Consider the following 60,948-nt stretch of genomic DNA (forward strand, 5'->3'; position numbering starts at 1 on the left):
AGGGGGAAGAGGATGAAGTATTTTATTCATTAAAAAGTTTTTTTTTTTATAGTGATAGATATAAAACTACAAAGGAAATTAAAATTCAAAGACAAAATCAGACTTCACCAGAGTAGACTAGGATTTATCTTCCTTGCCATGACTGGCACTACATTTCCACTACAACTCCAAGCTTTTCATAGAGAAGGAAACACAGCAATCTTGATGCATTTCTCCCTGCAATCAGATTTAACTGAAATGTTTTATTTAATGAGTGAAGCACAGGTTTGGATGCTGTGGTGCCTGGCACCACTGGTAGATTTTTTTTGCCAGCTTGATAGGACCATTTGTCCTTACAGGTTAGATAAGCTGCATACCAGCTCTGTTGTCACTGACACATGCCAGCTGGCTGCTGCTCTCCAACCCAGCAGACTGTATGTCAGCAGCATTTATGCATGTAAAGCACTTGGGGATCCCTTGGGAGAAAATAAGACAATGAATATTTTAAATATTTTCTTGTATTTAAAAAGCACAAAGGATAGCCATTGAAAACACATCCTCTACAGGCATTGCAACAGGAGAAATTTCCAGGCACTCCCTTGTGCAGCTTACTGTGAGAATATTTGCTGCCATGGATCACTGAAGTTTAAGATGCTCCCCACACAATTATTATCATTCTTTGTATACTAAGGCAGTTTCTTCAACATCTGTGTGTCCCATAGATTGTAAAGTGCCACCTATGTTAGGCACTAGTTACTTCCCTCTCCCAGCCTTTCTGGAACTTGTTTGGTAGCTCAGGTTATTTGGTAAGGGTAGGAAGGAGATCTCCAAGGTGCCTCCATGCATTTCCATTACCACAAACTCTTGAATTTTGCCTATGATAACATAAAACGAGAGGAAAGAGCCTCAAGTAGGTTGGATAGTACAGGAAACTTCTTCATTGAAAGGGTTCTCAAATGCTGGAATAGGTTCCCCAGAAAGGTGGTTGAATCCCCATCCCTAGAGGTGTTTAAAAGAGGCAGAGATGTGGTCCTAAGGGACATGGTTTAACACCAGACTTGGTAGAGTTAGATAATGGTTGGACTCAATAATTTTTTCCAACCAAAACGATTCTACGATACATCTTCTTTCTGGTGCCGAATGAGTCTGAGAGAGGTTTTAGGGAATCCCTGAGACAAATTGGCCATTAGCATCATAGTTGGGAGAAAAATTGTTCTTCTCAGAGAAGGCAGCTGGCTGGCTGAGAGCAAAGTTCTGCACAAGTTCTGCACACATGTACCACAATGGCTTGACTCTCTAGGGGGATATGCATGGAGGGGACTGGGACAGACTGTTTCTTCTGTAGGAAACAAAAGATGGTTGCCTTTGACACAAGGATCAGAAGCAAAATCTGTGTTCAAACTTGTGGTTGCTGCCCCTCATTAGAGCCATGCAGTCACCCTAATAAACAACATATGGGAAATCTGGGGTTATTATTTGCCAAGAAAGCAAAAATAGCAAAATTTTAATGGCGGCACTAAGAAATATGCTGCAAGGAATAAGTTGGGAACAAAGTGGTAAAACATGCTGCCTTCTTCCATTCTTGTGAAAATGTGTCAAAAATGCATAAATTAGTAAAGAACAAGCCATACTATAACACCTGGCACTCTCTCTGGCAAAAGGAATAGAGCTCAGATGTACATTGAAGGCAAACCCTGTAACACAGGGCAGCTTGGAAGATTACCACCCTATTAACCAACCCTGAAGGGACCACGTATCAGATCCACAGCCTCCAGAACATCCTTCTGAAGAGTGGTGGAGGCTTATGGGAGGCAAGCTGCCCAGTACAAGGAAAGGAAGTCACTCAGTCACTCTGCTTCCAGTCTGTCTCAAGACATTGATATCAGTCTGCAGCAGCCTCTCTGCCTAACTGTCCCCCTCCCTTTGGCCAGCACATTCATGCAGAGATGTATACTTATATTCCCTGCCTTTAGTGGTACCCAGTTGTTAACAGGCACCAAGGGAAGAAAGTAGATGATGGGGAAGATTTTAAAGGTATGGTTATATACCTTATTGCCAAATGGAAGATTTCAATCTGCAAAGATCTGTCAATCTGGCATATTACACACACACAGAGACGCACATCAGATTTTGTTTGTTTTGTTAAAAAACAAAGAAAGAAAGGAAGGAAAAAAAAAGCCTGAAAAATATTCTCCTCTTTCTATAAACACATCAGTGCTCATTTTCTCTATATTCTGCTTTGGGCCATTTTGTGTAAAATCTTTAATTAAAGTTTTTCTTTGAAATTGTCATCATCAAACCAGAAGAAAGAAAGTTAAAAACGGAAGGACACAGCTGTGCATATATGAAGTGCTATTCAGTAGCAAATGAATTGGAACAAAATAAGTATCGTAACTGTTATGCTCTTAGTTTTGGCTCTGTATTCTCAGTAGCACAGTCTAACTTGTCACTTTATATTGATTCCATCTGTTTACACTCTGAAGAGTATTGGCTTCCTACAGTGAACATTTCCTATTTACCAGCTGGTAAAGATAGGCCCAAACCAGATAGAAAAGAATTAGGCTATTTTCAGATCCTCCTAAACATAAAATCAAAAATTAATGGAGGAAGGGGAATAAGAATAGGAGGAGTGAGATGGTCCTGATGCATGTTGATATTGATAGCCCTTTACAACCCATTAACAAATTCTAGAGACCTTGACATTTGTTCAACTAGTACAGAAAACAAACCACTTTTCAGTCCTCTTTATATTCTCCTTCACGTGAACAGCCTCATTGTAAATGTGGATCAATCCCAGTACTTCAGTAACCTTTAAAGAGAAACAGTTGGGGTGTGAATTTAGCTAGTATAATATTCCTAGTCCCACCAGCCAGCTAGGAGTGAAACCTCCATATAAAATGGATGTGTAGATGCAGTAGAGAGACATCTTTGCAGTATGACAAACTGAGTTTTAGATACTGTTTTTCATACTTGCTGGATTCCTTTCTTAAGATGACTATTATTTGGAGGGGCTGACTCACTTCAGGAGACTCCTTTTGCTGTTGTGGAAAAAAAAATTAAAACTGCAAACTCAAACAATGTTTTTTAACATTCAGGAACACTGTCATAGTAAATTGGCACCCTTCCATGGTGCTGTGTCCTTTTGCAAGTATTACTGAGAGAATCCTATCCTGTGCCTAATTTTGGAGTCCTAGCACCCAGGTCAGTGACACTGCACTCTATAAAGGAAAAGAAAGCAGATCTGGGTGCTAACAAGACATTCTGGGTGCTTAGAAGACAAGCTGCCCTTAACTGAACAGGTCTCTGCTGTGCCAGAGCAGCAGCATGCAGCTAGAGCACCAGCTGCTCAGGAGCGTGGAAAAGATTCTAGGCTTCGGGTACGCACATTCTGGTTCTTGTAAGTCACAGTACATAAAGAAGTGCATAAATATCCCAACAACATTGCTGCCCTTCTATCCTGGGCACTCACTGAGTCAGTCAAGAAGAGCTCTTTCATGCCCTTGCTTTCATATTCCCAGGCACAGACTTTTCCCAGGCTCCTGTTTTCTTAGGAGGCAGTGTTGTGGATCTTGCATGTTGTGGTCTTTCTCCTACAGTTTGCTGTTACTTTTCCTTCATAATCAGTTGTTTGGGATTTTTTCCATTTGCTTTAAAACTGTTTTTCCCAAGACAGGGACCTTCAGGCATAGCATCTTACTATTTTTGACTAAAAAATATGAAAGGGCTTCTATAGTCAAAACTAAACCTAGACTTTTGCCCTGGCATTGGAAAGCTTCAAAATCTTTTAATTGTTTAGCTATGCTTTATTGATTAAGTCAGAATGACTACCAAGGCAGTAAGGCTTACTTCCAACAAATAACTTTGGTGTCATACGAGCAGGCAAGGACAGCTCTCGATCATTTGATTGCATGAACTGTCAGCATGGCTACAGTTTCTAAGTGTAGGACAGTAGAAACTTAAAGTTGCCCCATGACATCCCCTTGACTTAGAAGGTGCTTTGAGCCACTTGCTGATTTTCTTGGTCTTAGCCATTATGCTAGTTATGACGTCTCAGAACAGGTACCTGTGGTAGATGCTCTAAATGTGCCTTTCTGCCTATACAAGAATAAAAATTACTATTTTGTATTTTACTGAGAACATTAGGAACTTTTTACTTTCAAGTTTTGGGGGGAGGGGGGAGGATTGTGGGGGGGTTTTGTTGTCGATTTAGGTTTGTTGGGGTTTTGTGGGTAGGTTTTTTAATTTTTGTTGTTGTTGTTTTGTCTTTTTCCTTTAACATGCACATAAAAATTCAAATCCCAATTAGAGTTACAAATATAAATGAATCCTTGACTGACAATGTGCATCCAAACAAAAGCAGAAAGAGGTTTAGGTTGGGAATAATCACTGGGATATGTTACAGATAAATATTTAAAAGAATGTATGAACTCTTCAGCGTATCTGAATAATTGTCTGTGTACATCATACATTCACGTATCTTGCAGTACATCTGTAACTGAATTGTTCCTGGTATATATCTGTAGCAGTAACCTTGCCTTTAATGAAGGATGTTTTCTGTTACTGTACTAAAATATACATAACAGCTCTATTTCACAACCTTGTTAAAAAAAAAAAACCACACCACAATAGCATAGAACCTTGTAAATTAAATACCCTTCCAATCAGGACTTTGGAAGATATTTTCAATCTATAAATTCTATAAGAAGAAGTTATTTCATCAGTTTCCTTTGTGATAGGAAACACTTAACATGAAAATGTAAATGTTACTCTGCAGTCAGCTGCATGTAACCAAATGAATAAAAGCTATGGCATTAATAGAACTATAGCAAGTTATGATTGATAGGCTTTTCTACAATGAGAAAAGATTGTCTTGGATACAATCTGTCCTAACAGCCTTGCGATATGTTAATATTTTATTCAAGCTAGAGTGAGGATATATTCACAAGTCCTACCGAGTGGAAGGGAAGCAAATGTGTTACAAATACTACTGCAGCCCTGAGGTGCAATAACAGCTGTGAAATCAGGAAGATTTTATTTCCCCCTTCCAAATTACAGGCCAAGCCCATGCCAAGCACAGCAGGGGGTTGGATTTTCCTTGGAATTTGCATTGGGTTATGTTAAATGTATTCCTTCCTCTATGAGGAAGGGTATAGCCAACAGACCATCACACAGGAGGCATGGAACACTCTTCTGTGTCCTTGCAAATAATATCTACTATTAGGCATGATATGTAACATTAGGTTAACTTGCTGTCCTGGTTTAAGACAGCCTGCTCTCACAAGCAAGACCTCACACACACAGAAGGGAGGGAAAGAAACATACACCAAAAAAAAGCCCCTGGCTTGAGATAGAGTTTCATGAAATGATATGATGCACAATAACCTTAGCCTGTTTTGTTGTGCAAGCCACAAGTATCTAGTACCTAAAAAATAAAATGTCTGTCTTGCAACAGAGATTTGTTGCAAGACTGCTTGAAAGAGAAGAGTGCTTGGGTTTCTGATGCTAAAAAGAGATTTGCAGTGTGGACTAGAGAGCCTTTTAAAATATTACTTAGTACTTTACCATAAAGAAACAAAACAATAACAAAAAGTCCTAAGTACACAAGCATGACCAGTTCTTCATTATACCACAATAGGGCAACAACCTTTTACCTGCATTACTAAACTGCTGTCAGTACATCTATTTATCTGACATGAATTCATACCTGAGCATGACGTTTCTGTTATTATCCTAGTCATCATACTTTCTCTGACAGCAGAAATTAAAGCTGACTTAATGTCATTGTTTGGTGACTGTGGCTGTTCAGCCTAAAAATAAATATAGTAAAAAGCTTCAGATGAACATAAACCAAGAGTGCATCAGTGAAAGTATACTAAATATGCATCACAATACTAGTGATATGCCACTATAGGGACACCAATGCAAGAGTTTTGGTTTTGCATTGTGAACAACTACAAACGCAAGGAAGTGGCCTGATCCTATTTTTGTTGTGGCTGCTCTTCATAGCTCTGCACTGCTCTAGGAGAAATTCACCACAAATCTGGATCCCTGAGCAGAACAGAGACATGCCAGCTGCTCTTCTGCCAGAAGTGTGAGGCCTGTTAGTGGAAAATATTTTTTCTTGAAGGATATTTTTGTTTGGTGCCAGAAGGTACACAAAGGGATGTTAGCAGCCTGATCTTGCCCTTGAGATGACAGAGCATCTTGTCCCTATGAGAGAGGAGTCCCAGCATCACAAAAGTAATAATGACAGTTTTCCACTCTCTTCTGCTCCCATCAAGTGATCTTCAGAGAACAACAAGCATGTCTCCTCCTCCCTTTCTCACCCAACACCAACCTGGGATCCATGTCATCAGTAACTTTTACAGCTCTTTAAAAAAAACCAAACCAAACCAAAAAAAAAAAAAAAAAAAAAAAAAAAAAAAAAAAAAAAACCCACATCACCTTCATTTAGCTTTTGTTTCCTTATCCTTTTGACTCGCATCAAGCACCAGAGCAGGTAATTCTCAGAATCAACTACCAGCCAAGTTTACTTTCACTAGTGGGTTCTGCAGGTGTCGAACTCCACTCCCTGCACAGCCTTCTCTGGTTTCACCCTTCTGAAAAGCTTTATATAATTTTATTCACATCTGTATTTGTGGGATTAAGTCCTAGAAGACGACCTCTGCCATCATTTCAGCCACTGAATTTAGCGGCATTTTGAGTTGTAAATAGGGAAAGCAAGCAGCTCTGTTGATGCCACCTGGCAAAACTCCTGGAAAACAGCACCTGTACTGCCCTCCAGTGGTGAAATTGCACCAAGCTCTCTGACGGCCTGCCTTTAGTTTTGTTTTTGTACCTTGCAGACACCCGGAGTAGTTCTCCAACAAATTAGCTGGCCAGCAGACAAGACCGGCTAAGCATGACCCTTACTTTCCACATTTTAGTGAGTTTAAAAGGAAATCAAGAGTGACGTCTTATATATTCTCCTTGAACACTGGAAGAAAATCCAACTCCAAGTGTATAAAAAGCTTTACCATTTCTTTTTAAACTGCATGTAATAAAGAAAAGATTAACCTTTTATTCCAGAAAAGATCCCTCGTTTGTTATTTAATTAGTTTTCACTAATTAATTAGAATCTCTTAAGCTCCCCTGTCTCCCTGGGAGAAAGTGGCTTAGGTCCCTCCCTTTTTCTTTTCTTTTACTGCTCCTCTTCGTCCTCCTGTTTCCTTTCAAAGTTCTGATCCCATTTTTGTATCCTCAGTATTACACTCCCTCATTCTCTCTTTGTCTGAGTGTTTTCTTAGCTTTGCATTTACTGGGAAAAAAAGTTGGACTGAAACTACAGAATATTCTTTGAGGCAACTCTTTATTGAAGGCCAGATCACACAAGCCCACAAGACAAACAAACTGAAGGAAAAGGAATATCCTTGCAGATCCCCTTGCAAAAAGTCACCTTTTATATTCCACTGAACGGAGGAGGAGTGGTGTGGAAAATATTTAGTGCTCTACTAATAAAGCTACTGTGAGAGTACAGATTTGTGGGGGTTGATTTTTATGTATGGCTCTACTTCCAATTTTATTTCATTGGGGTAAGAATCCATCTCATAAACAGCTGGTGTCTTCTTAACTTTATTACAAACAAATTGCTTGTATTTGAAGCAAAGATGAATGTGAATTATTTACTCCTAAAGGGTAGGATCCTGGAACATTATAACTTTCCCATAACTGGGTGCCTTGGCTTAGCTTCTGTGTTTCACTTAAAGACATGTCAAGCTGTGTGGCATGTTTTCAAATCTCTGTTAAAGTGAATCAATTATAACTTCTTTCATACACAACTTTCATTGTTATTTTAGAGAAAAGACTGATTAGCCTTAAGGGTTCACAATTTTGCAGTAGCAGATCAGCAGTTTAGGAGACCATTCCCTTCCCTTTGGCAATCAGGTAATATTCCTATGGCAACTACAGCAATTACACACACAGAAGAGGCAATTTTAGGAAAAAGCTTATCCTATCTCTATGTCACTAGCTCACATTAGCAGCTAGATTCTGCCTTGAGAGCTAGACAAGTCACAAGTGAGTCATGACTGCCAATTCAGGAGCAATTTGACAGCATAATATGGTACACTTACCTGTTGAGTGTGCTAGTACTTCTGGCAATTCCTGTGAACTTGGACAGGAAGTCAAAGTAAGCACAGTATCTTTGCCAATATTTGGAATCTGTATTTCAAGATACAAAAATAAGTTATATCAGATTTTGTTTTAAATACTTCATTTGCTTTACTCATTCTTTTCTTAAATGGCAAAAGTAAACCTATCTTATGATCTTGTTTTAGTTTGTGTATTCTGCATTACTGCTTTCCCCAGCAAGCTGTCTTAAAATTAAGCAGGGCTTAATTTAATATCTAGCAAATTCCACCCCCAAAATTACAACCTTACAATCATGTAAAGATTTCTCAACTCTATTTCTATAATATTTCACAGGTATACATGAAAACACATTCATTCTCACTGATGCATCTCTTGTTCCAAAAGACTGTTTGACATGTTTCAGGTGTATATGTGTGTCCCTAATGTTAGTATTAACAAAGAATTTGACACCAGTCTTAGCTGCAATGGGCTTAACCCATTACAGGCTGATTGGCTGAAAATGTAAATGCTACAGATCAGCTTGCCTAAATAAACAAGACCAAAGTACATGAGAAAAAATATCTATATATAGTATAATAATAATAATATAAACTTAGTCACCTGCACTTTCAGGACAGAAATGTATGTGTATAATAATTCTGGTGCAGATTGTGCATCAGCATCCTCCCCTATTTTTGATAAGCATTACCCATGATATCTCATAAAGACACAATGTTCCTTGAAGTCCAATCTGAGGATGGTTTATAAGGCAGGAAATCACACAATCGTGAAATGGTAGGGTTGGAAGAGACCTCTGAAAAATCAGGCCACAGTGATCAGTCGCAGATTCTGGAGCCAAAGCGTGCCCAGGGCAGTTCGTCAGAGCACACGACTCGTACAGGGTCTTTTTTGCCCCACAGCGGAGCAAACCCCCTGCCCCAAGCTGACCGCTCTCGCCGCGGCCGGGGAGTCGCCGGCGGAGCTGCAGCCTCAGCGGGCTTTAAGCACCCTCAGGGACCGCTCAAGATTGAACAAAGCGAGTGTGGTGAGCCGTCTGGGGGTGTGCTGGAAGTCTGCCCGGTCAGTCACACGGGCAGAAGCAACCATGGTAGCAACCCGGGTAAAAGCTGCTGGCAGAAGAAATGTGACGACTCAGACAGTGGTCCCACATAAACTGCTCGGTGTTCAGGCCCCTGGCTGTGGGGACTGCCGCAGCCTTTCCCTTGCAACGACAGATTGCACAGACAATGCCTGCCTGAGAGCAGGTAAATGACCTGCTGAACCTGCTGGCTGAGCTGCAAAAGGCAGTCGAAAGGCTGAGGACCATAACGGAGTATCACAGACTCAACCAGTTTGGAAAAGACCTCAGACATCATCAAGTCCAAACTATTACCTGATACCTAACAGCTCACTACAACTAAACCATGGCTCCAAGTGCCACATCCAGTCTTCTATTGAACCCTTCCAGGGACGCTGATTCCACCACCTCTCCAGGCAGCCCATTCCAATGGCAAATTACTCTTTCCGTGAAGAACTTTCTCCTCACCTCGAGCCTAAACTTCCCCTGGCACAGCTTGAGACTGTGTCCTCTTGTTCTGTCACTGGTTTCCTGGGAGAAGAGACCAACCCCCACCTGACTACAACCTCCTTCAAGGAAGTTGTAGAGAGCATTAAGATCTCCCCTGAGCCTCCTCTTCTCCAGGCTAAACAACCCCAGCTCCCTCAACCTCTGCTCATAGGGCTTGTGGAGAGGTTGAGGGAACTGGGGTTGTGTGAGAGGGAGATAGACTGGTGGAGCCAAAACCTACCTTCCTTGAAACAGTCACGACTGGCACAGAGAGCTAAGGTTACAGAGAGCTCCCCATCCTCTCTCCAGCTCGCTGCAGGGACTGACTTAGAGGATAGGGAGCAGTGGCAACAAGTTCCTGCCAGGTGCAGCAGGCATCACATTAGTACCTACTCCACCTGCACAGGTGTGCTCCAAATTGATCTACTGCTCTGCAGGGAGAATTAAATACCAATGAGGATGAAGATTCACCTAACTCAGTGGAGTTGCCAACACTAAATCAGACTAAGCCTCAAAACTGCCTCAATAAAGGAAAAAAGGCATGTTCTTGTCATAGGGGACTCACTTTTGAAGGGCACAGATGGCCCTATTGGCAGACCAGACCTGCTTCTTAGGGAATTCTGCTGCCACCCTGGGGCTAAGGGCCAAGGATGCAAAAAGAAAACTTCCCATCCCAGTGCAGGCTTTGGATTATTGCCCATTGCTAAATTTTCAAGTAGGTAGTAATGAACTTAAACCAAGAAGTCCACAGGCAATGAAGAGAGACTTTAGGGCCCTGAGACAGCTGGCTAAGAGATTGGGAGCACAAACATTGTTCTCCTCTATCCCACCAATTGCCGGGAGTGATGATGGCTTTGACAAAAAGGGCCATCAGGTGAATTCTTGGCTTTGAGCCTGATGGCACCAGCAGAACTTTGGGTTCTTTGACCACGGGTTGGTCTATAAGACACCAGACCTGCTAGCAATGGATGGAGTTAACTTGCCTTAAAGGGGGAAAAGGACCCAGTGATAAAAATTAGCATGGCTTATAGGAAGAGCTTTGAACTAGATTTGGAGTGGGATGGGGGTGTGCCAGAGAGGAGCCTGAACACAGCATACCAGTGCTCGTGGGTCACTGCACTGTTTTGTTCTTCCCTTTGACCTCTCAGTTGGATTGGGGCACCTGTGCAGCAACAAAAACAGTGAGCTTGTTGATAGGCTAGTAGCCATGGAAGCACCTGAGAATGATCAGATAGGAATTAGGGCTTCTCCCACAAAACAGTGGCAGGATCATTAGCCCAGCTGAAGCACATCTATGCTAATTCACACAGCATGGGCAATAAACAGGAGGAGCTGGAGATCTGTGTTCAGTTATAGGCCATGATTTCACTCTTTACTTTGAGGGTGGCAAAGCACTGGAACAGGCTGCCCAGAGAGGTGGTGGAGTTCCCATCTCAGAAAAATTACAAGGGCCACCTGGATGTGTTCCTATGTGATCTGCTTTAGGTGATCCTGCCCTGGCAGGGAAGTTGGACTCGACAGACCTCAGAAGTCCCTTCCAACTCCTCCCACTCTGTGATTCTAAGTGTGTAACAGCGGGCAATGAGAGCTAGAAAAACATAAAAATATGCAAAATATTTCAAAAGGTGATCAGAGAACAATCTGCAGACAGCACAGTCATCCAATTTTTAGATCTTATGCCATGGTTGGAAATCCTTTGTTCTGTGTGTGAGAGATTTTGGTGTCTGCTGGGGAAGCATACGGACAGTGGCAACAAGGGAAGGGGACAAAAGAAGGCTCAGCCATGAGTGACTCTCCCACCAATTGTTAAATTTAGCTCACATTACTTTTTCAGTTTTTTGATGGTATTCACTTGAAGATGGTTTTGACCATATCCAGCATCTTCTTTTATGTTATTGGTCTGGAACCTGCTCCCATTGAAGTTTTGTGCTTGACAAAAATAGGAACAGCCTCTACATTATTACAAACAGCAATGATGCAGTGCACCTCTGCCAGCACAGCATCAAATTCAGCTTCTGTTAGATGGAAGAGAAAGGTTACAATCTCTCTCCTGAATTCAGCCTTTGTGACTGTCAGGGTCTGAGCAGCATCAAAAATCTGAAATGCTTTTGTCAGTTCGTCTTCTTTTTTAGCTGTCTTTTGAAGTAAGATCTGCCCAATATCCCAGCAGAATAAAGTGGGATCTGGGACAAAGCTCACAGGCATAGCTGTAAAATATATTAGGCAGCACACTCCTAAGTGTGAGAAAATCAGGGTTTTTTTCTGAGAATACAGTACAAATGAGTTCATGTCTAGAAATATGTAAGTGAATACCCTGTATTGAAAGTGACAAATAACCAAGCAAATAAAAGTTTCTGGGGCTTCCCTTTCTGCTACCACAGCAAAAATAGAATATATGTTGGAATATATGCTGAAGTTTGTAAAGTTATAAAACAATATAGAAAGTAACATTGCATAGACGTGTTTCATGACAGCAACCCTCCCACTTTAAACTACAGAGAGGATCTCTGTCTTGTAAAATCTAGAGACTTTATTCAGTTATTGAGCTTTGGGTGGAGGTACCATGTAGTAGTGGGGTCAACATTCATTATTTTTCTACAGAGGCTGGTAAGTATTTTAGGACATGCCAGCCCCTTTCTCACTATAAACACAACAAGCAATGGAGAGTTAAAGTGCTGACAGGGCAATATAGTGCACAGGGATGACTTATATTACATAATACACCTCTGCCTCTCATTAGACTTGAATAAGAACTAAACAAGGACCAAAAGATTTGGCCTGATGTTTCTTTTGGATTCATAATGAGACAAATTCAGCTACAGCTAGAACATTTAATTGCCTTCTACTTGAATGAAAGGTTTTGTACACAAATCTGAACACTGGGGCTGGTTTGTAGGATTTATGTTTATTCCAAACTTTACAATCTGCTCTTAAATAAAACTTAACTGCCTTCAGAAGATGCCTCATTTACAAAAAGAAAGATGGCAAAATGCAGGTTTTTGTTATTTACAGCTTGGCTGCAGTTTTATGAGAGCCAAATTTCATCTTATTTTCATCCCTTCCTTACAATGAGACCATACAATCATAGATGCCTTGCAGATTTCATTTCAACCTTAAGCCATTCTGACAAAAGAAAACATTCAAGTTCACAGCTGGATACAGCTTCAGAAAAATGAATAGAGATGTCACAGCTTACTCCTGCATCAAATCTGACCCTAAATCTAAAACTACATGGAAAGCAGGGGAGGTAAAATGACAAGAATCGTGATAGAGGAAGCCTCACATGATAATCATTAAAAAATTACTTGCCAGAGGAATGTCCACATTGGGTTTAACAGCAAAGTCATACTTGATTGGAACAAACTATAAATCTTACTGGTCCAGAAAATGAGCTCTCTGTGGTAAGTGTACAGTCATTTCAAACGAGTTCCCAAAGGATGAGATGTGCACCAAATCTAGTAATGTCTTATAACTGGAAACAGGGATCTTGTAGTGACTTCAGAACAGAAATGAGACAGTGGTCCAAAGAAGGCATCTCTCTCAAGTTGCAATGGACTTCAGAGAAGGGAAGGAAATAAAGACCCTGTTACCTCAAATACAAACAGGAGGAACCAGAGTTGAGTGAGAAGAGGCATGGCTCCCTTTTCCACACTCTCTCCACCAGAACTAGCTTGATTTTTCATGTCCACCGAATCCAGCAAACATGGTGTATCCATGACAGATGACTTCTCTTAAAGAAGTTAGAGAAACATGCCCCAAACCTTAAACAGCACAAGAGCTCCTCAGCTACTGCAACCTGCCACACTGAAAGGCACTGCTGAATCCTAAGCAAATGGGGCAGAAAGGACTAAGGACTTAGACTTCAGTACAAACCTGAGGCTAGTTTAATTGAGTGCCTCCTGCTGCCACACAATGCTCAGTTTTGTGTAGAATGAGGTCCTGGCATAAAAGCAATGTTTTGAGGGGAAAGATGCAAGACACTAAGGTCTCCTGTAGTTGTCACTCTGGCCATGGTCTCCCCTGGGTTTAAAACAGAGTTATGGAATACACCAGACAAGACACAAAAAGAAGCAGTGTGGCTGGCAACAGCAACAAGAGAGACAAACATTAATTTCTTGACAGAGGATCTGATTTGCTGATAAAAATAGGAACTGAGAGAGTTCTTGCTGACTAGCAGTGACTAGATGAAAGGAGTCTACTGTTTCTGTGGTTGTGCTAGATACTATCTCCTGTGTCAGCACTTTTGGATATGAAGTTTAAAGCAGGAGACTAGAGTAGTAAACTGCCTTGAATGTCATGTTAAGGGTAGGATCCCAATGTCTGCCTGGCTTGGAGCCCAGGACTCTTATGGGAAATTTTTAGAAAACTTAACGTTTGCCTCCCTTTCAAGTGCCCCAATAAGGACTTGCTCTGACACAAGTTCAGAAAGTTAAAACAATTAAATGGATTAATTTATTAAAGCAACAGATAAAAGAGATTGGGGATTGCCAGTGATAAATTTAGTAACTATGAGATGATCTCAGGTTAATAAATCCTGGGTAACATCCAGCAAAGTCAGGGATGCAAACCTTTGCTAAAGCTCTGATACATAATAGAAATCCTAGTGAAAGTTAAACCATATATTGAAGGTGTGACTCTTACCAAGGAAAGTGTCCCTGTCATGGGTGGATGAAAAGAAACACAGCCTTTGACCATTCTCATCTCTGTCCTTCCATCCCAGCAGCTGCTGGCCACACTGCACCCCTGCACTGGTGCCAGTACTGGTGCCCCCACATACCCACTGGTGCAGGGGCCCCACTGCAAGAGATGTCCCTATCGTGGATTTTATACCCTGGTCCAGGCTTGTTTCTGCCTTCTAGGTGACATTTAGCACGATTTGAGAGGAGAGTTGAGCAACACAGTCATATATGTTTAGCATGTACTTGCTTTTCCTTATTAGTGTAAATCAGTTTGCCTTTCTATCCCATGGTAAGCTAGACCATTTCACACACCAAATAACACAGAACTATCTCTGAAAACATTTTTGGCCATTATCTTGAAGGCTATGAACATTAAAGTACTCTAAAAAACACTAAACCCACAACCTTTTCATTAGGAAAGCAAGCTGTTTTATTAGGCAATGCAGTTGCTTAGACATTGATTTAGCCTTTTAGGCTTATGCAGGAGAAAAATGCATGTACCAGACTCCAGCTCATTACACTAATTAACTCTGGTTTATGAAGAGCTATTATTATTATTTCACACCAGGAAATCTGAGGCAAACTCTGATGTAAGCACAAGAAGAAGAGCTGAATAGGAAAATAACAGTTAGAGAATGTTGCACAGCAAATACAACAGCTTTGTGTGGTTCACAAAATCACAGAATTGTAGGAGCTGGAAGACACCTCTGAAGATCACCTATTCCAATCCACCTGCTAGAGCAGGATCACCTAGAGTAAACCACATAGGAATGCATCCAGGCAGATTTGGAATCCCCTCAGAGATGAAGACTCCACAGGCTCTCCAGGCAGCCTGTTCCAGTGCTTTGCCACCCTCAAAGTAAAGCATTTTTTCCTTATGTTCCCATGCAACCTCCTGTGTTTCAGTTTGTGTCCACTGTCTCTTGTCCTGTCACTGGACACCACTGAGAAGAGTCTCGATCCATCTTCCTGATACTCACCCTTTAGATATTGATAAGCAATCTGCTCTTCTCCAGCCTAAACAGCCCCAGCTCTCTCAGCCTCTCCTCATAAGGTAGATGTTCCAGTCCCCTCATCATCTCAGTCACTTGCCACTGGACTCACTCCAGAAGTACCTTGTCCTTCTTGAACTGGGGAGTCCAGAATTGGATGCAGAATAAGGCCTTACCAGGGCAGAGCAGAGCAGAGAGGGAGGAGAACCCCCTTTGACCTGCTGGCCACACTCTTCGTAATGCATCCCCGGATGTCATCAGCCTTGGCTTCAAGAGCTCATTGCGGGCTCTTGGCCCACTAGCACTCACAAGTATTTTTCCACAAAGCTGCCCTTCAGCAGGTCAGCCTCCAATCTGTCCCAGTGATGGTGCTATCAACTAATCTTTTCCATGCCATTTTACACTCAGTAGCCACAAAAATACTTCCAGATATTGGCAGTTTTCACAAGGTAATTCTATTGGTTCTTATGTAGTTAACCTAATCAGACACTCAAAGGAAAAAGATTATCAGGCCTTGTTTCGTCTATTGTAAATGTAATAATAAAAAAAAAATCTTACTTCTCCTCCAAATGAGCGAAAATCAGAGTATAATATATTTCCTCCTCTCTCTGATATGTACCAATCAGTTTCACCTTCCTTTTGCTATTCAATTACCATAGTACAGAAAGTAAACCTTAGCACAGGGAATTGTCTGAGTTCTGTAGCCTTTTAGAGTACCCAGCATGCTATTTACAAATGACAGAAGCCATACAAGGAGAATCAGTCACTTTTCTGTAAAGGGTGGTGAAAAGTAAATACAAAGCAGACATTGCACAACCAAGTGAAAAGCAGTCCTCTAGCAAAAACACATCACTGTGCATAGTTTCACACGAGTGGAAATGGCCTTCTGCTATCCCCCACCCCAAAACAGCACAAAGGAATAAATAAACCCAGCACTGTTTAAAAGCTTCAAGTTTCCATTACCTAGTTCAGTGCTTTGGGGTACTAGGCAGAACGAATAAAACAAACAAACAAACAAACCACAAACCAACTAATAAAATAAAGGAACACCCAACAGCTTTCTGACACCTTAAGAGACTTTATTGTCATGTTATTAAAGGCTAACTAAGTAGATCTGAGTAGATTATCCCCATGGTGTAACATGCAGCAAATTAAGCAGTTGCTGTGTACTGTCCCTGGGCACTGCACCTTCATTCTATACACATGCTAATTGTTAGAATTGTTTCTGATCCATTTTTGATCCAAGCCAAGCAGCTTCTTAGACACGTATCAGGAGTTAGCTTGGGTAGGAACCATTGCCAAAGGGCAGTTTGGATGCAACCATCCTGTTACAGAGAATGAGAAGTATTTGACAGTCTGGACATGGGCTATCCCATGCCAGTTCATCTCACTGCCAAGAAAGAGTCACAAGCACACTTAATTTACAAGCATAGCCCATCTACAGCAGTACCCCTGGCAGATGCTCTAAGCTCTGTAGCCATCCATTAAAAGAAATCAGCCTCCAAGCATTCTTTCTCCACCCTTCAGGTGGGCAGCAACCTGTTCTTCTTCGTCTGATACGTTGATAAATGTCACCTTTACTACAGTCATTTGGCTGATAACACTTGCCAGTGGCAACGCTGCAAATTTGGCTCCCTAGAAATTGTAAAAAGGGAGGGTCCATTTCTCAGACTCCAAGAGCTCAAATGAATGAGTTCTGGCTGCAAGATTTACTCTATCATAAATATGACCAAATATATAAATATAATATAAATATAAATAATATAAATAATATAAATATAAATAAGTGCATTTGAAACAAACAAACCCAAGCCGATTGTGCCATTACCTCCTCAGGCACCACCAAGCTCTGTCTCAGGTACTGGGGAGTTGATGCTAAAGAGGCTGTGCCAGCTGTTTGGACCATGTCCAAGCCAGGGGAAAATTCACAGACATTTCAGCACTGTTTGTTTTGGAGGTTTGGTTTGGTTTGGTTTGGTTTGGTTTAGTTTGGTTTGGTTTGGTTTGGCTTGGTTTGGTTTGGTTTGGTTTGGTTTGGTTTGGTTTGGTTTGGTTTGCATCCATTTGTTCAAACATCTAAGGCTGCACCAATGATGTGGCTCAGGAAAACTAGGCTGCAACAAGAAGATGGTAAGAAGCAGAACATCCTCCTGGTCAGGAGAGCATTGTCAAGCCTTCTTTGGCTTTAGCAAATCAGAATGGAGGTCTAAAGTATTCTTGTAAAAACCAAGTACAACTGGTATTTTTCTGGACCCCAGACATTTTCTGGTGGAAGGGTATGTCTGTCTGGTCTACTAACACTCAGCTTGCCTTTCTTAGCTTAGCTTAGCTAAGCTTAGCTTTCACAAACCTTTTAGAAATGGTCCATGGTCCATAAGAAGTCCTTACATTGCAAGCCAATGCCTAATGATAGACAGCAATTAAATATAAAGTTTCATCAGATACTGAGCCTGATTCTCTTTTCACTTACACTGTCTTTATATCTGAAAAATATCAGTGCATGAATCAAGGATAACTTATCTTCACCAATTAGCTTCTGATGTATATGTTACTTGGAATTCATACTGGTGCATGAGAAGTCATAAATCAGATTCATTGCTTACATTTTAAAGTACAAGGGCAAGATCCTCAGTTGCCATAAATCAGAATAGCTCTGCTTGCTTTCCTGTCTTCAGAAGAATTACAGCATTTATAGCCACTGAGGGATTTGGCCCTCATTTCTTCTCATTTCAATAATTTAATTGGCATAAGAGTTTCCCAACTATCTCTATACAAAGTTCTTGCATGTGAGGTATGTTTCACTGTAGTTACAAGACGGATGGATTTTGCAAATGGTATAAATGTTTTTCTGGCCACGTTAGATAGAAATGTAGAAGGCAGTTTCTAACAAACAGAATAATGAATATCTGTTACAGTATTTCAGTCAGAACCATGGGACCACCTTATTTTCTTGGAAGAATAAATGAAGCTCTAGAACAAACAAATGCCTTTTTCTGTGTTTGTGAAAGCTTCACTATTTTGTATCATGTTTTGAAAGATAGACAGAAACTCTTACCTTCATTTTCTCTTAGCTCTTCTTAAAAAAAAAAAAGTTTATTTAAAGACTAACATACTTTATTTCATGCAACCTAAAGTAAAAGAATCACTGCAACCTTGTCCATTATATTGTTTTACTCCCCTTGAAAGAGTGCCAGTCTCTGCAGTTGTCAGAAAGCTATTAAGGCTATGAACTCTCCTGTGCAGATCACAGGTGAACAGTTTGTGGTTCTAGCAGTTTGTTGTTCTCATAATGGGGTCATAGTTAACAACTGGCAGCAGAACTGCATCAGTGTATAAGCTCCTGCATGACCTGGAATGGGCTACAAGAGGCTTCCATGGTGTGGTGGGTTGATCAATATGAGGAGGAACTTCTTTACTGTCAGGGTCACAGAACACTGGAACAGGCTTCCCAGAGAGGTTGTGGATTCTCCTTCTCTGGAGACTTTCAAGACCCATCTGGATGCATTCCTGTGCAACCTGTTCTAGATTCTATGGTCCTGCTCTGGCAGGGGGGTTGGACTCGAAGATCTCCAGAGGTCCCTTCCAACCCCTAGCATCCCATGAACCTGTGAACTTGTGATTCAGACTGGCTGCTAGATGCCCATGAAGCTGCTCTCTCACTCCCTCTCCTAAACAAGATGAGGGAGAAAATAAGATGGAAAAGATCATGGGCTGAGATAAAGACCAAAAAAAAAAAATCCTTCACCCATTACCATCACAGGCAGAAAAATTTGACTGAGGAAAATTAATTTGATTTATTGCCAATTAAAAATAGAATAGGATGGTGAGAAACAACGACAAAAACCCTAAAACACCTTTCTGCCACCCTCCTCTTCCTCCCAGGCTCAGCTTCACTCCTTCATTACCAACTCCTCTACTCACTCCCTCAGAGCAATGCAGGGGGATGTTGAAGGGAGGTTGCAGTCAGTCCATGACAGCTCTTCTGCAGCACTCCTTCCTCCTTACCTCCTGCTCCAGTGCCAGTCAGATCACATGCTACAGTCCTCATGAACTGCTCCTGCATGAGCTCCACTCCTTGGGTCACAGCTCCCACCAGGAGCCTGCTCCAGCATGACCTCTCCACAGGCTGCCCCTTCCTTCAGGGCATAGGCACTGCTTTAGTGTGGGGTATTCTGTGGGCTGTAGCGTGGATGTCTGCTCTGGTGTGGCCCTCTCCGTGGGCTGCAGTGAAATACCTGCTTCACTGTGATCTCCTCCAGAGGCTGCCTCCTCTCCTCCTCCTTCTTCTCTGATTATGGTAGCTTCAAGACAGTTTCTCACACTTCTTTCTTCCCGTGACTTCTCTTAACACCATGGTGCACTGTGCTGCTTTTTAAAAAATTTATTTTATGTATTACCTTTTCATAAATGTGCTTCTACAAATGCACCACAGATGACAGGCTCACCTGTACCCTGCAGTGGGTCTGCTGGAGCCAGCTGGAAGCAGCTGTATCTAGCAAGTGGCAGCCTCTGCCTTCTCCTTACAGAGACTGTCCCTGTAGCTCTGCACTGCCAACACCTTGACACCTTCATCTAGTATACAAGGCATGTCATGCTGAAATCCAAATGACTGATTTCCCAGGGGCTTCCTCCAGTGTTACCTCCCATCTCACAGCTCTTCCTGGAGCTCCGTACCTCTGAGGCATGCAGCATCTTCACCAGTGTTAGTTAGCCATGGGCAAAACTCTGGTGTACAAATGACAGACTATTCACTGTAAACATAGTGTCTTATTGCCTTCCTTTTCTTACCTCCCTATCTACAATTATGAAATCCTTAATTCACAGATTCTCACTCTGAAGTTCCCTTTCCATGGCTTAAGAGGGAAAGCCTGAATCTAGAAATATCAGTAACTTAGAGCTAGATTTTGCCCTACTCAGATGACCAAAGAAGCCTTCTCCTCGCTTTATACAATCCAGGGAAAATAACAGCAGCACTTACTTTACGGAAAATACAAAACAGAAGATGTGAAAGCTGTCTCTAGAAAATTGAACAATCACTTGGATACCATATCCTCTCCTCCACGTAAGCTGCCTCTGTGTGACACACTAAGGCAGAGCTTTCTGGATTCCGCCACATGTATCTTTCACAGGGATAAACCACCTCCAAGGGTCCTGCCCCTTAAAAAGTTTAATGTTATTCAAGTGGGTGAGCAGGATCACTTGTTCTCGTGTTTACCAAACAAGGTGGCACAGCTATAAACACAGCTCCAACCGATCAGACAAGGACCTGGCACCACTCTTAGTCTGTGATGCCCTTCTTGCTGCAGCAGCTGATAGCCTTTCAGCAAACACAGAAATTTCCACTCCAATAATTGATTCTAATGAATAATGCAAAAGACTGAGATACACTACAGGATGTGCATTTTATTTTGTGAAGGGAATTTTATATATTATGAACCCAACGACATTGTAATTTGGGGGTCCCAAAGGCAGAAATTCCTCTGAAGTTAAAGCCACCATGCAACACATCAAATAAGGAAGTTCAATAGCATACAGGCTACCTCCTATGCTGACCCTGCCCTTCTGCAGTGTGGAGCAGGTAGTTCTGATTACCAGGACTTGCTCTAAGTTGGGCTATAGCGAAAGACTACTGGCCCATAAATGTCCTGAACTGTAAAGCCTCTCCATTTCAGGTACTGAGAGAAAAAGTGAAAAAACTCCTGGTAGAGTTGTGGAACAAAGCACATAAACCCCAGATTCTGCCCAGGGAGGTGGTGGAGTCGCCATCACTGGAGGTCTTTAAGAAAAGATTGGATGTGGCACTTGGTGGCATGGTTTAGCTGATGTGGTAGTGTTAGGTCATAGGCTGGACTTGATGATCTCAGAGGTCTTTTCCAGCCTCAGTAATTCTGTGATTCTTCTTTATCAGGGGCAGTTAAGGATGGCCTCCCTCCTCAGACAACTTCTTTTCTGTCTTTACTCCCTTTGAACAGAAGAGTGGATGATTTCCAGAGCCACGCTTTCTCCTCTTCCGTTCAAAACAGCATCCCTCACCCTGACAGAGCACAAAGCTCAAAAACACTTTTCCTTCCACCCTTGCAGCAAGCCTCTGCGCTAGCAGCGTCCGTGACCCCAACCTCCAGAGCACTCCAGTGCAAGCCAACCATGCAGCACTTTTGCCTTGGTTCAGGCTGTGAAAATTAAAGTTCTGTGGTGCTGGGACAGTGCTGAGCCTCTCCCCGCTTTGCCCAGGCCTTTTACCGACTGGGCTGAGTCGGTGTTGGGGGCAGGCCACAAAATACTGGGAGCCACGGAGCCCGGGTGGGGTATTCCCGGGAGCTCCAGCTGCATCGGCTCCCAGCCAGTGGGCCTAGTAACAGTACAGGGCCCACTGCAGCTTCTGGGAGGAGGCTGAGGCCTAGAGCTTCATGTAGGGAACTGGGAATCACTCCCAGACACAGCTTGAGTGGCCGTGAGGAACCTGGGAGGAGGCTGGGCCCAGAACTAAGCTGCCCAGTACAGAAAGACCTGGAGGTGTTGGGCTGAATGTGGGCTAGAGGGGTGCTCGTGTGGCCAAGAAGGCCAGCAGCATCCTGGCCAGCACCAGGAATAGTGTGACCAGCAGCACCAGGGAAGTGATCGTCCCCCTGGCTCAGCACTGCTGAGGCTGCACCTCGAGTACTGATTTCAGTTTTGGGCTGCTCACTACAATAAGGATGTTCAGGTGCAGAGCATGTCCAGAGAAGGACGGCAAAGCTGGTGAAGGGTCTGGAGCACAGGTCTTGTGAGGAGCAGCTGTGGGAACAGGGAGTGTTTAGACTGCAGAAAAGGAGGCTAATGGGAGACCTCATTGCTCTCTACAACTCCCTGAAAGGAGGTTGGAGCCAGGTGGGTGTTGGTCTCTTCTCCTCAGTAACAAGTGAGGAGTGGAAAATGGTCTCAAGTTGCTCCAGGGGAGGTTTAGTTTGGGTATTGGAAGAAAGGTAATAACTGAAAGGTTTCTCAAACACTGGAATAGGATCCCCAGGGAGGTAGTTGAATTCACATCCCAGGAGGTGTTTGAAAGATGCAGAGATGTGGTCTTACAAGACATGGTTTAGCAGCAGACTTGGCAGAATGGTTGGACTCGATGATCTTAAAGGTGTTTTCCAACCACAATGATTCTATGAGGAGAAGCTGAGCAGGTGTTAGTACCTCTTCCCCACATGATTTCATTGAGCATTTCAGTGGGCTCTTTTTGATTCAGCATAAAATACAAACTTTTTCAGTGTGCAATATAAAGCATTGGTAGGGTTTTTTTCATCTTGATTGAAGTCCTTTTAATTTCAAAAGGACTGTACAAGTAATTGCAGTTGGACATGAGAAAGCAAGCCTTATTTTCTGGTCTTCTATAAGCTTTGGTGTGTTTTTGTTGTGGTTTGGTTGTTGGTTTGGGTTTTGTGTGGTCGTTTCTGTTTGTTTGTTTGATAAATTGAATGAGATTTGCTGAAAACTAAATTGTAGCCATTGTCTGGAAAAAAATACAGTCTCTTGCACAGTCCAGACACACTGCATCAGCAGTTAACCAATAATGATTTCTATTTTCAAAAGTCCATGAACAAGTTTGGTAGTTCTTGATGTAGACTAATGCCTTGTGGGGCATGTGAAAGCTTTGCATCCTACAAATATTTGTGTATGTCTCCTTTAGAGACAGTAACATAAGGAAAAGCGTGTAAGACTGCAGGAATGTAATGGCAGTAATGTAGCATTGTAGTTGCTAAGAAAAAAAAAAACAAACAAAACACAAAATCCTCACAATATTTTAAATATGATTTTTTCATTTAAAACACTTCATGTAAAATGTTTCAGATTACTGAGTAATAAAAGTGACCAAACAATCCCTACTTGCATGGTTAAAACCCAGATGTATACAGCCTGAACTGGGTCATACTGTATTTGTGTTTATAATCATTTTTCATCCTGTTTAGAATACACAGGCTTGCACCAACCTTTCATAATAAAAACAAAGTCAGGACTAGTTTTAGGCTCTAATCTCAGTGGGATTTACTGAAGGAACAATGGAATTTATCCAAAAGGGTCTAGCTGTTAAAAGGGATTGACCCCTAAACATGGCTGAAGCAGTGTGGTTAAAGAATGGAACTGGAAACCCACAGTGGGTCTTTCTCTGCGAGTTTAAATCCTGCTTGACTATGGAGTGGTGCCAGTCCCCAGCACTGAAAATCTGTTGCAACATTTCCAGGATTATGGAAATGTTGCAACAGTAGGGTGAAAACTGCCTTTTTTTGGAGGAGTTGCAGCACCAGAAGCAATTAATGTGCAGAAGCAAACCAGAGTGGTACTTGAATAACCTGGGAAGAGTTAAAATGTGGAGTGGTGCAAGCTTTGAGTAGGCATTGTTCATCATCATCATCTTTGTTTCCTCTGGTAAATCTTTATGTATTTATTAAGCCCCAACCGTTTGATGGTGTGGTGCATGGGCAAAAATAAAATACTGTCTTCCCAGTGGAGCTTGAAACCTAAATATTTTCCTTGTTTTTTATTTTCTTCTAATTGGCTCGTGCATGCTGAGTTCTGAGAGCTCTCACATATTTTATGGGCGACTCTTTCACAAAGCTGTGAGAAAGCAGATGTAAGGCCTGCGAGGGCTGAAGTCTTAGCACACTGTTACACCAGCTGTGCTACTGTTATCTGCAGGCGAGGATTAAATTGTCATCTTATGTTCAGTGCTGGCAAAGGCTGAGTGTGTGACAGGGATGGTGACAGTGGATTTAACGTCTGTGTGGCAGTTACTTTGAATATCACTCGTACCACACGTATCAAGCAAGTTGGCATATTAGTGACTGTGATTGGAATCAGTCTGAGCAGTCAGATGCCATTACATTACTGTTCTTTCTGCATCTTGCATGCTGTCACACGGCATGTCTCACTGCAGCACTCCCTCCTACAATATTCCTTCACTCCATGTGGCAGCGTGGATCTGGCTCTCCTTGCTGAGGGACACAGTTCCACCTTCGTGGACCATCTTTCACAGGTGAAACTCGGTCCATATGTGAAACAGACTGTTCCCAAGTAGAGGTTGCACTCGCCTGGTTGCAGGCCTCTTACAGAAGAGCTATGACAAGGGCTTGGGCGTGCCAGGGCAACACCTGAGGACATGCCCTTGCAGCTGCAGTTCACAAATCTGCCTCTCTTCTGAAACCAGCATCCAGATCACCCTAAGTTAATATGTCAGCCTGTAAATTACAGCAGCCAAGGAGCCAGCACACATTTGCTTCTGCTGTCTATCCTACATGATGGCCATTTCTGGCAGAGAGGTAGAGTGGACAGCTGGAGGTGGTAGCATCTGAAGCTATTCTAATGTGCATTGCCAGGGCCTGTCATCTGTGCATAGTGAGGACTCCAGCAAAAGTCTTTGTGTGGCTTTACAATTTTACCCATTGATGAAGTTTCAAAATCCAGAAAAATCATACAGGTCACAGCTCACCAAAAGAGCCTCCGGAGGTTCCTCTGTTAGAAGGGAGCACAAGGGCATCTCCTTTATTTTGACTGGTGCAGACAGCTTCACTGTTTGTAAAATCCACTGCTAATAGTAATTCCCACATGCTGGCATCCTAAAGCACCGGAAATTGCCCTGTATTTGTGTAAATTTTTCTCAAATTTCAAGACTAGACAGCTCCTTTCAGAAGGATGCTGGATGTTACATGCACCTATATATGGTTCAAACCCAAGAGCTAGAAAGGGTTGTTGTTCCAGGCTGCCACGCCTCTCCTGTCTTTTAGAGGCATGATTTATACACAGCTAGTTCAGGGCAGAGTAGCATCAATGTTAGAATCAGGAAATGGAATAGAATCATAGGATTGTTTCAGTTGGAAGAGGCTCTTCAGATTATCAAGTCCAACCATTACCTAATCACCAAGCCTGGTGCTGAACAGAGTGCCACGGAGGCTGCTACACTCTATGATAAGCAAGTTTTTTTTTTTGGCTTAACTAGTTATTCCCCTTCCACACCCTAGTAGCTGGTGACCCTCTGCAGATTCTCAGTTGGGCAGTGGAATGTTTGTACACCTGGCTGTTAAAAAAGTGGCCTTAGCACATTTCTTGGCTTTGGGGAGTGAGGAGGTAGTCAATCTGCTGTAGCAAAGGAGACAAGCTGTACCTGGGAACAAGAGTAGGATGCCTTGGTGTCTTCCATAATACAAGAAGCCTTTTTAGGCAGTTGGTATTGCTTATACACCCCGAGGATTAAATTATTTAAGTAGATTTTTGGTACTAATGAAATTTTCTTCTGACTCTGATTAGCAGGAATTCTACTCTTCTTCAGCTTGTGGTAGTTTGTTGGGTTTTGGTCTCCTGCATGAGAGACAAGTAGGACTTCCCAGCATGGAGTTATCTCAGAGGTGCGAGATAAAAGCGTGCAACACCTCGTGTGGATCGAACAGTGACTGTGTACCATCTGTCATATTGCGAGAACCAAGGAGCACCAAACTGCACTATCTGGTGCCTATCTCTATGCAAACAAGTCCTTTTTCATACAGTGTGCATTTAGATGAACTCACTGCCATGGGATGCTGTCATTACCAGCATGAGGCAAAAACCCTGTGGAGGGCTACAGGGTTATTAAACAAAGATGCTCTGAGTCCCCTGCTCTTTATTTCTCTCACATATGTATTTGTTATAGGCCACTCTCAGAGACCACTTACTGTGTCAGGTGGTCATTTGAGTCGATGCCATCTCTTCTGTGGCTCTTCTGTCTTAAGTTAGGAGGTGGGGGTAGGGAAGAGGATCTGTGGCTTCTGCAAAGACTACCTAGCCTGAGAAGGATGTCTAGACAATGAGCACACCACAATGCCTGGAACACATCTTTTATTTAATAAGCAAGCAAGCACAGAAGTATAATGTGTAGTGCTTAATAGTCATACAGTACTAAAAATATAAAAATAGAAATAAAATTTCACTGAAAGCATTTTCACTCACAAATATACAAAGAAAAGTGCTGTCAAGCCACATCATGCTATACCACTTGCCAGTTACTGAACTGACAGTTAGTTTCCCAACAGAATTCAAACACTAAAAATCTGCTAGTCGTTCCTCACAGCTTTGGTGAGCCTGAATATTTGACCAGCAAAAATGGGCCTCCTGCAGCTGAGAACCTAAAAAAAGTATACATGTCATTACCTAACAGAATGATAAAATAATTCTGGAGTTTTATAGTGATAGTAGCCTGCTTCAGGCTGTTTGTGCACCTGTCAAATAAAATAAATAAATAAATAAATAAACAAACAGGATTGCTAAATAAACTTCAATCCTGATGACAATCCAGACCAGTCACAGCTAACGACGACTACACTGCATTCTGCTTGAAGATTTGTGCAATACTCCCACCTGGTGGCGTACTGTGGAACTGTTCTGCCTCACTGCTGCTGCGTCCTCAGCGTCCTCTCACACTGCCATCAATCTTTCACTTAGGTCTGGTGGAGTCCAGTAGCACAAACCATAACCACTGCACAAACCATAACCACTGCTAAGTGCTCTTAACTTTTTAGGGGAACTAGAGGATATGCAGCACCTTATCTTCTCTTACTGTCCCTAATGGGTGAAACTCACATCTACATAAGATACTGATAGGGGTGAGAAACTGATTCCTCAAGACCCTGCACCAGATGCCTTGCTTTAAATAAAGCCTCATTTTGAGGGCTTGAATTGGAGTTGGGGGCTTAAGAAGCTTTTGCTGACCTAGCATGGTGCTGAACTGCAACCCCTCAGGAAGACAGCTGTGTGCTGTCATCCATGAAAGCATGTGTGGGTCTGGGATCAGAGTAACAATTGCAGATGTATTTTTTAAGATGGCCTTGTCTTGCAGAGTATGCCAGTGCATGGAACCTACTCCAGTTATATTGATAAGGGTCTGCAGAACCTAATGTGAGCCCCATTTCGATCAGTTACTGTTTTGGAATGGGATTTATTTATACTTGATATAACCTGCTATAAAAATAAATGTGACGATTAACCCCTGAGATCATTCTAGCGTACAGTTTTGGCCTGTTACTTGTTTCCCTCTGATTTTTTTTTTTTTTAATTTGGTGTATGGACATTTATTTAGGTTCTAGTGAAAAGCTTTTATAAAACACATTAAATAGTCAATGTGGGGCTGAAAAGGTGTACATTCTAATTGCATATATGGTACATACCTTATATGTATATAATACATTCCATAACAGCTGAATATTCTAGTATTGGCTAGGAAGTTCTTGCATGTGGACAAATGATTAAAATACTAGAAGATAAACAGCTGTTTAGGATCAAAGATAGTTGTATCTGATATGGTTTACTTAGATTGTTTTTCTTTCTTTAAATCTCGTTACACATAATAGCTACAGTAGTTTGTCCAGCAGGTAATAAATGAATGCATAAAGCACTTTTAGCTATATTTGGATATCATATGCATGCAGTTTTTATAAATAGAAGTCAAACGTGAGATCACATTTTCCCATCTTCTGTTTATAAACTAAATCGAATTTCTCGTTCATTGAAACGGTGAAGATGTCTTTCCATAGCCCAACTCGTCCTGAAACACAGAGAAGAAACACAAGTCAGAGAGAAGCTATAACAGGACACCAAATATCTACAATCTAAATATTAAGGGCACCAAGTTGCTGATCAGTCTTAGCTTTCATTGAAAGCTCAGCTGAGACCTAAACCTGTTCACTGTCTTACCTAGTTCCTTTGCTACAACCTGTGCAAAGCCTTAAAATGATCCCACACACCCTGTCACCTGCACCAGACGAGTGTTATACAGGAAGAATTTCAGGGTTTGAGAGATTTTTGCTCTAGCCTTAATTAGAAATGAATACAGATTTTAGGTTGTGTATACACTTAAAAGGGGCTTTCTGCTTTCAGTGCAAACTATGGCTGTTTCGGTAATTCCAGCAGCTAACATTTCAAAATTACATTCCAAAATTACTGTGCCTTCAGCATACACTGATTAGAGAACTATCCCAAAAGTACATGGAATACAGAATATTAAACTGATTATTGACTTCTGGTTATTGAGATGTAGTATTGTCATTACTAATTTTTAATATTTTATGTTTAAAGACGAGTTCAACAGATGAATTTACATTTCTCAATAGGGAGATTATTATCTGTTAAATACGAGTCCCTAGATTGTATCTAGAGAAGAGAACAAGTGCCATGCACCAGGTTTGTGCCATTTACAGTTTAATTTTGTACATGAGGAATAGAAGCTTTTGGTAGATGGAATATGGACACTGAATACTTTTTCCTTGTATGGAGTATTTTTCTGCTTTACTGAACTAGTAACATAACCTGTTCAACCCAGAAGTCAAAGGCTGCCACCTCCTTAACTACTGTTTCAGGGAAATTGATTTAAGTCAGATAGGGTTACACTGTTGGTGAATAAACCCCCCATGGAGTAACCAGACTGAGAGGCCAAATTCTCTTCTTATTTACACTGAATATAAAAAAAAAAAACAGTCAAACTCGAGGCTTGTTCAACTGGAACAATTGAAGAATTGGGACAGTACTATCAGAGAGTTTGATCATAACAGCAAGAACAAAACTAGGGGAAGGAAGCTCAGTTGTGCATTTGATGCATAAGAAGAATACCCATTTAATTTAATTACCATTGCTTTTATGCAGCAACTCTGTAATTGAGTCCAAAATCAAAACTGTCCAAAACATCTACAAATTACATGTTAACATGATGGTGTAGCATAGGCAGCAAAGGCCTTTTTATGACATCAGGATTTTCCTGTAACTCCTGAAGGCATGAGTGTTCTGGTTTGTTTTCTGGACCCAAGGACCAAAATAACCTGAAACTGACTGAAAATGCATCATTTATTGTTTTCACCAAATTTCTCCTGTATAAAGAAGAATAGTTGAGAAAACATTTGCAATCAAACACCTGATACTGATTTCAATTTTGCTCTGGCAATTATAATTGCATAAAGTACAGCATGAAACATAAAAGCCTCTATTTCTTTTTCAGTAACAGTAATAAAACATTTTCTTTCTCTGCTTGGGAAAGATAAGCCTTTTAACTCTGAGTCTCCCTAACAACATGTATAGACAAATGACAAGTTTTATCAAGGACACATACAATAGATTATTTGTAACAGATTTTTTTTTGTTGCCATATGAATTGATAGCTTTTCAAAAAGTCACCCACCTGGTATGATTTGAATCATGCAACTGTGTAAATTATGATGTGATAAGAGTCAAATATAAGTAACATATCTAATCATTGTTCTGCTTTCACAGCAGCTCAAGGTTATCTTCAGAGTAAAGATCAATGTGCTAAAAGAAAAAAAAAATGAAGAACTAAAATAAAGCAAAATAATAAAGTAAATGTAACTAATGACAAATTAAATATTTGAAACAAACTACAATAAGCTGTCACATTACTGCCACCATTCTTTGCCACAGAAACAAACAGAGAAAGACCAAAATGCCGTTAATGAAGCTGCATTCTGAAGTAACAAAATATTTTAAAAGCCAGAGACAGCAAACAAAAGAAATTCAAAATAAGGACATTTTTAAGAAAAAGCACACAGTGAACAAATGACAAAACATTACATTAACTGCTGTAGCTTGCTTCCTTCTCTATTACAAAAGGGAGGTTTCTTTGTAACAGTTTGTAGATGGTCTAAATAAGAGGCTGCACCCCTTGAGTGGGGGTTTGCAGGCTCCACTGCAGCACCACACATTCTACCACCACCTATGGAACAGTGCATGCAGCAAAAGTGGGCCTCACCCTGTTTGTCTGGACAGAGACAATCTGGCCAGCAGAGACAGTCTTTCACCTCTCTGCCCATGGAAGGTCTGCTCTGTTTTCTGTTCTATTACAGCCTCATCTTTCTTTTATTGAACAGGAAATGGAGACTAGAGTTGCACATAGCAAGTAAGCAGTGAGGCTGCTCCACAGATCTCCAGATGGGGAAGGTTAAGAACAAACTTAGGTTTTTGTATTACATGCAAGTCAACAGAAAACAGAGCTCTGTTGGTTCTAAAATCTTGCACTGACAGAGCCACTTCATCCTGGGCCCTCAGGATGCCTTACCAGGCTGTCTTCAAAGCAGGTAAGTGGGTTGGTCATCAGTTAGATGACATCCTGTAAAATTCCACTGCCAATGAGATGTGCTCTGTTGCTCTCACTCAAGTTACAAGTTGTGCTACATGATGAACTTTCAGTTTGAAGCAGTATGGGAAGGGTAGGGTAGGAGTAGAAAGCAAGATTACCTAAGAGCAGGCAACTACACCATTTCATGGAGACTCTATCAGAAACTATAGGGAATATATTTTCTTTCAGGGATACTACAAACTCCTCTGACTTCATTGGAATTCCACCTCAAGCCAGCATGCTTGAGATATTCATTTCAAGAACTCGTAACTGCCATAAATAAGTGATCAGGGGCAAAACCAGGTGCCATATCAAATTTATGACAGGGGACTGCCCATATGAATTGTGTTTGCAGGTGCTACTGTATAAACTGCAGAGTATAGCCACTACAGAATGTACCAAGGACTTTTCCATATCAGATGTGCAAAGTCACAGATACTAGCAAGGAGGTGTAACAAGTGGCTTCCTCCCAGGTATGACATTCTGAAATACTTGTGCCAACACAGAAACAGGAAACGTTATCTGGGTCAGTTACTCTGACGACAGTCTCAGCTAAGGAATGGAAAACTGGCATGAGGCTCTGCCAAGCAAGATGCAAAAGTACTATAGAAAAGCAGTCAACCTGCTTTCATGGGAAAGCAAAGTTGCTCTCAAACAAACCTGAGTGCTGGGAAGATCACAGTTTGAGTAAAGGTGAATGCAAAGTGCTTTTGAATAGAATTATGTAATGTCAACAAAATGCAGGACAAATGAATAAACAAGTGGCTAACTCCAATTTAAGGAAAGAAGGACTGACAACATACGATATTTTTTATCAGATTTGAAATTAATTTTAACCATTACAGCTGATACAATCTGCAGATAACAAGAAAGTTAGCTGAGCAAGGGGTAGTATGGAGAGGGGCTCCTACACAGAAACTTCAGAACCAAGTATTCAGGTAATGCTCCCCAAGTAAGGGACAAGAACCTGCAAATTAGTTCCTCTGAAAAAGACTTTGTGGACGTGACAAGCAAGACATGCTTCATGTACGATGCTGTAGCAAAAAGTGCCAATGTGGATAGACAAACAAGGGTAAGTTCCAGTTAAAACTGGATTCAGTCAGCAGATAAAGTGATTTTATGTCTGCATAAGGCATTTGTAAGACTGACATAGGAATTGCCCATCTTGATCCTGTGTCCTCATTTTAAAAAGAGCTGCTGTGCTGCAAAGCAGCCTACAGAAAATCATTTGAGGGAGAGTTACTGAAATTATGTTTATCAGAAGGAAGACTGAGAAGAGACTTGATTTCTTGACATTATCAAAGGACAGATGTATCAGCAGTTTAAAGAGTGCTTCAGGTTCCTAGAAAAAGACCTCACCATAATAAACACCTAGAGGAAAACTTTTTAAACAGCTGAGACAGAAAACAAAACAAAAAAGCTCTTAAGTAAAACCACAGCTCCTTGGCATTTGATGCCTTTGAATTAGAATTTTCTGCTATTCTAGACAATCTGGTGTACTTAAACACAAGGGCTTAATCTGGGATAAACTGAATGAAATTGTATGGACTTTGATATGCCAAGGCCTGAAGGAACAGTGCAGTCTTTCCTGCATTCAAACAGCTCAATCCATTGAGGTAAGCCAAAGACACTAACAATGGTTTGCATGGTCAGTACGTTCAGGTGAAGAACAGAGGGCACTGTCAGCAAGTTTGCTGATGATACAAAACTGGGAGAAGTGGTTGACACACCAGAAGGCTGTGCTGCCATCCAGCGAGACCTGAGTAGGTTTGAGAGCTGTGCAGAGCTCCCTTCAACAAGGGCACGTCCTGTACCTGCGTTAGGGGTTGACCTGCTGGAAAGCAGCTCCACAGAGAAGGACCTGGGAAGCTTGGTGGACAGTAAGGTGACCATGAGAAGAGCCATGTGCCCTTGTGGTCAAGAGGGCCAATGGTATCCTGGGGTGCACTAAGAAGAATGCAACGAGCAGGTTGAGGGAGGTTCTCCTCCCCCTCTGTTCTGCCCTGGTGAAGCCACACCTGGAGTATGGCATCCAGTTTGGGGCTCCCCAGTTCAAGAGAGACAGGGGAATACTGCAAAAAGCCCAACAGAGGGCCACAAAGATGATGAGGGGACTGGAGCAGCTATCTTATGAGGAGATGCTAAGAGACCTGAGGCTCTTTAGCCTGGAGAAGAGAAGACTGACAAGTAATCTTCAGGTTGGAGGACAAGAAGATAGGCCTGGGCTCTTTTCAGTGGTGCCCAGTGATAGCACAAGGGGCAACAGGCACAAATGGGAACACAGAAGGTTTCACTTAAACATAAGGAAAAATTTCATTTTGGTGAGGATGGTGGAGCACTGGAACAGACTGCCCAGAGAGGTTGTGGATTCTTTTTCTCCAGAGACTTTCAAAACCTGCCTGGATGTGTTCCCTAAGTGAACCTGCTTTGGCAGGTGGGTTGGACTAGATGATCTCCAGAGGTCCCTTTCCAACCCCTACCGTTCTGTGATTCTGTGTATTTAATATACACTGTTGATCTTGGATGTTTCCATCCCTTTCAGTCAGTTCTACACTATATTATCATTTCAAGACAAATCAGCCCCCTAATTGTACCAACAGTTACCTCCCACCACTTGTACAGCAGTATTTTGCCAACATCAGAACACATCACGAAGGTTACTAATTTTTCAGTTCTTTCTTGCAATTTCCACAGTAAAAGTTTTACTGTGGGTTTTAAACATACCCCTGCCAACAGGAAGTGCTTCTGCATTACAGCACTGATCAATTAGTTGATGACAGTGTTCCACCATGGATTCCAACTGTGCTTTGTCATAAGAAACTCCCAAGAACCTCACCAGTTGCTCAACCATTGTTGCTAGATCCTGTAAGAGAGTATTTTAAAAAGTTTCTTTTAAGTGACCCTTTTAAAATGAGCTTAAATACTAAAAAAAAAAACATATATATCTTCAAGAGTGAGAAAAATACAAATGCAGAAGTTGCAGAAACATCAGTCTTAAAATTTTGCCACCTTCCAATTTGCTATAAATAAGCACATTCCAAGTAATTTGAGTAAGACAGGTCAGCAGAGAACAAGATCTACAACTACAACAAAGGAGGCTGAAGCCATGTGGGTCTTGGTCTCTTCTCCCTCCTAACAAGTGATAGGATGATGGCCCCAAGTTGCACCACAGGAGGTTGGCTATTAGAAGAAACTTAACTGAAAGGGTTCTCAAACACTGAACTCACACACTCCCCAGGGAGGTGGTTGATACCTATATTCCTGGAGGTGTTTTAAAATGCAGATATGGTGCTGAAGGACATGGTTTAGCAACAGACTTGGTAGATATAGATGAGGAGCAGAACGAAGCCCCCAAGAGGAGATGGTTAGTGAACTGCTGCACCACTTAGACATACACAAATCTATGGGGCCAGATGGCAGACATCTGAGGGTACTGAGGGAGCTGGTGGAAGTGCTCATCAAGCCACTTTCCATCATTTGTCAGCAGTCCTGCCTAGGTGAGGAGGTCCCAGCTGACTGCAGATTGGTAAATGTGATGCTCATCTACAAGAAGGGCCAAAAGGAGGACTGGGGAACTACAGGGGTTCTACGACTCAGTGATCTTAAAGGTCTTTTCTGACAGAAAAGACTCTTTGACCATGTCAGCTCACCTCTTCAAATATCAGAATGGGTAACTGCAAAGCATGTTGCTTTCCACTTTAGTTAACAGTGTATTTTGGAGGAATTAAAAGCTACACTGATTTTGATCTTGGTAAAACAAGTTCCTCCTGCATTGTTTGCTTCTGGGACTGCGTTCATGTAGAAAGGAGCTAGAAAGGTGGCCTCTGAGACTAATCAGTCATTAATCTGTATATCCAGAATTCCAGGGTTCCTCAGTGTAAGAATTCTGAAGTTGCAAGGACAAAACCGCAACCTTTATGAGGAAACAGAAAGCAGCTTTTGGCAGCATCCATCAGTGAGCACAGCTAGGAATATACCATTATTCAAAACCATGGGTTTGAAATTATTTTTACTAAAGGTTTTTAATTATTTTGATTGTATTGCATCTTCTTGTAGCTTCCTATTCCACCAAAAGGTTCAGTAAATTGTCATTTATTCAGCTTTCTTGACTTCTACCCTGATTTTTGTAGGTTTAGAGATAGGAACTTGGTTTTTCCTACATCTGCATTGATTTTCCAGTGAAACAAACATTTTGCAGCGTTTTCATTAGTTCTAAAAAATACATTATTGCAGTAAGAAATGAAAACCAACATTCTATGTAGCATTTCCATTACATTTCTGATTAAAAAGCAGGTGAATTTATTAGCCAGCATACTGGTGAATAATTAATAATAACAAAAAATAATTATGTTTACCTCATGCTACATAAATATCCCTAATTGTTTTCAATGTTGTTTCACGGGAAACAGTAACAACAGCCAAATAATCAGAAAAAATGTCAATTATATAGGACAAAATACTTTTTTTCCTCATTGATACACCACACACAGCAAGACATTTCTTTTAAATGAATGCCCAGGGCTGAGCGTAGCAAGCACTGAGCAGTTAGTTACACATCTCTGCCTTCTCTGCAAGTAGTTTAGCGCCTGCAGATGCAGGCAGATTCTTGAGTAACTTACTAGGCTTATGGAAGTGCTAAAAGTCTACAGAAGCTACTCAATGGTATCAGACATTATGGAGTCCAAATACTGACATAAGAAGCAAACATTGTAGTTATGAGTTTTAAACACTATGATGCTAAATATAATTAAAACGTCTTTTTGCTTCGTCTAACCTACCTTATGCATATCTTCATACTTGAGAAAAAGTACATTGGCATCCATGTGGTGTTCCCAAAACTCTTGCACATGTTCAAACCACGAACCATATCCTACTACAAAGACATCATGATTGGTGTGAGGAAAATGAACACTTTTGTTATTAAGTCCTTTTCAAAAAGGAAAAAAAAAAAAGGAGAAAAAGAAATTAATTGGAGCAGTTCATAGCCCCAGGGGAACAGTGTCTGGTTTTGACCCGTTGCCATGCACAACAAGCAACTTAATTAAAAAAAAAAAAAGAAAAGAGGTTTTCCATCATGTTGGAATATTCAAGAGAACTAACTTACCAGAAATATAAAATGTCCAACCTAAAACGCCACCATATTTCATGACAGACTTCTTGGAACTCAGTATTAATAAACACCTGACCACTGAACTCAAATTGAACCAAAACAAAAATTACACAAAATAACTTTGCAGAAGACAAATTTCCAGTGGCTCTAACCTGTGTGAATTCCTGCAATCAACATTTCATACTGTGCAGCTTCCTTCACTTAGAAGCTAGAACTTTTGTGGAAAGCACCTTAGAGCAACCTCTATTACAGACAAAGAATTCCTAACAACCATTGTCCTTCCTTTATTAAACAAGTATGGAGGAAAAAGACCTATGAAAATGCTTCATGGTCATTCCCAAAATGCAGGATGTACTGACAGAATATTCCATATCTCCCAAAATTGATATTATACCAGCAGAATTTGGGATTCTGTGTTGAGTGACCATAGCCAAGGGATAGATGCTGTGGGATAAATGCCCAGCCTGCCATGTGACAGGAGTGCAGGTTCATTTAGTATGCTTTGGGAGAAAGGTTGAGATCCACTGGCCTGCCAAGAAGCTGAAGGAGGAGGTCTTGTGAAGACAAGACAACCCTGTTTTGCCTAAAACTAATGAAGCAAGGCTAAACCAGTAAAAACATACAGCTTTGAAACAGATTTCAGTGATTATAGTGACCAAGCGCAGACCTTTGCCTAATTAATTGTGAATTGAGTATTAGACACCTCTTAGCATCATAATGAGCCAGATTCGATACATGCTAAACATACATGACTATGTTACTCAACTCTCCACCCATGCTAAATGTCAAACTAGAAGGCAGAGACAGCTGGGGTTAGGATATAAAAAAACATGAGAGGAGCATCTCTCTGGAGGGAAAGACTGCATTTTGCAGAGACAGGGACAGTCCATGGACTGTGCTCTTTTTCCTCCAACCAAGACAGGAATGCATTTTTTGGTAAGAATTGTGCATTCGATATACAGTTGACATTTTTGATAGCATTTTATTGTATATTATTGCTATTGCAAATATTTGTGTCTCCATCTTTGTCAGATGTTACCTGGGATCACTTGCAGTTAGTGCATTTATCACCAGCACTCACAAATTGAGAGTAGTGGTCACTTTAATAAATTAAACCTATCAATTATTTTAACTTCCACAACCTGTGTCAGTGCAACTCCTCATTAGGGCGCTGGAAAAAGAGGCAAATGTTCATTTTGTCAAACAGTTCCAGTAAAGAGTTCTGGGGCTCTTAGACAGGCAGACAATGGGATCTTACCTGTAACGTGACACGATTATACTGTTATCAGTTATCTCAATTACAGAGTAAACCCAGACTACAGATTACTAGGTGTGGGGTACTTATAAAATCTTAAGAGTGATGTGTACTTGCCAAGTTGTCAGCAGGCCCAGCCAGCAGGGTTGCCAATGGTGAAAAGTGTATGCCTCCTACCTCCTGCATGCCAACAGTAGCTTATCTTCAGTTCCACATATCTGCCATATGGGCTTCAGGTCTTGAAGGGAAGCTAAGGTGCTATACTGGAAGGGCTTATGCTCCCAGCACTGCTGAGGCAGTGATTATTGGAAGCTTTAACCCTTCCCCCCAAAACCTTCCTCCTTTGTTTTTCATTCTCTGATAAAGTCCACATTTGCACTGAGCTGAGTCAATTTATGTGTGTCTAGCAGAGCTTCAGACACTGGTATTCATTTCCTAGAGAATGTCTTTTGCTGACAGCATTACCAGGAAGACAACCCAAAGGGAAACGCATTCTGTGTATTTCGTTGATACCACTGATAAATTTCCCCAAAGTATTTCAGATAATCAAGGCACAAGTTAAATAATGGTGAGGGTTTTTTCACATTCTTTCCCAACAGCTTTTGGTCAATTGTATCTTTTCAGCAAAGGAGTTATAGAAAAATATTTCAGTATTTTGAAACCACCTTTTCCCTTTGAAAAAGAATTGTTCAATTTTGGCAACTGGAACATTTTCAATGGACAAGGAGGTCAAATTCATAGGAAAATTATTTTAATCAACTGACTCATTGTCAGGTTTTATAAAGATACTGGAAAAAACACAGTTTTGGTCTTTCCATTCCATACACGTCTAAAGAAATTAATGCATGAAGCTAAGATATCAGTCAAGCAAAAAGAATTCCTAACTGCCCTTTATGGTACAGGGCAAGAATCCATTAAGATTCTGTTAGCAAAGTCTACCTATGTTTTATGTAAGGAACTTCCTTAAGCTTTAGAGGCTGATGCCAAAGAATTAGCACATTCAAGACTAATCTCTATCCAACTGTATGCAAACAATTCAGCAAACATGCACTGAATTTGTTTCAAGACGGTGAAGTATGCAGAGGGGTAAAAAGCATAGAACATGTCATTTGGGGTCAGTGCTTTTCCCTCTAGCAATACTTGTCATGAAGGGTTTTCTTGCTGCTGCATTGCTTCCATGAAATGCAAACATTTAGATAAATCCTAAATTTAGTGTATTACAAAACCTTTCCATTTGTACAACTATGGACACAGAACATGCTGTGATGTTTTATTGACTCTGAGAGGCTGTGATAAATCAGCTAGCTGTTACAAGATGAATATATAAATAACTCCTGGGATGCTTATATGGAAGAGTACAGAACCTTTCTCATATCTTAGAAGACCTTCTTATGTCCAAAATTTTCTGGTTGTGGGCTACTGACAAGCACTCCATTCTCAGGGAATGCAAAAGAAAAAGGTGAGGGTGGGCTGGAATAGAAGGAGAGCATTCATCCTCTCCTGCATAAACCTGCAGGAAAAAGTAGCAAAGGTTTTTAATGTCGTTAAATACTTTCCACTGACAGGCTTTTATTTTTTTTCCCCTTTATTATTGTACACTCTTTCAGCATCAGCTCCAAATCCCATGTTGAATGGAAGTTTGCTGTACAGTATCTGGAGATTCTGCTCTCAGGTACAAGGCACCTGGTGAATTCTTGGCATCACATTAAGGTATCGCAGAGAAAGTTTTGTAGAGAAGTAGAAGATAGTAAAATATTTTTCTCTTCCTAGCCAGAAAGTGTGGCAATCCACTGGCAAAAAGCCCAGTGGCAGGCAGTTAGGTGAGAACGCAGGGCTTGCCCTCCCTCTAAGTTTACTGAACTAGTGCAACAGAGCTACTTATGCATTACACAGTGGGTAGGTGCATCATGTGCCTTTGCACAAAGGAGTTACTGGGTGAGAAACTGATGAGCTGTTGTGAAGCAGGTTACTGTAGCCTCATTATAGAGGGGTATTTTTCAGACAGTAGCTGTGTGCAACTGCCTTCTTAAAGGAGCTCACTTCAACTTACTGATTGGATCAATCTCTTGCAAGCTAGAGATTTTTTTCTGGTATCTCGCAAGGGACAAACCTTCATTTTTTTGATCAAATCACAAAACCATGCGAGGTTGTTGGATGCGAGGGGTTGGAAGGGACTTCCAGAGATCATTGAGTCCAACCCCACTGCCAAAGCAGCATCACTTAGGGCAGACCGCACAGGAACACATCCAGGTGGGTTTTGAAAGTCTCCAGAGAAGGAGACTCCACAATCTCTCTGGGCAGCCTGTTCCAGTGATCCATCACCCTCACTGTAAAGAAGTTTCTCCTCACGCTGAGATGGACCCTTCTGTGTTCTAGCTGGTACCTGTTGTGCCTTGTCCTGTCACTGGGCACCACTGAAAAAGAGACTGGCACCTTCATCTTGACACCCACCCCTCAGATATTTATAGACATTTATAAGATCCCCTCTCAGCCTTCTCTTCTCAAGACTAAATAGCCCCAGTTCTCTCTATCTCTCTTCATAGGAGAGATGTTCAAGTCCCCCAGTCATACTCATAGCTCTATGTTGGACTCCAGCAGATCCCTGTCTCTCTTGAACTGGGGAGCCCAAAACTGGACACAGTATTCCAAGCGTGGTCTCACCAGAGGAGTAGAGGTGTGGTCTCACGGGCAGAGTAGAGGGGGAAAAGAACCTCCCTAGACCTGCTGGACACACATTTCTTAACAAAAATATTAAAGGAATTACCAGGAAAAAACCTGCCAACCTTGAAGAACAGAAAGACTCCCAAGACATTCCCTGGAGAACAGATCTTGTAAGAAAAGGCTGAGGGAACTGGGGTTGTTCAGTCTGGAGAAGAGATGACTGATGGAAAAGCTCATTGCTCTCTACAAACTTCCTGAAAGGAGGTTGGAGCAAGGTGGGTGTTGGTCTCTTCTCCCTAGTGACAAGTGATAGGACAAGAGGAAATGGCCTCAAGTTGCACTGGGGGAGGTTTAGGTTGGCTATTAGAAAAAAAATTCTTCACTGAAAGGGTTCTCAAAGACTGGAATAGGCTTTCCAGGGAGGTGGTTGAATCCCTGTCCCTGAAAGTGTTTAGAAGACAGAGAGATGTGGTGCTGAGGGACATGGTTTAGCGTCAGACTTGGTAGAGTTAGATAATGGTTGGACTTGATGATCTTAAAGGTCTTTATCAACCAAAACAATTCTGTGATTCTGCAGCTAACAGTGAGGAACAACTGAAATCAAATGCTGCTGGGAGTATTCACTTTTCACAAGGTACCTGGTACTTTGCAAACTGATTTTAGAAAAGCAGGCCAGAATTATGCCTGAGTGGAGCCCTGCTGAGCCCATGGGGTCAGATAACCCTGTAGTATTTATAAGGCATGATCAGAATTTGTATGGACATATCTATGGCCATGCAGCAGTGTCTGTAGCAACTTCCTTGCTGTATATGCAAAACAAATGCACCTTTATCCAGTTCATTTCAGTACTTGCAGAAGGAATGCAGAGATGAAAATAAATGTGTAACAGCGTGTGCAGAGAGAACAGCTCCTTACACTTGTCATTCATAAACCTTCTGCAGAACTCCTGAAACGTTCCTCTGTAGCTCATGGTCCTTAGGGAGCGGTGAAATTGGTAATAAGACACCACCAAGTCTTTAGGGTTGCGAGCCATGTATATTACCTATGTCAAGATGGGGGAGGGAAAAAAAAAATCATGTTATTGAAAGCTTTCTCTTCACCCCCACCCCATTTCCCAAAGCATTTAAATAAGTTTTGCCAATAGAGTTAAACGAACAGCATTATGATTTGATGTAATTTTTACCTTTGAATTGCCATTATGGAGGTCTGAGGGCAAAAACCGATATGGGAGGTGACTTTTTATGAGGCGAGGAGATGTCAATTCCTAAAATAAACCAGACAAAACCACTTCTTATTCAGCATTAGTTTTTGGAACTGCCACACTTAAAGGCCTTCACTGCAGTGAGTCACATTCAGAAATTAACTTCTTAAACAAATAAGGTTCTGGGAATAGAAATTTGGTCAGGGAGTTTTGTTTGTTTTTTAGATATCGAAAGGCTGAATAATGTGTTAGGAGTTTTGTTGCTGTTTGGGGTTTTTGTTTCCTTTTTTTTTTTTTTTATTTCCCCCTTCTGTTTTCAAAGCACTTTGATTTGTGGGACCCTTCTCAGAAAAGAGTGTAATAGTTGAAGATTCTTAGTATCAAGCTAACTTTGTTTCCAGTGACGCTTCTACTAAAATTCCTTGAAAAATATTACAAGCTCTGAAAATCCTACCCCCACTTCTTCATTTCAAAACTTTACTCTTACAATTTATTTTATCCTCAGAATTGGGTCCAGACAATCCAAAGGTTGATCTGAGTGTGTGCACATCTTTGTAACAGAGTATTCTTCTGTAATTTCAGACTAAATTCTCTTATGAAACAAGTAATTTTCCCATAGTTAAAAACTGCATAAATTCACACTGGATGAAGTTGGTAGCACGTAGTATGGATGTGTAATCTTAAACTTATCCTCTCACTACTGCCACCACTTACTTGCACCAAGGTAGTGCTGAGGTCTCATTGGACCAGGTGTCACCCAGATGAAAAAGAACCCTAAATACTTTCAGACTGAAGTAGGCTGATGCTGCAGTTGTCACTGACCAGAAGCAGCTTATATCTGTCTGTGCCAGTCTTCTTAACTAGCTCAATCTAACCAGTACTGTAGCTGTTACAGGATTCCAAGATATATCTAGATCAAAAGTAGTTACAGCAATGACAAGATCACACTGATATGCCAGGACCTTAGGCTCCAAGTGATTCTTAAATAGCGTGGAAGTCATTTCATGTGCAATATTCTAGACTCTTCAAATTACACAGAGAGCCTGTACATCCACAGATCCTGGGTCTCCTAAGGATTCAGATGTGTAAATTCAGTGCAGTGGGCCCACAGATCCATAAATCTCTGCATTTTTAGCTCCTCTTCTGCACAGTCAGGGAAGGAATCAAAGGTAATTTGCCTCATTTGGGCATCTTATGTTTACATAAGCAAGAGAGGCCTGGAACCTTTATTTGGAAAACCCACTGTCAATGTATTTAGGACATGAAGGAACATCTAAAATGTTAAACAGAGTATAACAAAGCTCAGTAACTAAAATAACCTAATAATACTCTGAATCATTTCAACAAACTGACCAAATCCAGTGACAAAAAGTAGAAGGGCACAGGATGAAGTGATAAAAATGAAACCAAGGAGGAAGACAGCCAAATGCTGAAAGACATTCTTTGCATTAATTGTACCTTGATGATGTCCAGACCAGGCTGTGGGTACTCTAGGACTGGAAGTTGTTCATCTATATTCATTAGTCCAATCTCATCAGGATCAGCTCCCTGACTCACTAGATAGACCACTTCCTGGAGCAAGCCTGTGCCTGCAGAAACCAAACAATGAAAAGGAACAGATTTGTATTACAGTTCTTATCTAAACAGAAGCATAGGAAGAGACACTTAGACATAGAAATAATGATAGCTGTTGTTCTTAACAGTTTGGTGTCAGCTAAGTCCAAACCCTGAAGGGGGCCTACAAGAAGGATGGAGAGAGACTGTTTACAACAGTGTGTAGTGATAGGATAAGGGGCAATGGCTTCAAACTAGGGAAGAGCAGATTTAGATTGGATGTTAGGAACAACAAGTTCTGCACCATGAGAGTAGTGGAACACTGGAACAGGTTGCCCAGGGAGGTGGTTTGCTCCCCCCCGCCCCGAGATATTCAAGGTGAGGCTCGATAGGGCTCTGGGCAACCTGATCTATTTGAGAATGCCCCTGTTTCCTGCAGAAGGGGTTGGACTAGATGACCTTTGGAGGTCCCTGCCAACCCAGACCATTCTGTGATTCTGTGAAAACTTTTTTAACATCATATGTCTGCTTGATCCTTTAGTTTTATTTTAAACGTGTGAACATCTCCTTTTCATGTCAAAAATCTGAGAGTCTTCTTCAGTAATAACTTGTTTCTGTCTCCCAGTCAGTTCACCTGCAAATCGGAAAGCATTTTTTAAAAAGTTTTCCCATGTGAATGTTAGCTATGGAAAATACAGTAGTATCTTGTAGGATTTCCATTTTAGAAATGAAGAAAAAAATGAGACAAACAGAGACAATCCAAGTTAACAAAGTGCTTTGGTGGCCATACTTGCCAGTGTCCTCTATTCTAAACCTGCACATTATGGACTGAATAAACTACTGAACACATCAATACACAGTGAGTTAGTCACAGGCTTTAGAAACCCCAAATGTGTACTTCTGTCCAGTCTGAGGACATTTACAAAGCAATCATTAGATATTGCAGCCCTAATGACTGCACTTAGGAAAATTAATAGGTATTCCAAATAAACGTTTGAACACAGAAATTCTTTGAAATTATCTTCAGACAGGTAGAAATCCCTAAAAATAAGGAAAACAAAAGTTAAGAGATATTTGACAGAGGCTTACGAAGAGAAAGGCATGGGATTTAGTGAGGTAGAGGAACAGGATGAGGGGAGATCAATGCAATCTAGCAGGAAAAGGACTCTACAGTTTAGACGACATTCATCTGGGCATGGGACTTCCTGGATACTGCAACAGACAGAACAATTATGTAAGAGTTGTGATCACTATATAAAATGAGATTATGATTTCCTCTCTCTCATGTTGCCTAAAGGAACAACTGACTGTTCCAAACTCTTTACCAAGTCCAAGCCCACTTCAACATCCTATGTCCTTGGAAAGATCAGCTGTAAATTCTGGGATCACGCTTCTTGTTCCTGTTCTAACTTGAAAATAACTTGTAAGCTGCAAGTAACTCATAACATTCACTAGTTAATTCATAACTGCACACACTAACATTAATATGACATTTCCCATCTCTGCAGCGCTCCGTGGAACTACTGCGACTGAGCCAAGTCTAGCAGGTGGCCACAAGTCTGAGTGGAGCTAGGTAAGGCCATGAGGTCTGTGCTCCCTGGCCCTCACCATCTCCTTAACTGATCAGCTTTGTGGGGAGATGATGTGGAACATGATGCTTCCCTGAAGATTCAGCATACTTCTGCCTTAACCCTGGGCCTTTCTGTATTTGGAAGCACAATGGAGATGGCTTCTTCTTGTCCAGAGAACAGCTGAGTAACAAAAAAGTAGAGTCCTCATGGTGTTGTTTATCCCCATACAGTTATTACTTTTCCTTTCATGAACAAGGTTGCTGCAATAGCATTTTTCTTTGCAGGAGAAATTGGAAATACAGAAATAAATTATGGAGAACCAGGACGTCTCTTTGTCAGAATAAATATTTAATGAGAATAAGGGCTGTGCTCACTCAAAGTCACAAAGACTGATACTGAAGTACTATATGTTAATTTTATTATATCAAATTCGTGATTTGACTTAGAAATACAGAATTAATAGCTTCAGTCCAAGTATGTATTAAGTCTGTGACAGTTGTCTGTGTGGGTGATAATGTAAAGGTTTTTGTTGGTTTTTTTTTCCAAGCTATTTTAATTTACCCACCAGTCAGAAGCAAAGGAATCTCCTGTAGCAAATAACCTCCTCACCTTTCTATCAGAATTAAAATAGCTCAAGCTAAACTACAGGTACCAAAGTTCTTTTGATTTAGAAACGACGGCTTAACCTAGCAACTGACACATGGCAGCCCAAATTCCAGACCTAGCTCCTAGGGCAAGATTTTCTAGTCCCTAGGAACAAAAGCCTGTAGGAAAGCCAAAGAAAAATGGGGTACTGTACCTATGCAAGGAGAGAACCAACCCAAGACTGGAAGTAGCAGAACTTATTAAATTTGCCACTGTGGGAGGTGAAAGTGAGTCTTCTGCTGTAGCTCTCAGTTACTCATCTACATATAAAGAATATAAAAATTGGCCATGTTAAACAACTGACTCGGTGTCCAGAAGCGTGGATCTGCTTGAGTGCAGGAAGGCTCTACAGAGGAACCTGAACAGGCTGGATCAATGGGCCAAGGCCAATTCTATGAGGCTCAACAAGGCTAAGGGCCAGGTCCTGCACCTGGGTCACAACAATCTCATGAATGCTTCAGGCTTGGGGAAAAGTAGCTGAAAAGACACTCAGCAGAGGAAGACCTGGGGGGTCCTGATCAGTAGGCAATAGTATGAGTCAATACTGTGCCCAAGTGACCAAGAAGGCCAACAACATCATGGCCTGCATCAAGAATAGTGTGACCAGCAGGGGAAGGGAAATCATTGTTCCCCTGGTCTCAGCACTGATGAGGCCACACCTTGAGCAATGTGTTTGGTTTTCGGTCCCTAACTACAAGAAAGATATGGAGGTGCTGGAGTGTGTCCAGAGAAGGGCAACAAAGTTGGTAAAAGGTCTAGAGAACAGGACTTCTGAGGGGGAGGCTGAGGGAACTAGAGAAAAGGAGGCTGAGGGGAGATCTTCCTACACTCCACAACTTCCTGAAAGGAGGCTGGAGCAAGGTGGGTGTTGATCTCTTCTCCCTAGTAATGAGTGATAGGATGACAGGAAATGACCTCAAGCTGCAGCAGGGGAGTTTTAGGTTGGTGTCATAGGTTGAGATTTAATCTGCTGTTATTCATACCATCCTGCCTCATGCCAGCTTCAAAATGAAAGCGCTGGCTGGAGCAAAGTGTTATGGGGCTTGAAGTTCAGATTGTTCTCGTTGCTGCTTTTAGGTTCCAGGTTTTTGGGTGTTGGCTCTTTCCTGCAGGAATGGCAGCAAGACAGGTGGGAGGTGGGTAGCACACAGGGTTTCTCGTTTATGCTGGGTTTTTTTCTTGCATTTCACTGTGCTTTTTCTGCAAATAGGCTAAGCTAAGGTTATTATGCATTACATTATCTTATATTAAACTCTTAATTTATCTTAAGTCTTTATCGCAACCCAGAGTTTTTGTGTGTTTTCCCTCACTTCTGTGTTGAGGGGCAAACAGGCAGGTTAACCCCTTCACCGTGAACTAACCTGTCACAGAAACTTCTTCACTGAGAGGGTTCTCAAACACTGGAACAGGCTCCCCAGGGAGGTGGCTGAATTCCCATCTGTGGAGGTGTTTAAAGGATGCAGAGATGTGGTGCTAAGGGACACGGTTTAGCACCAGACTTAGTAACCAGATAACGGTTGGACTCAATGACCTTAAAGGTCTTTTCCAACCATTCTATGATTCTATACTGATGTCTGTGGAGATGTGCAAGAATCATCATTTTACGGGTGGAAGCTAGATTCACTTGCTGAAATGGAGATTTTCAGTGGAGTTATGGGAATTAACTCTGATAATCTTAGTCCATCACAAAACCTGGTCAGACATACATCCCACAGAAATGTTCTTAAAAGGGAAAATGCTGATACTTCTTGAAGAGAGGAAAAAGATGAAGGAATGTAAACGGAGAAAAAAAAGATGTCACTTTTATACTCCCTATACTTCTGGCCTGGCTATTAACAATGGTTTATTGTCATTCGGGGGGTTAATTTTTAAGTGAAATAAAAGGATTAGGTCACTAAGTGGAAAAACTAGCATATATGCATATGAAGACAAGGTTTTTCTTGGAGATCATGAGTGGGTCTTGTGCATCTCTGGTATTTTCCATCATTTTCTCCTTGTGTTGCTGAATGCACATGCATGTATGTGGATGCCTCACTTGGGATGGTACAGAAAGAATAAACAGTCACTGACAAACAAGATTAATCTGTCAGCCTTTGGACATGAGGCACCAGATGCAACATTCCTCAGTACCCAGCAATTCAACCCTTCCCTTTTTCCAGTTGTAGCAGATTCACATTTTGTCCTGGAGGAAGTCCACCAGCCCATCTTAGCTCCAAGGTCATACTGCTAAAAGAGATGTGTGATTCATTTACGTTTATCCAGGTCTAATTAAAATGCAGCCTTTCAGCATATGAGTTACTTCAGTGCACTGTACCTGAGAAACACTCTTCCCTGACAAGCTTTTCTGTTCATCAACAGAACACCTCAGGAGAAAAGAGATCCAGCTGATGGAATGGGAAACAGCTGTGATAAGCTACTGCCAGAATTCTAGCAGAGACTTTTAAATTACCTGCATTTCTACTCTGCATAGCAGCATCCCAGTCACAGCAGTTTGAAAGCTTGCTAGTTGGGCTGCTCTATGCTTTTCTGCAATGCCTAATGATGCACAAAAATCAGAACTCATTAAGAATCCTACCACACCTCCAGCAGCCCCTGTGATGAGTGGGAACTCACCATTTGTACTTGTTTTCATGGCCGATACCTCAGCAACAACAGTAAAGTCACTTCATGGCCATACTGCCTCTGCTTATCAGGAAGTGTGGCTGCTGCAGCAGCAACCAGAAAGCATTTCAAGACAGCCAAAACCTTGAAACACCACAGCTACTCCTTTCTGCTTCTATGCATTAAATGTTTTTTTGACGTCAAATAAAGTTGCTGTAGGAGGGAGAAATATTCCTTAGTGCAGCTGTTCTTTGGTTCCTCTCATTAGTTTCTGGCCACTGGCACACTCCCATGCAGCCAGCAAAACTCATGTGTATTATCCATAGAATTATTACCGCTACGTATAATACAGTATCTTAAAGCACTGCTTTAATGAACTGGTTCCAAAGCAGCATTATTTTCAGCTCATGCATTAGTACTATTTTTAAAAGATGGCCCAAGTCCCAACCCTCCCTTACATTAGCACACCAACTAGTCAATAGAGGGCAGGAGGAAGAGTGCAGAATCGACCACAGTGCATCTCAGATCAGGCACCGGCTGCTGAGGCATTTCCACTTCCATACAGCAAGGCAGGCACCACACAATGTTTCACGCCTAAATATCAACAGAAGCACCTTGGTGGAAAAGGCATACTGATGCTCTTGAGCTTGATGGATCCTAAAGCTAGAGCAACACCAGTAAATAAAACACACCAGGGCCTGTCTTGTGGGATAGCCAAACTCAAGTCCACAGAGATCAATTTCCCAAAACAAGGCAGCCTCATAACAGCTTTCTGGGAACAGTCTCTGGCTCCAGCTATCTTCCACTCCGTGCTGAGCAGTAACATTGTCTCAGAGAGAGCAAAACTCTCAGGGAAGATGCTAGCAAGGAAACAGCGTAGATGACAGCCTGTCTAGCATACTAGTTCACTAGCATAGCCATGGTGAAGCAGGTATGAAGCAGGTACCTGCATTGTCTATATTGCCTACCTCTGAATTTATAAAACCAGCAGAAAAATACCTCAGGGTTCACATACTCCTTAACCTTTGTTTCTAAGTTGTAGCTATCCCAATTTGTCCCAGCACACACAGTTCCACAAGGCAAAGACTCTTGTTGAAGACAGCTAGGACAAAAACTCTTTCTTCTCTATGCCTCTCAGTAAGCCACAACATCCTTACATGCACTGCAGCAAGGACTAAGTACATAGTGAATTAACAGCTCTAAGAACTTGAGAGTCGGTCCACAGTTTGATCAAAATCCAGGGATTAAAAACAAGCCACGAGTTTGTCTTTATTTACCTTCTGATTTATGAGTCATGATTTGTGTCTTCATACTTGTCTCCACAAGGATTTCATCATATCTAGTTGTCCCAGATGTTGCTATAGGCACTGTAACACTGACAGGTGATAATGGTTGGTAACTGGTATTTCTTGGTATCAAATATTCCAAGGAATATTTTTTATAAACAGCAAACTATGAAAACTGTATTCTATTTAGGACTAAAATGTACTTTCTACGTGGTAAAAAAGTTATCACTTTTGCAACATATGCTTACATATGTTTATTATCCATAGAATTATTACCACTACATATAATACCTGGGCTGGTAAAATACGTCAATGATTATGGATGTTCAGCACATCTGTCTGCATCAGATGTCATCAGCAATGAAACAATTTGTGTGAAGTTACTCCATTTCATCAGTTAAATTAGCTAAAGTTTCTATTTTTGGCATCAATTCACCTACCAAATATTGCCTGGGACAAACCAGAATGCATCCACACAAAACACTCTGCAGGTGGTTCTTTAAGAGAAATGACAAACAGCAGGCCAAGGACACTAACACTAGTACAGATACTTTTGAAAGAGGATATCTACCCTTAGATGATTTTTTTCAGTTTCTACTCACCCATCAAACATGCTCCCATGGTCTAAGACAGCACAACACCCATCAAGCCAAATAAAAAAATTTAAGAAGTGTAGTATAACGTGTCAGAAACATGAAAATAACAGGTAAGCCTGCATGCTCCCTTACCACCTGGCCAACAGAATGGCATCCCTTTTCACCTTTCTCATGCTTATTCAACCCAGCCCATTCAGTTGTTACCTTTTTTCCCAGGCTCCTCCCTTTGATGAGCATCCTCATGACTCAGTTCCAAGGTACCATGCCTTTCATGACAATAGTGTGAGCATGTAGAATCATGCAGTCATAACAAAGGGCTGGCCAACCAGACAGTAATTCACGGGAGAAGAAAACTTTTATTGGCTAATATATGCTACAGGGCAGATTCCATCTCAAACATCCTAAAACTATCTGGCAAACTTTGGCCATATAAATGAACGGTACCTCCTCACCGTGATGAGCAAAAGGTGTACTAATGAATTTTCCAATCTCACCTCCTCTCTCTTAAGCTTACATACACAAGAGGGTACATGCCCTTACCCCAACCTTACCTCAGTTGCATCCAGTTCTCCTGCTTCTTCCGGTAGTCCTATTTTCCCAGTTTTTTAAAGCCTATATCAAAAACATACCTAAATTGCATCATACATGACTGCAGCAGGAGCTCACTTAATCGTCAACAGAGAGGTCTCCCACTGTGCCTAATTTCCCTTCGTTTTCATACAGGTGACACAACACTGTACCAAGGAGAACAATGCAGAAAAGAAATTTGCTGTAATGACAAGTCATTACGCTCTGAAGGACTCCATTATGTTGAAGAGAAATGTATAGTTACCCTTGGCACTACTGATTTCTAGGACAACTCCCTCACCTTGTGTTCTGTTCTGCAGAGCTGCAGCATGGTCTGTGGCTAAACACAGAGCTTCGTAGTGAGCTCTACTGATTGAAATATGATCAGAAGGCAGAAGACAACAGGGCATCCATATTAGAAACTTGTGTTGAGGTAGTTACTGTACCCTTTGCCATGAATGTATTGTTGTCCCCATGTGGTATAAGCATACTTCAGAAAATGCCTGTCACGACTCAAAATACAGTTCTGTGCCTCAGTTTCAATCCCTTCCTTGAAAACTGTTAGGTAAAACCTGCCTGCACATTAATGTGCATTTGCATATATCAGGTGGTTAAATTCCAAGAAGGCATCACACCAACAGTGCAACATGAAACCACTGCAGACAACTCAAAAGGGGGGGAAGCATATTTTTGTTTCAAAATGTCAAGAAATATCATTTATACACAATGCATGGAACTACACAGCCTGTTTAGTCAGCTCTCGGTTGTCTAAGGTCAGGGAGAAAGGTATTTGGTCTCACACGGAATCCCCCTCAAATTAAAGCTGCCCTAAGCAAAAAACATTTTTTGCAAGGTACCTATGCCCCCACCCATATTTAGCACACTGTCATTCCCTCTGCCTGCTCAACTGCAGTTTTAGGCAAACTGCAGCCACTTCTGCTCTTCAGAATTAGAAATGGATGTGATTGGGAGTATAAAAGGGGATCAGTCAATCTAGATCACCATGGGTTTTCTCAGTATTCCAGCAAAATCCTTGTAGAGAACACACTGTTTCTGAAAGAAAGTACTGGTGATTCAACAGAAGCACTGATATTGATCATTGTGCACTTCAGTTATACATGCATGGAGTAATCCAATTTTAGCAATGCCTGTAGCTGTTTTGTGCTACTTTGGCACCCCTGATCAGCAGTAAATAGGCTTTGAAATGGGTGGAGTTAACTTGGGGTTAGGATTGCCTTGTATCAACAGGACACTGGAAAGCAGCCAATATACTGCCAAATCTGGACTCTTGCAGGTATAGTCATGGTGTGTCCTCTGAACACAATTCTCATCTCACCTGCTTGATGCTTGCCTTAATTTATCACTCACACAATGAAGGGTTAATTCAGCACCACTGCCTCTATTCCATATTGTGATCTAATGCCATTATATATCATCTAGCCCTGGCAGCCTTTTACAAGATGATGGCCTTCAAATGCCACACCAAGAGCAGGTTGGTAACAGCCTATGAAATCAGCTTGTGTTTTTTAAATTAGAGATGGGTTTTGGCATTTAGTGAGAAAAATCTCTCCTCAGTTGTTTATCCAGTTGTTTCTCCTGCTGTACTCCTTTTGCTTTTTACCTTCTACTATCTCAATCTCAGCCTCAGACTTAACTAGCCAAGCTTCTACTCCATACTTTCAGCCCCATAATACACTTCTTTCCTCAGTACCCCTTCACTCCCCTCCCAGTGGCTTTCCTAAGCCTACCAGCCCAATTTGGTTAAGATAGTACAATAATGGACCATTTCTTCTGCCATGCTCTCTTGTCTGCACAGAGCAAAATACTTCTCTTGCTACTGAATCTGCAGTATATTACAAGGTTAATGACAGAAAGGGGTTTTCTTTTGTAAGAGTCTGTGGAAAACTGGTATACAGTACCCTAATTATTTCAGCTCTTGTGCCTCACCTTCCTGGATTCTTCAGAGTGTTATAGAACCTCTGAATAAGGTCAAAGTGATGAGATGCTGGGTGGTACATGATCACTGTTCCCTCCCACTGACATGAAAAATACATTCCTACATACTTGCACTGTAATGTGCTCTGCTTTAATACCTAGATGCTTAACTCAATTTCAGAGCCACAATTTCCTAGTTTCTCTATAAAAATATAGATGGTAGGTGACATCCTTTGTCCAAGAGAGTTGCTTGTCCTTATACATGAATAATTCTGCTGGAGAAGAAACACATCCACATGTCTCCAGTGGAAAATGCAGACAAAAAGATAAGATGACATACCCAAGGTCACAGAATCTCTAGCCAGAAAGTCCTATCACAGTGTACCAAACCTTACATCACTGATAAAGCAGCACTGATGGGACACCACAGGGGGTAGGTTTCTTCCCATCAGTATATGGTGTATGAATCCCTAATGTACCCAAGATGATAAAAGTATTCATTTAATAAAATATTGCACAATTAGAATGAAAAATGATGCATGCTTAATCTAATTCATTCCAATGTTCAAGCATTTTGCTTCCTTTCATTATTATGAAATGAGAATGGCTGTCGGGTTTGGCTGATTTACATTATTTTCTAATTCTTTAGTCTTTGAGGTCATTATTGTCTAGACCAGTCAATAGTGATTTCACATGTCCAGAACACGTATTTTACACAGGGTACAACTTTCTTTTTTCTTTTTTCCCTCAGCCTCCTTTCAGAAAGCACGCTGCTTGAGTTTTCCACTGCCTGAAAGCAGGGAAGCAATTCTGTTAATTTGCAAAAAACCCAGCAAAACCTACCAGGCACCTGGAGATTTCTTCCTCTCAGCAATCATTTGTTCTGTCTCTAGTAACATCGCTTCACTGGTTTGATAAAAGGCTTGTGAAAGAAACAGTATTAGGTAGATAATAAGGAAAACCAAGTTTTCCTTAATGACATATTTTTCTCCTCCAGCTTTATTTCCTGTTTGAAGCACCTAAGGACCTATTCAATTCTACTGTCACCAAAATCAGTTCAAATGCATCAGTGACAAACTTAACATTGTCTTCAATTACTCAGTATTTCATGTATTTATCATTTCTCTGCCTAGCAGTCAGTCAATTCTAGAAGGTAAATAAAACAAAATAGAGAGCTCTTTCAGAAAGACTTTCAAAGCACAGAAATCCAGTGGCCCTAAAGCCCAAAACCACTTGTCCAAAGTGTTGCTTTCTGCACCTAAGTGGTCCTCAGTGGACTGAGTTTAAGCAGAGTATTTACTCCTGTAATCAGTAGAAGGAACATGACTCCAATCATCAGGAACATGAAATCAGATTCAAATAAGGGCCCTATACATCAATTCGTGAAAGGACAGCTCACAAAACCTACTTCCATTACCCAAAGCAGTTTGCTGTTCTCTTTCTGTTTGTGCAGGAAGTCCATTCTTTCTGGCCAGCTGGTAAGAGAACTGGTACACATTCACATTGCATTACATCAGAACAATACCTGAGCTGTATAAATTATGTAAGACAAACCAAGTAACTGTGATGTTACTGTAAAGGAGAAAAAGCTAATACTATGTTCTGATTGTAAAAACATTTCCTTACTTGCTTACTCACATTCATGAAACTGTAACATAGTTTTCCTATCATTCCTTGTCACAGGGAAGAGCTTCTAAGTGTGCCTAACATTGCCTCAAAATGAAGGTAGGTATCAAAGAACAATCTGAAATGTGTTTTGTGCTAAAAAACCACTTGATTTTTTTAAACCAACCTCATGATTTCTCAAGCCATGTTTTTGGGCCAGTAATCTCATGTTCAGTCTTTAAATGAAAATCTATTAAGCTCAAGGCATTAAAATCCTGCAAAGAGAATAGGACTATAAATGCATAATAGTGGAACCCAGCTCTTGTGCAACTGTAAAACTGTTGTTACAAAACAATAACAAAACTCCTGGGAGGAGTTCCATATGACACATATGAAATGAGGACAAATCACCTAAACAAACATCCATGTGCATTCTCGTGTTCACAGAGGAGCCACAGATAAAAGGCCATCACCATACCTCTGCAACTCACCACAGCTGCCTCACATCACTGTCTGACAGCTCCCAGCAACCTTTCAGTCTGATTCTCCCCTCACCTGTGACTGTGCAAATCAGGTCTGAAATGTCAGTAGTGCTAGACCTGTGTATATCTGGGTAGGTGTTAAGAACGGGATTCGTTGTGCTTGGGCTTGGCAGACTGTCACATCATGCAGAGACTACTGATACACAGTGATACACTGATATAACATTAAATGGACATAGTTCTCTGCAGACCTGTCACCTACCTACTGATTGCTATGGCAGGTAACTGCAGATAAGTTAGCTCATAGGTTAGATGTCTACAGACAGTTAGCTGATAGGTTAGCTGATAGGTTAGATGTCTACAGACAGCAAGACACCCCTGCAAGCATAGGTCATGTGCAGCCATGTAGTCTCAGTCAAGCAATAATTGTCTTTATATTGAATAATAAGAGTATTCCTGTGCAACACAATAATCCTTAAATAACCAGAAACCAATCTTAGTGGTAAAGAGATTTTTATAGTCTGAGGAAAATATGAAGGCTAGCATTGCACAAGATAAACAAAGAAATATGTCACACAAAGCACAGTCATCTAGGACAATTTCATTGTGGTATATCTCTTAAATCAAGACATTTTGCCAATATGTTTTTATAACATGGTGCCACAGACAGCTAAGATTGATTGGAAGGTGACAAAACAAGAGACCAGTTTCATAGCCAAAGAAAACCTATGTGTCTACATAGGTTCAAGCCTCCCTTAGCCTTAGGTGTAGTAACTTGTGAGTGCTGGGTCTGACCAAAGAATATTCTAGATGTTGACAAGAAGTAGTCTATTAATTTTAGCGGAGAATCAAACAAGAAAAGTGGGATTTACACTATACCCTCTGTATCTGGCTCACAGTCCAGTAGCTGTGATTGTCACTGCTTTAATGGCCAATAGATCAAACAACTGTTTCCCCATAGCAGAAGAAAACCCTGCGGCACAGAGTGTCCCTGACATCAAAAGATTAACAGGGATTAAGTGGAGGATAAAACAGTGGTATGTATGCAGCAGGAGCAGCATGCACAACAGGAAAAGACAGGAAACCCACAATGTGTGCAATGCACTTTACCAACAGATGCAATGAGGAACACAACCACCTTCTGTACATACACAATCTTTCAAGCAAATAAAATAACAGACAACTTGATTTAACTTTCTTTGGTTGATTTCACGTAACACCAGGGTTAAGCATTAAAGAATCTGGAAGAGGAGAACTCAATGATTGTACACACAGGAAAGCTGTCCTTGAGGTTACTTGCAAATTTGGTGTTGGCACTTCATTAAGCCAAAGCCATCGTATTAACTACAAGTTAATGTATAGTTGTAAAAATCCAGTACTGCAAGGAAAGTTCAAAATGCTATCTATTAAAACAATATAGAACATCTCCAGGAAGGTAAAGGCCAGATCCAGCACTTGCTCTTCTGACCTGCTGTCCAGCACTAAATGCATGAGTTCTTACTAACTGGCTGGACTGGTTGATGTTTGCCCAACAACTGACATTTTCCCCACACACAGAACTTCAGAAAATTATTTGGCAAAATAATCACTATGGGAATAACTCATTTTCTCAAATTACCAGTTTTGCAAAAGGCATTTGTTTGTGGGCTTTGACCCATGAATGCAAAATGCACATTCATTCAGAACACATAAAAGGTGACATTAGGAGAGCTATTGCACTACCACTTACAAGTAAAGCAAATGGACAGATGATGTACAGTCAGGGGTAAGCATCACAGGACACAGTAAAATATGCAGTGGACCTGGACTCAGTACTACACTTTAGGGACTGATTTAATCCCACTGAAATCACTAACCTTAACAGACATCTAATCTAGTTCTTGCCATGGTGACTGAGGGAACACCATGAAAGAATTTGCCTATTCATTAATTCTGTAGTTTAAGTCCCTACAGAAGAATTTTAATTTTCAAATAGGGTACAAAAAGCCCACAGGCCACGAGAGGGTTCAAGAAAAGCTGTGACAGAGGCACAGGTTTCCTGTGAAGGTTGCATCTCTATCTTACCTGCAAAGCAATCTGTTGCATAAGCTCCAATTATTTAATGCCATACAGAAAGGTATTCCATTTTACATTAACAGCTACTGTCAATCTCAGCCTGGCTATTCTATTCTATAAAGTTACAGGCAAGATGAAACTTGGTACTTCATTTCAAGAGCAGTAGCATACCTGGCTTTAAATTATGCATCATATATGCACACTCACATATTACATGTCTAAATGAGTCTCTGGATTTTAGCCAAAAGCTTCTCCTAGTCCAGCAGCTCCCAAAAGCTGTTACCATTGATTAGATGCAGGTGTTAAGAATAATTAAAGATATAAGAAATAGCAGGCACCCATCAGTGGAAATCACATTAAAGCAGAGTCATTTTCCATTAGGCTTATTACATTATTCCCAGTAAGGCCACCGATACATTAAACTTTCTACCATTACTGGACCAGCACTTCCCTAGGTCACTCCCAATTTACTACTGTCTGTAACTATGTCCAAGAACTATCTCCATTCCACATGTTTAGTCTTACAGAGCATCATGTCTTCAAAATGGCATACATACTACTTCACTGAAGCAGTCCTGACCCTATAAACCACTTGTGTATTTTCTTTGCCAGATACATCAGCATATGGTCAATAGCTACTGATGGAGCTTTCTCCCGTTAGATGGTAGCGTAGGGCTCAGTAAGAGATGGAAGCTCTGGCCTCTTGCACATCTAGCAGACAGAATTGTTTATGTATTTTCCAATTTGAGCAGACAGAGAGCTGGTGAAACATTGAACAAAATAGATTTCTTTTAAGAACAAAAAAGTTTTCCATTGGACCCATCTGACATTACTGAGCGATTCTGTTGTCAAAAATAGTCTTGAAATTTTGCTCAAATGTAATCTAACAATGAAAAACAGACAAGTGATCCAAACCATGTCTTAAAGATTAACAAAAAAGCTAAAGTATTTCACCCCAAATAACTACATTTCATGCATGAAATCTGTTTTGCAAATCTACTTTTTTGATTACAGCAACATTATGAAAATTCTTATTTGCTCTAGTAAACAGACAAAAACTTTGTCAAGGATACTGAGAGACAGGAAGATGACACATTTGTTAGGCTAGTGCAGAGGAGCCTGGGGTTCGCAGATTCATAGAATGGTTTGGGTCGGAAGGGACCTTAAAGATCATCTAGTTGCAACCCACCTGGCAGGGACACCTTCCACTAGACCAAGTTGCTCAAGGACTCATCCAACCTCGCCTTGAACACCTCCAGGGAGGGGGCATCCATGACTTCCCTGGGCAACTTGTTCCCGTGTCTCACCATCCTCACTGTAAAGAATTCCCTCCTAATACACAACCTAAATCCTTTCCCTCAAGCTTCAATCCTTTCCCCCTCATGCAATCACTACAAGCCCTTGTAAAAAGTCCCTTCCTGTCTTTCTTGGAGGCACCCTTCAGGTACTGGAAAGGCCGCTATAAGGTCTCCCCAGATCCATCTCTTCTCCAGGCTGCACAGCCCCAACTCTCACAGCCTGTCCCCATAGGGAACATGCTCCAGCCCACATCTTTGTGGCCCTCCTCTGAACCCACTCCAACAGTTCAATGTCCCTCTTATGCTGGGGACACCAGAACCGGATGCGCTGCTCCAGGTGAGGTCTCATGAGAGCAGAGCAGAGGGAGGGAATCACATCCCTCATCCTGCTAGTTACACTTCTTTTGATAAAGCCCAAGACACAGCTGGCTTTCTAGGCTACAAGAGCACATTGCTGCCTCATGCTGAGTTCTTCATCAACTGACGCCCTCAAGACCTTCTCCTTGAGACTGCTCTCAAACTACTCCTCACCCAGCCGGTATTTGTGCTTGGAATTGCCCTGATCAGGTGTAGGGTCTTGCATGCTTGGCCTTGTTGAATTTCATGAGGCTGGCTTGGGCCCACCTCTCAAGCCTGTTCAAGTCCCTCTGGATGGCACTCCTTTCCTCCAGCATGTCAGCTGGACCACATAGCTCGGTGTCATCTGCAAGCTTGCTGAGGGTGCACTGAATTCCACTGTCCATACTGCAGACAAAGATGTTAAACAGCACTGGTCCCAGTACCAATCCCTGAGGAATGCCACTGGTCAGTGGTCTCCAGTTAGACATTGCCTGTCCCCAGTCAGCAGACCAGATGACTAATTCAGAAGCCCTAAATAAGGCACCAGGCTCTAAACTGTATAGGATTAGCTAGCAAAACAAGTTCCAAGGGACTCAGATTATATGCTATCTCAAGGTGGAGCTTGCAGACACTGTCCTTGAGTTCTAAAGCCTATTCCCACAAAAGGACATTGGATTCCTCAAGTCCTAAGCATTCTCCTTCCTGGCCAAGTAAAATACTATGACATGCACTTTGATCCCAAAGCTGCTCCCCCAGCTCCTCCACACAATGTTGTATCTTCAATCTTCCTTTTCCTTCTTTCATAGTGAATGTTAGTAAATCCTCTTGCAGCATGCAATAAACTTTGTAAGCAGACACCTCCCTATCATTGGCCTGAACTAGGCTGCAAAGAGGCCTAATGTGATGTTCCTATATAAGCTGGCTTTCCATAGCCAACTGTACTGCCACTGGAACTAAGCTATTGCCTGATGAGATATTAGTTATAACTGTGCTTGGTTGCTGGAAATTTGGATTAGCTGAGGATATTTAACAATCTGCCAATATGAAGTTGTGCTGCTATATGAACACAAGAACACTGTAAACTCACATTTGCAAAACTGAAATATTAAAAACTGAAAAATATTTAATAGTGATCTTGCTGCACACTAGAAATCTAAAGACAGTTTAAGAGCAATAAAGGTGCAGCTGCTCCCAATCCTAGCATTTTGAAGGCCATCCATCTACATACTACTCCTTATCTGATGTCTGCCTCTATGAAGCATCATTAGTGATGAAATATAAAAAAAAATGTTGAGAAATATTTGAAACAGCTTGAGAAATTACAACAACATAGATGCTGCACTGTAGAAAGAGGGACACCAAGAAACAGAACAAAGTCAGCCATTTATACAATAAACAATGAAATAAGTCAGAAACCTACAATATTCAAACATCATTTTACAAAGGTATTTACAGAGCTAACATCTGTTACCACCAGTGGACTTGGAATTTGCTAGAAAGTGATCATCATATTGTCATGAAAATAGTCACTCAAGGATGCACTTAATAAGGAACAGTCCATCTAGTTTTATCTGGTAGATTGCAAAGCTACCATATTGCCTGCCTCTGTAGGCTGCACTATATCCGTGTCTGGGTTAAACACTTTTGCTTGGAAATGGAGAGGATAAGGAATCAAGAAATGGTCTGTTTTCTGCAGAACAGGTCTTTTAAGGAGCAGCTGAGGGAACTAGGGTTGTTCAGTTTGGAGGAGGCTGAGGAGAAGACCTTCTCACTCTCTGTAACTACCAGAAAAGAGGTTGGAGCAAGGTAGTGTTGCTCTTTTCTCCCTAGAAACGAGTGATAAGGAAATCGCCTCAAGCTGCACCAGGGGAGGTTTAGGTTGGCTATTAGAAGAAAATTATTGACTGAAAGGGTTCCCAAACACTGGAATAGGCTCCCCCGGGAGGTGGTTGAATCCCCACCCCACGAGGTGTTTAAAAGATACAGAGATGTGGTGCTGAGGGACAAGGTTTAGCATCAGACTTGGTAGCTAGATAATGGTTGGACTCAATGATCTTAAAGGTCTTTTCTGACCAAAACGATTCTATCATTCTAAACGCAGACACCCTAACAGTATAAAACAGCCAAAGGTCACATTTACCGGAGAATTTCACACTTCTACTGCTAACGAGAGATATTTCTGGCAACTAAGACAGTGTGGTGATGATGTACTTTGAGCGCATGTTCTCCCAGGACGATCTGGGTGGATGCCTCGGGAGCACAAAACCGAGGGCTATGGAGCAGAGAGCAAACCTGCAGGTCACATCAGAAATCCACCCATATGCTATCTCTGTTTCTGATTCTCTATACGTAACGCTGAGCAACATTTCCCTTGCCTGGAGAAGCAGAACCTTTATCTCCCCGAGGTTGTCAGCAGGCACCAGGATCACCGAGGCGAGGAGTACCAGCGGCAGCGCCTGGCGCCTATTTCTACCTAAACCCGGTGGGTACGCCCCGGGGCAGGAAAGCCCCACCAATGCCTGGGTCCAGGGCGGGCAGTGCCCTCAACTGAAGGGTCTTCAGGGGCCGCCGCTCCAAAGTGCAGCCCCTGGCCGCACAGGCGGGTGACAGCAGGGTGCAGGCCTCGCCCTGGCCTCCCGCGGCGGTTCGCCCCCGCTGCGCACCGCCCGCGGGCGGGGACGGCCGCCTAGGGCCCGGGGCGTAAGGGGGTACACCGCCCGCCCCTCCCAGTGCCCGCTGTCCTGCATGCTGGGAGAGAAGCCGCTCCCGCCACCCTCCTCCGGGGCAGCCCCAGCCTGGGCGGGGGAGGGGGGGGGGGCTCCGCCCGCCTACCTGATTTGGGGTAGGTGACAATCCAGACGTCGCTGTCCCTCACCGGGAAATTAGCGATCTCCTCCATCTTTCCCCGACAGAAGGGCGGCAGCCGCACCCCATGGTACTCGAAGTACTTGCTCTCGAACTCCCCGGGTGTGCTGGGGGTCTCGGCCTCGCTTTCTGCCATGCTGCCGGCCGCCGGGGCGGTGGCGCGGACGCTCCGGCGGGCGGGAGGGCTGGCGAGCGCCGCGAGCCCCTGCCGCCGGCACGCCCCGACGCACACGGGAGGCGGGAGCGCGCAGCCCGCACACGCTGATGTCATGCGCCGCGCTAACGCCCGGTTAACGGCGGGCAGGTAGAGGGTGGCTGCCCTCCTCTCGCTGAGGACCTCCGCTTCCCAAGCGGGCCGCCTTCCTCCAACACGGCGCGGCAAGGAACGGAGGGAGGCACCTGCCAGCCCCGCTTCCATCTCCGCCCGCAAGGCTGCGCGGTCCTGCTGCAGTGCCGCGGCCTAGCCTCGAAGAGTGCAGAGAGAAAGCCTAGGGGAGGGAAGACACTGCAGAAAAGGGGGATCTGCTGGTTACTGAGGCCCGTCACAATGCATGGAGGGGGACCGGAAGATTAACGGAGTGAGTAAGGGGGCACAGACCCACCTTCCTCAGTAACACAGCTCTTTCGCTCCCTGCAGTACTCAGGTTTAAACCTGATGGGATGGAGAGATACCTTTACAAATAAAGACATTACAATATGCAGCACGAAATAATAAAAACAAAACTAGGAATCTGTAAAGAGCACAGAAGGGAGACATGTTGGAAAACGTTTTCAAATTTTGATGGCTGGGGCGGTTTGTGCCATTTCAGCAATTTGACCTCATCCTTATTGCCTGTAATGAACAAACAGTCTTTGCATCCTTAGCACTGAAGCCTCCT

The 60,948-nt window shown here is 41.9% G+C and overlaps 1 protein-coding gene across 1 annotated transcript; it reads right to left on the reverse strand.

Moving 5' to 3' along the window:
- Positions 1-27,757: 27,757 nt before the first annotated feature.
- SULT4A1 (sulfotransferase family 4A member 1) lies at positions 27,758-60,206 on the reverse strand. Its single transcript, XM_054399785.1, has 7 exons — positions 60,038-60,206; positions 42,130-42,260; positions 40,654-40,734; positions 40,386-40,512; positions 35,223-35,317; positions 33,169-33,307; positions 27,758-27,870 (listed from the first exon to the last, which is right to left on the reverse strand). The coding sequence occupies exons 1-7, from the start codon at positions 60,204-60,206 to the stop codon at positions 27,758-27,760; spliced, it is 855 nt and encodes a 284-aa protein (XP_054255760.1).
- Between the last annotated feature and the right edge of the window lie 742 nt (positions 60,207-60,948).

The sequence above is a fragment of the Indicator indicator genome, chromosome 3, assembly GCF_027791375.1.
Source record: "Indicator indicator isolate 239-I01 chromosome 3, UM_Iind_1.1, whole genome shotgun sequence".
Taxonomy (NCBI): domain Eukaryota; kingdom Metazoa; phylum Chordata; class Aves; order Piciformes; family Indicatoridae; genus Indicator; species Indicator indicator.

What these genes read in the sequence shown, in the direction of transcription:
- SULT4A1 (XM_054399785.1), bottom strand. Translation starts at nt 60,206, where the DNA reads ATGGCAGAAAGCGAGGCCGAGACCCCCAGCACACCCGGGGAGTTCGAG. An exon ending in AAGGTTTATGAATGACAAGT is followed by an intron (nt 35,318 to 40,385) that starts GTAAGGAGCTGT and finishes ATGTCTTTGTAG; the next exon opens with TAGGATATGGTTCGTGGTTT. An exon ending in AGTATGAAGATATGCATAAG is followed by an intron (nt 33,308 to 35,222) that starts GTAGGTTAGACG and finishes ACTCTCTTACAG; the next exon opens with GATCTAGCAACAATGGTTGA.